Source organism: Brassica napus, chromosome A5 (assembly GCF_020379485.1).
Source record: "Brassica napus cultivar Da-Ae chromosome A5, Da-Ae, whole genome shotgun sequence".
Taxonomy (NCBI): Eukaryota; Viridiplantae; Streptophyta; class Magnoliopsida; order Brassicales; family Brassicaceae; genus Brassica; species Brassica napus.
The window spans coordinates 18,120,836-18,192,924 of record NC_063438.1 but is presented as its reverse complement, the minus strand read 5'-3'; the positions used below and the strand labels follow the sequence as shown (position 1 = coordinate 18,192,924).

Below are 72,089 nucleotides of genomic sequence, written 5' to 3'. Positions count from 1 at the left end.
TCATGTCCACAACTAATTTATAATTATGTTATCCACGCTTTGATGTCCACGTCCACATTTTGTTTACACATTAATATATGTAATATATATATATGAACAAAGATCTTAAAAGATAGAGAATTTTATATATAGTTTATTATGATAATTATTTTTGTTTAATATATTTTATAACTTGAGATAAAAGTAAATAAATACATAAAGTAGAATAAGAAAAATAATAAAATGAAATAAGAAGAGGAGAGAGATTCTATTTAGTTTAAGGTCATAAAAGTCTTTTTGACAAAATAAAGTATGTCACAAGTGATAAGTGTCTTGTAGTGTAATTTGAATGTGAGAAAGTGTCTCTAGATGTAAAAAATTCATTAAAGATTCAACAGTCTCGGGTCCGAGTAATAAGAAATTCAAATGTGGGATAAGAACACGTGAACCATTCGAGGAGTGTCTTTTGTTGTAAAAGAAACGAAGACTCTTTTCATGTTCATTTGTAAGTCGAATCGACCAGCGATTGTGACCTACGAGGTCCGAGTAAAAGAAGATTCAAATGTGGAACAAGAACACGTAAACCATTCGAGGAGTGTTTTTTTTTCTTGTGAAAAAAACTGAGGAGTGTTTCAATGTTCGTTTATAAGCCGCATTGACCTACGACTGTAACGTAAGACCAATCGCAAGTCACATGTTGTTTGTTTCGCTGTCGGGGGACTGATCGCGTGATCATGTCATAGGTTGCGATCGCAGATTATTCGCGATTAATCTCAAATCGTAATTTTAAGTCAGTACTAAAATTAGAGACTGAAAAGTTTTTTTTTTTGGCATTTGTAACCATAAAACAAACAACATTTAGTCGCATGTCGCAGATTATAGTCGCATGTTACAAATCGTAGAACCTACAACAACGAAACAAACAACATTTTTGTCGTAAGGTACAGTCGTATCTCGATGCGAAAGGAACATGGCTTCGCTCGTACAAAACAAAGAAAGGTGGGAGCAAAAAGTCAATCCCATATAAATATTGTGCAGCTTGCGAGGACATATAGAATCTCAATATTCGGACTATAAAATCATTAGGTTCGCATCCGGCAAGTTACATTTCTTCCTCAAGCCCGGGCGGATCACCGCTAATGAGAAATTTATGATAGAACTGTGTGAGTTTGCGGTGAATACCCGCAACAAAGATGTAACACCTAACAATGGAGTAAATTTTCAAGAGTTTTATCATTGTGTAAAAGCTGTTGACAATCGTGAACAGTACTACCATGATAATATGCTAATTGTATATTAGTAAAAATATTTTTGCAGTTTACGTTGTTTCATTTATGCATTTCCTTATCCTTTTATACTTTTAGTATTATGTTACTTTGACAAAATTAAGAAAATTGACATGGGGAACATATGTTATTTTGGATGGTACTAATAAATCCATTAACTAGCATCACTACAGAAAGAAAAAAATCAGTTACTGTTTTGTTTGAAATTAAAACAGTGTGACCCAAATGCTCATGTTGTCGGCCTTTCTGGTCTAATTTAAAAGATATCACTGTAAAATTGAATATTTTATCTATATCTCGCAAGGACAGCTAATTAAGAGTACTCCCACATGCTATTTAGAATATAATCTTGTAAATAAAAAGATATTACATGGTGACCACGTGAAAAAATAATAATAGAATCAACAAAAGAGGTTTAACAACAAAAATAAAGAGTTAAATCCAAGATCGTTAGAGCATGATTATACTACAAGAAAATATATATTTTACGAGGGCAATATTCCTTGTTAATTCGTCGTAAAAAAGGTGTTACGACGAATTAATCAAAAACCGTTTCGTTGTTAAACGTCCTACGAAGGTTTCGTCGTGACGACGTGGTAATGTTTACGAGGAAAGTTTTCTTCGTAAAACGGAAAAAAACATTTCGTCGTAAACGAGACGTAATACTTCATCGTAAACTACTCGTATTATTTCGATGTAAACTCCATGTAATTTTTACGAGGATTTTACAACGCTGCCCATGTAAGCTCCACGTAAACCTTACGACGATGTTACGAGGATTTCGCTGTAAAATCCATGTAAAGTTTACAACGAATTTACATTGTTTCTTAGAATTTAATATTAAATTAAAATATTATTTAATATTCGAAATTTTAAAAATTTTAAATATAGAATGAAAAATGAAAATCAAAACATATATTTAAAAACTATTTAATAGTCATAACATAATATTTAAATTCATAATACAAAAGGAAACAAATAAAAAAGCTACTACATATTATCGAAGTAGTCGGTGGCGATGCTCAATTGAGAACGGTCTGGATCGGCATCTTCGAGATTCCGTATTGGCATCCCGAGAGCTGCTCACCTCTCATTTAATGCTCTCTGCAAAGTCGGGTTTCCCACCACCATCACATCCAGCAGATCTTCAAAAGAGCCTAAACGATCATGATGGCTATCCATCCGAACCTCATTTGAGAGTTCTCTTCATCCTGTCTCGAAGCGTATGAAGAAGTTGCCTTAGCAACTTTGTTAACAGAACCGATGCCCACTATCCATCTCTTCTTTCTAGGAGTCACCTATAAAAACATATTAATATAGTAAAAATTTATTATTATTTAAATAAAATTATAAATTTTTACCTCTTCGAAGATCCTGTCGACCTCTTCGGTCGTCAGTTTGACGGGTAATCCATCGGGAGACTGCTGGGTTAATTGCGTCTCCCACTCTTCAACCTGAGAAGCCACTGCGTTGAAGAGTTTGTCGGATACCGGATCCACAAAAATCCCGTCTGATGTGACGTGAGTCATCTTGAATAGATCAGACATAGATGGTAAGACTCTCGTCTTCTCATACTACAAAAACAATTAAATAAAATTAAATATTAAAATTAAAATTAATTAAGGAATTTAAAATAAATATTAGAAACAAACTTACGGATTCCGGCGTGAGGCTTTTGTCCGGTTCTGTGAACCATGGGCAAATGACCATCTTTGTCCTTCGTTCCTCGGGAAGCGGAGCACGAGTTCGCCTTACGGGTCGAAGAGGGTAGCTTCCAAAAGGCGATAAGATCATCCCATACATCCTTCGTAAGCTCGGTGGGCTTTCCTTCATAACCCTAGATCTCCCACTTGTCCTTCCAATCGGAGACAGTGTTGCAAAGGCGGATCTTTGCTTTTGCAATGAATTCCCTCTTCACCCTCTTGGTGATTCCCAAGGACCAGTGCCACCTTTGCTGAAACAAACAAAACTTTAAAAGAATTAAAATTAATATTTAATTACATATAAATATTTAATCAATACTATTAAAATGGAAGAAGTCTTCAAAAAATCTACATATGAAATTTGTTTAAACCCTTTCATTTAACTCTTTTTTTTTGTCTTACCTTAAATTTGGACTAACAATATGTTACCATATATTTCTCTAACAATATTTTATTCAATTTCTTTATTTATTCAAATATCACTCCTAAATCTTAATCATTACTATTACTATTTTACTATTTTGACTTTTAATCATAAAAGCATTGAAACTAATGTTTTATATTATCACTTTTATCATATAATATATGATTTAAAGTAAGAGAAGTTACACGACATATATGTATAAATTCTAACTCCCTCTTTCCTTTATAATAATGTAATCATATCATATATAAACTTTCCTACTAAAATCTCATATTATATACTAAACTTTCAACCGTCTATAGTTTGATAGATGTTTCTATATTTAAAAATGAGTTTTCTAAAAATATTTCATCAACCATGTTTTTGTACAATAACATTAAAAATCTATATCAAAAGGTTGTTGGATCCTATATGGACGTAATGGAGCCACATATTTTCAGGTATTTAGGATCCTAATAAAATTCGAAATATCTAAAAAATATGAAAAATATCTGAAACACGAAAAGTACTTGAAACTGCAAACAAATACCCAAAAAAATTCAAATACCTAAAAATTCAAAATCTATCACTCAACTGAAAATACCCAAAATTTTATCCAAATACCCAATTTTTTTTTTAATTTGAAAATTTACCTGAAATCAAAAACTATAATCGTAAACCAAAAACCTAAAAAATATCCATAATGCTGGAAACATATTCGAAATATCCAAATATACCTAATAAACACAACATATTTATGATCGGGTCTAGGGTAGGACCCGGACTCAAACAAAAACCTGCGGGTCCAAAAAAATCTCCAATAGGTTATCTTCTGTGGACCTGAACTTAACCTATATTTTCGGGTCGGTTCGGTTTCTTTTTTTATCCGGATATAATTCTCATGCCTAAAAGAAATTTACGTAAAATTGTACATATGGAATATCAAATAAAGTAATTCATAGATTATATAACTGTTAAAAATTATATTTTCAATATAATAAGACTTTGTATAATAATATAATCCAAAAAACCCGCGCTTAGTCTATTTTATTAATTCTGCAGCATGACCATTTGATATTTGTTTGGTCCAATTACTTATAAACCACTTTCTTAAAAATTTAACTGCCATAACATGTATATATATTATAACCTCCTCTTCCCTTGGTATTTTATAACCTCCCAATGAAAAAGAAAAAAAAACCTCCTCTTCCATTTACTTCCTATAATTTCGGGATGCATTACTTTGAGTGGAAAAAGTATTCGACTACAATCATTGACAGCAACCAATTGATCTATTAGATACTCTGATTTTCCCATGCCTGATACCATTCTGTATATACATTATCAATAAAAATTAATAGCATTTATATTCATAGTATCAATAACTATGTTTACAAATAAATAAATAATTATACCAGCTTTAAATATCGGACGGTTTGAATAAAAATATCAAATAATTTGGATACTTTTAAATTTATGGATAAAAGTATTCGGGTAATTTTGTTAATAAATATTATTTTTAGTATATTTAAATATTTAGAAATTAAGTATAATTAATATTTGTGGGTATATAATTTTATTTTAAAATTTTGGATACTTATTTTTAGTGATTTGGTTCCGGTTCAATTCAATTTTTTGGTTTCAGAGATATATGATTCACTTGATTATTTATGAATTAGGTTTACAGTTGGTTTTAGTTTTTTTTGGTTCTGGATAAATGTGTATAAACGTATACAATATCTTATATAGAAATTAGGGGTGGCAGTTCGAGTATTTATTCCGATTTGGTTACGATCTAATTCGGATTTTGGGTTTTTAGAGTTTAATATTTTAGCCTTTTCAGATATTTTTAAATTTTAGTTCTTGTTCGAATAACCCATTTAAATTATTTTAAAAATCTTAAAGTTCATATACTAAATAATACTGATAACTAAATTGTATATTGATATGTTTGTTGCTTCCTACGAGCAAAACACATACCTATTTCATTTAACTGCTTTTTACATTTAACTGATTTTATGAATGTGGAACGGGTGATATTCTTTTTTTTGTTCAACTACGAACGAGGTGATATTCATTTTAAGCTATTTATAAAAAGTATACCAAAAAAACAAAACAAACAATATACCCGCACTTTGTAGTGCGGATCAAGATCTAGTTAGATGTTTAAAAAACAAAATTAGCGCAAAATATTTAAACCAATTCATCTTAACGTGGTCTGGAGTCTTGCTCCAATTCGGGTAAGCTCCGTCGTAGTAGCCCTTGATTGTCGCCGACACGCTCCGACCAACACGATTGTTGGCCCCAAACCTGAAAAGATAACCTAATTGTTAGAGAAAAAAAATTAAAATTTAATGTACTAAAAAAATAACAAGTTGCCAATAAGTTCCGGGTGGTCTATCGAGATCCAGAACATCCAAGCCCTCTTGTCCAGGCTGGGCGAGCAAATCCTCTACTGTATATCTCGAGTATGGAGCAGATGGAGGCACACGCAAATCTTGATGAACTGCACCTGCTGGGACAGGCTGAGGTGCAGCGGTTGGAGGAGGAGGAGGTGGAGGCATATGAGGTGCATGAGGAGGAGGACTCCAAGAAACTCTCTGGGATGTCTGAGAGCCCGGAACTGCCTCAGAAGATGATGGACCAGAAGAAGATGTCCCAATACCATCATGAAACATCTGCGAGTAAGTAGGTGTTGCTAGCTTTCTTCTAGGACCCATCTAAATTTTATAAAAAATTATAGTTAGTTTTATCAATAACAACATAATTAAAAAATATTATTCCGATACTTAACTAATCACCTAAACTAATTATTTATACTAACCACTTAAACAAATTACCTATACTAACCACTTAAGCTAATTACCTATACTAACCACCCAAAACTAAACAATGTTTAAAAAAAAAATTAGAGAGAGGGAGAGGTTACCTTAAGAGGAGTGGAGAGGGATTTGGGAGGAATGAACAAGATATGCTCGTTTTGAGGCATCGCCTATATATAAGAAAAGACATTCCTCGTAAAGTCGTCTTAAAGTTACGACGAAGTTACAAGGTCCGCGTTTTTTCATTTACGACGAAATTACCAGGCCCGCGTTTTTTCATTTATGACGAATTTATCAGGCCCGTGTTTTTAAGGCTACGACGAATTTACGTGGACCATGTTTACGACGAATTTACGTTGACCAGGTTACGACGCATTTACCAGGCCCGTGTTTCTGTTTACGATGACTTTACGAGTCTTAACCCTAAACCCCGAAACCAGAAAACCTAAACCCCAAAGTTACTTATCTTATAACATTATATCTTCTTCTTTACATCTTCTTCCTCTTTATCCAACTTAAACCCTAGACTCCAAATTAAATTTTTTTTTAAACATATTATGTAAACACAACTTTTTGATACACATACATTAAAATGAGAAAATTAAAAAGAAAAAAAAAACAACATTTGTTACATAGATTACATCATTCTGAATCGTTTTCGTTCTCATCAAGATCAGTAAAATGATCATCGTCGCTTCCATCGAACTCATCTTCACGTGCTTCATCTGTCACATCTTCGGGAAGATCTTCATATTGTTGGTTTTCCGGACCGATAGAAGGATTTCATTAAGTTGTTGATCAGGTACATCAACTTCATTGATAGCGTCTTCTTCTTGCAAATGTGGTTTTTTTCCAGCAACAATTCGTCCACGAGGTGTAATTCTTATAACAGCTAACCAGTTTATCCCAGAACTGCGAACGCGAGGGTATGGAAGGAAGCTAACTTGCTCGGCTTGAGAAGCTAGGATGAAAGGCTCGAACTTGTTGTATCTTCTCCCAGAATTGACATCCACAACACCAAATTTGTTAACCCGAACACCTCGGCTCACAACGGAGTCGGACCATTCACATTTGAAGAGGACGCATTTTAGCTTCAATAACCTCAGAAATTCAACTTCAATAATCTCCTGCAAGATCCCATAAAAGTTTATTTCGCCTTTCACACATATTCTGTAGTTACTTGTTGTCCGATGTCTCCCATACTCGTATGTGTAAAAGGTAAAACCTCGTGTTAAATACATAGGTTATGTGGTGACCTTTGCTAATGGACCTTGGATCAAATCGTGAAACCATATTGGGTAATATGGATCGTCATACTCAATCTACAAAAAGCATCACCGTTAAAATTATCTTATAACATCAATGCTATAATGAGATATATATATATATATACTTGTGATTTTAACCGCTTTACAAAGTGCTTATCTTTCCGTGCGTCAACCTCAGTTGAGGATATTCCTGGTGGTGCTTCTTCAACTTGAGATACAAACATGCTGCAAATAAAATGAATGCATTAGAGCATATATAATTAACATTTTTCATATAATTAACATTTACAAAAATATTTACCTCTCAGAGGAACGGACTATTGCATCCTCGCAGTTGACCAACATATAAGTGTGGGCACCATGCTTATTTTCTTCACATGACAATCATGACTCTTCATTCCTGAGAACTTTTGACCTCGTTCAACACATCTTGACATATTAGAAACATAACCATCAGGGAACTTAACTTCTGATGCAACCCAGTCAAACAAAGTTGTTTTGGCTTCTGATGACAACCGAAAGATAGGAACATGAATGTTGCCATTGCTCTTGATATGTAACTTACTTCTTGCTCTTGATATGTAACTTACTTCTTGAGCAGATATCTGGTAAGTCCATCCTGGACTTCTTGTTATCTTTTGTCATTCCAGGGACGTTCAGTATTGTATTCATTATGTTGTCGAAAAAGTTCTTCTCTATATTCATCACATCCAGGTTGTGACATAAAAGAAGATCCATCCAGTAAGGCAGCTCCCAAAATATACTCTTTTTATGCCAATTGTGCGCCACACCATACCCATCATGCATATTTCCAGGAACATGCCAGTTTCCTCCACACTTAACTGTTTTCTGAGTTCCGTAATAATCAATGTCCGCTTCGATCTGTTGGCCGGTGAGATATGGAGGAGGACTGTCTCTGACAACTCTTTTGTATCTAAACAATGTTTTATTTCTTCTGTACGGATGAGAAATGGGGAGAAAGCGACGATGACAATCAAACCAACAACTCTTCCTACCACTCTTCAGTTGAAAAGCATCAATCGATCCAAGAAAATGTGGACAAAATAATCTTTCATGTGTTGTCCAACCAGACAACATCCCATAAGCAGAAAAGTCACTTATCGTCCACAGCAGAACTGCTCGCATCGTAAAATTGTTTTTCAACGAACAATCATACGCCCTCAGCCCGTCTGACCACAACTCATTTAGCTCTTGTATCAATGGTTGAAGAAAAACATCTAACGACCGTTTTGGATGCTTCGGCCTAGGGATTAATATGGTTAAGAATATAAATTCTTGTTCCATGCACATTTCCGGCTACAGATTGTACGGCGTAAGAATGATTGACCACAAAGAATATTGTCTCCCAGACATTCCGAATGGACTAAATCCATCGGTGCATAACCCAAGATAGACATTCCGAATATTTCTACTGAAATCTGGGTGTACCTTGTTGAAATGTTTCTGCGCTCTTGCATCTGATGGATGACCGACCTCACCATCCCTCTGGACATGTTTGGCATGCCACCTCATCGATGCAGCAGTCTTCTCAGATTGATATAACCTTTTCAACTTGTCTTTAATTGGTAGGTACCACATCCTTTGGTACGGTACCCTATTCTTCCCACGTTGCGTTTTGAATCGTGGTTTCTTGCAAAATCGACACTCTTCTAGCTTCTCATCATCTTTCCAGTAGATCATGTAGTTGTCGATGCAAATATATATCATCTCCGAAGGTAACCCAAGAATATAAACCAATTTCTGAATCTCATAATAAGATTCAGCAGACACGTTGTCTTCTGGCAAATACTCTTTAAACAACTCTGCCCATGCATCCATGCAATTTTCAGGTAAATTATAATTCGTCTTAATATTCATCATCCTAACTACTAGAGATAATTTAGAGAGACCTTTTCTACAACCAGTGTAGATTGGTTGATTTGCAGCATCTAGCATTTCATAAAACCTTTTTGCATCCAAATTAGGTTCTTCTACATTTTCAGTTCCATCAACTATTGTTGTAGTTGTTTCTAAAAATGCATCAGTAATCATGTCTTGAACCCTATCATGATGTATCATCTGCTCCTCTTGATGATAATTATATTCATTATGCAAATGATTCGGTTTTTCATTATTACCTGCATCCCCAAAAGTATTATTACTACTACTAGCTTCATTTCCACCATAACCCTCTCCGTGTTGATACCAAATATAATATTGTGGTGTAAATCCCCGGTTTACTAAATGCTTCTATACAGTTTCACTACATGTAAATTTTGAATTCTTGCATTTTCGACAAGGGCAGAACATCGTACCGCTTTCCTACGTGAACGGTGTAGATCCCGCTTGGTACATGAACGTCTCTAGTCCGCTCAGAAATGCATTCGTCACTCTCCCTTACCGCCATCCGCCATTTTAAAAAAATATTTGGGAATTTTTGTTGGGGAATTTTTATTTTTAGAATTTTTTTGGGGAATTTTTTTGGAAATTGATTTGGGAATTTTGTTTCTTTGTTTCCGTTTGTGAGTTGTGAGAGAGTGAGTTGTGAGAAATGACATATATATAGAAAATTTTTCAGTTTGGTAGTGAAGTATAACAAGGATTTTACTAGGAATATTTTACTAGGGTTTTACATCTCTCTTACATCTGTTCTACAACGAGTTTACAATGAAATTAGGCAACTCAAAGCCCATTCAATACACGTTTTCACCAATAAATAATGGTAACATAAGTCGTCGTAATATTCTCATAAATTTACGACGAATATTGTTTGCCACATACTTTAGTCGTAAATTTGCAAGGTATTTATGAGTAATTTTACGTCGTCGTTACGACGAATTTCAGTTTTGTCGTAACATCCTCGTAAACTACTTGTAAGTTTACGAGGAAAGATTTTCTTCGTAATGTTTTGTCGTTACGGAAACGTTTTCTTGTAGTGTTATCCCTAGCACTCCTAATGGGTTCTTAATCATTTTTTAGTAATAAATGTGTATTAAAAACTTTATTTAAGATACCTCTAAATTTGTGTCCTCCAATGCAAATGCAAGTATCTTATTTAGGAATTCTTAAAAAAAAGTATTACAATGAAGAATGAAAACAAGTAGTCTCTCGTGTGTACTAGTCTAGGACAAAGAGAGAAGATAGAATCAGCCAAATTGGGTTATTGTGATCCAACATATTCAACTGATTTATAAACCAAAATAAAGGTCAACTTTCTCTAGTTCGCACAGAAACAAGCAACTCTATCGTTCCAAATAACATGGACAAAGGAACATGTACTCGTAATCGTAAGTCAAGACTACTAACCTAAAGTGCAGCAGAGAGATAAAAAAAAAGAAGTAAATTACAACAGCAATGAACTACAAAAACCAAAGCATACAAAAAAGAAGAAGAAAGAGAGTATCATGACCTCGATAATCAACACCAGAGTTGAGCTTCACAACAGCGGGTCTCCCACGAATGGATTTGAGGAAATCAGCAGGTGTCTTTGTAGTTCCAGTAATTTTATCTCCATTTCCACTCATCTTCCTTTCTTCTTCTTGGATATGATCCTTTACGAAACTTCACTCTCAATTTTCCCACAAAGACGAAAACAAGAGATCTCTTACACTCAAAACAAATGAAACATTACGGAACTAATGAAATATTTGAATCCATGGAGTAAGACAGAGCTTCCTGGAATATGAATCCAAGTCATAATGTTACAGAGACACTGCTAAGAGGACGAAGGAGGAGAGAGATCTGCTACACTCAGAACAAAGATTTCAAAAGTAGAAGCATAGTACACTTCTCTATATATATAACCCCAGAGTACATACTTTCTCTTCTACAGAAGTTCCAATCAAAGCATCACATGCTCAGCTTCACTCAAATCAACTAAAAGGAAAAGGCTTTAAAGCTGACATGGTATCAATTGGCCGTAAAAGCCCAGACTCATCCTCTTGCAACACCTCCCAGGATCTGTCGTCAACATAAGCTCTCTCCCACTGGCCGATACCTTCCGCATCGTCCTCCTCCTCGTCTCCTTCTCTTTCTCCGTTGGATCATGGAGGAGAACCGAGGTAGAGTGATGAATCGTGGAGGAAATCAACAGAGGGAAAGGTGAGGTGATGAATCCTCAAATTGATCTCTGGCGAGAGAGGGAGAAAGGTTATCGACTTATCGTAACAAGTGTCCCCCAATAACCGTTTCTTCTTTCTCTTTCTCTTAATTAAGATCCGTGGCTTAAGGTAATTGTGATTTTTCTTTTTGTTTAATTACAGAAAACCTAAGAGCAAGAGCATTAGTGAACCTCCTAAAATTTTTTTAATATTTTTTTGTGGGTTCATGAATAGTTATGAACATATATCTACTGTTTTCTGCATTAGTGAACCCGAAAAATAAGTACATAGGAATAAAATAATAATAATTTTTTTAAAAATTTTTAAATTATTGAGAATACATAAATAAAATATTAAAATATATTTTAAATATTTTAAAACTTTTTATTCAATACATAAGAGTAGATTACATAAACTGAGAAATACAAGAACATACAAACATTATTGATCTTCATTACCAAACTTTTGCCATATATTTTCCATTAAATCAGCTTTCAAACGATCATGTTTCTCTGTATCTCGAACTTTTCTGAGAATGCCTAACATATGACCGACATGAATATTTTCTCTTCGTTTCACCCTTGAACTTTTGCTTGACTCTCCTGACTCGAACTCAGATGTATTAATTTGAGCGTATCCGTGTCGTTCGTTCTCTACTATCATATTGTGCAATATGACACAAGTTCTCATAATCTTTCATATCTTTTCCTTGTCCCATAGTAGAGCTGGGTTTTTAACAATTGCAAACCTCGATTGCAATACTCCAAAAGTCCGTTCGACATCTTTTCTGGTGGATTCTTGACGTTCAGCAAATAGCTCAGCTTTAGGACCTTGAGAAAGGGGGATGGATTGGATAAATGTTGCCCAATTCGGATAAATTCCGTCCGTAAGGTAGTAGGCCATACGATAAGTGTGGTTGTTGACCTTGAACTTAACTTTAGGTGCTCGACCTTGTAAGATGTCATCAAAAACTGGTGACCGATCAAGAACATTGATATCGTTGAGGGTACCTGGTAATCCAAAAAATGCGTGCCATATCCAGAGATCCTGTGATGCCACGGCTTCTAAGACAATTGTCGGCTTTCCTGAACCACGTGTGTACTGACCTTTCCAAGCCGTTGGTAGTTTTTCCACTCCCAATGCATACAATCGATGCTGCCTATCATTCTTGGAAACCCGCGTACCTCTCTGACATCGAGTAATCGTTGAAGATCCTCAGGTGTAGGTTTTCGTAGATACTCATCTCCAAACAAATGTATTATTGCATTAGTGAAATTTTCCAAACATAAACGTGATGTACTGTCACCTAGTCGGAGATATTCGTCATATGTATCTCCCGATTGACCATATGCCAGCATACATATAGCTGCCGTACACTTTTGAAGTGCAGATAGCCCGTTCCTTCTGCAAGCATTTCGTCTTTGCTGAAAGTATGAAACTTCATTACTTATACGTTCGACAATGCGAAGGAACAATGGCTTGTTCATTCGAAAACGCCTCCTAAACATTTCTGGTGGGTATGTAGGATTTTCCTTGAAATAATCGTTCCATAGTTGATTGTGTCTTTATTCCCGATCTCTTTCGATATAAGCTCGTCTCCTCGGGTTGTTGGGGGGAGTATGAATCACTGAGTCGATGAAATTATCAACAACTTGGTCGACAATTTCTTCTAAAGCTTCATCAACTTCATCACTTGATGATGAAGACATTGGTGTTTTATCCTAAAATGACAAAAGGGGATTTGTATTATATTTCTATAATTCTATTTTATTTGCTCATACTTTTTCATAATTTTTTTTTTTCATTATTCTATCATACTTATTCATAATTTATTTATTTTTTTCATTATTCTATCATACTTTTTCATAATTTTTTTTTTCATTATTCTATCATACTTATTTATAATTTATTTATTTTTCATTATTCTATCATACTTTTACATAATTATTTTTTTTCATTATTCTATCATACTTATTCTTCATTTATTTATTTTTTCACTATTCTATCATACTTATTCATAAACTATTTTTTTTTACACTAGTCTATCATATTTTTGCATAATCTAAATTTATTTACACATAATTCTCTAAAAGTTTTTATAACTCTATAAGTTGTTATTGTAATTTTTTCATAGTCATGAAGCTTGAACTTACCTTGTCACTTAGAACAGAAGCTTGAAGCTTGTTTGCAGTTTGAAGCTTGAAGCTTGAAGCTGGTCTCGAACGAAAGAAGAGAAGAAAAGAGAAGCTTGAAGCTTGTTGCAGTTGGTCACGAACGAGAGTCCAGAACCTTGAAGCTTGTTGCAGTTTGAAGCTGGTCACGAACGAAAGAAGAGAAGAGAAGAGAAGCTGGTCACGAACGAGATACCAGAAACTTGCTCAACAAGAGAAGAGAAGAGAAGATAAGATGTTTGGTGTGCTTATCTAACGAGAGAGAGAGACATACGTAAGAAATGTGATTTCATAATGAGAGAGAGACATACATCGTTTATAAAGAGAGAGCCATGAAGTTTACACATAGTACATCCGTGAATCAAGAGCAACATTACAACAAATCCAAAAGACATCAAGTCTAGACATAGTTCATCCGACAATGAAGTGTAGCATGAAACAAAAGGCTACACTTTCCCCTACCCGTGGCTTTAAGAAAATCCTTCCCACCCGTGACCAGCAAGACCTTCCCATCCGTGACCTGCAACACCTTCCCACCCGTGACCTGCAAAAGAAAACAGAAGAGATTCAATTATCACAAATATAAAGAAACACTAGACATTCAACCAAGCAAAACACGCATTAATAAACATGCACTCACCAACTAAAGCATTTCTGAGATGAGTTTATTTCTAAGAGCAAGTTCCTGAGGTGAAAGTGATTCCACTTTTTTTGGCTAGGAGGCGATCAAGGATCTTTTGTTTGGAAATGGTATTTTTCTGAGCTAGGATGCTCTGTATTTAATCAAAAGCTGCCTCGTTCGGCTTCTTTCGCTTTGCTGCTTTGCTGGCCTTAACTCTTCCTCCTCAGGCACCACCTCCGCATCAGCTTCCTTCCTCTTCTCCTTCGAGATAGCGTGTGATCTCCATTTCTGATAGAACCTCAGTTCTCTCCAGCAATGTTCAAGTTGGAACTTCACTTTGTAGTCATTGAAGAAGATGTCATGCGCCACCTTCATGACATCATTCTCACTGTGGCCACTCGCCTGCTCCTTCAACGCCGCCTCATGGCACCCCACAAATTTACAAACCTGCTCATTCACTCTTCCCCACCTCTGCTTACACTGACCCCACTCCCTAGGAGCAGAGCCACTCAGCTGAGGATTCGTATTGAAATACCCCTCTATACGCTTCCAAAACGAGCCTAACTTCTGTTCATTACTGACGATGGGATCTTTGCTGGTGTTCAACCAAGCACTGATCAACACAAGGTCTTCTTTGGTAGACCACTTTCTCCTTTCCGCAGGCTTAACTAACCCGGGAGAGTTAACACCTGGCTCAGCAGAGTCTACCTCTATTGGTGGACTGCTCTGCGAAGCTAACAGGTTAACAAACCCGGTAGAGTTAAGGGAAAAAGGGTCCATGTTTGGGGTGTTTTGGTTTGGGGTGTTTTGGTTACGGGTGTTTTGGTTTGGTGTGCTGTTTAGATGTTTGTGTGAATTTTAGGGTGGAGTTACTAGGTTTTTAAACTACATTTTACGTTTGAAAACGTAGAAATTAAACTACCTCTACCAACCAAAATTCATTACAGACCAAGAGCACAACTACTAGATACCTATGAGAAGTCAATACACATCAAATCAGGCGAAAAAATTAACTGCTCCTAAGTACAATTTAAATTAATTACAGCAACCAACCAACAGATAATTAATGTACTTGTACTTCTAGTTATCCTTCTAGTTATACTTCTAGTTCTCGTTGTATTTCTAATTTTACTTCTAGTTATAGTTCTAGTTCTAATTCAATCGAGAGATAGCAATCAGCAGAGATATAGTTTAGCTGAGGCTACCCTTTGGTTGTCAATCGAAGTAGACCTTCTCGAGGGTATCGACCTGCACACTGAGGTCATAGACCTCCTCATTGAGGTCAGAGACCTGGTCATTGAGGACAGAGACCTGCTGATTGAGGATTTTAACCTGTTCCTGGACATGGGAAAAAGAAAGAAGAATTGTGTCACTTTTATAAAAATACATGGAAAAATACACTAAAGCGATGAAACAGCTAACAATGTTTCACTAACCTCGACTGACTCAATCTGTTTACTGAGATTCGAGACCCCCATCATCACCTCCTCAGCCTCCTCCACCCGTTTAGTCAGCCTCTCGAGCTCCTCCTGCACACCTATCACCCAAGGCTGACGATAATGGAACCCATCAGCCTTGGTTACAACATAAAAATAGTCAGAGTCTTAAAGTGAAAATGATATACAACTTATACTATAGCTCGTGAAAGTGATATACAAAAATAAACATCATTGACTTTACCTCGTAGTTTTTGCAGGTGAAGAACCGCTTCCCGGGGAGAGTGTCGTAGTCCTCCTTCCCGGCAACCTCGTTAATGACTCTCCCACCACACGGACACCTTGTAGGAATCCCGTACTCTGAATCGGCCACGAACCCTAACATGTTGATGTGGTGGGTTTGCCTCTTTGAATGTCTTCTATCTTCTGCCGGATCCATCTGACAAAATTAAAAAAAAAATTCAAATAAATCCAAAATAATTAACGAAACAAAATGATTCAACGAAACCTAAATCAAACCCTCGTGACGATTTAAACAATAAAACGAAACCCATAACTCGATTTACAAATTATACTCGAAACCCCTAACTCGATTTGAAATCTCAGAGAAAAGAAGTCTAAAACAAACCACCATCACGATCTACAACCGTTTATCGAAACCCATAAATCGATTTAGATCCCTCACCAAAAACCCCCAATATTTTTTCAAAATCGAATAATGGCGTCCGAGCCCCAAATCGACCCAATTTCTATGTAAAACTACTCGATACTCACCTACGCTCGTCGATACTAGAGATTCGTCGTCGATTAGCTGGAGAATCTCACGGAGGCGTCGTCGCACGATATATCGCCTCTCACGGTGAAACCCTAGCTTTTCGGGAGAGAAAGGGAAATGAGAAAAATATCGTCGAGTCCCTCTTTTCCTACGCGACAACGCGGAAACGAATGACCAACCACAGCGCGACGCGTGGTAACTACCGCTTCATTCGGGTTCATCCGTAAGGCCCGGTCCGTCTAAAGTAAAGCTTTTTTTTTTTTAATCAACCGGCCCTATGATATCGAGCCCATGAACCCGGTAAAAACCCCTACTGCACATGGTCTAAGCACCCACTTCCCGTTAATGCTGCTCTTAGCAGATATCAAGAAACACACTGTAGTTTGTGCGAAGCTACTTAATGTTTTTTTTTTCTTTTTTTGTCATCAACCATACAGATTCATATTGACTCTGTTAACCAAACCGGATGATCTGCATCCATGTGAACAACAAAATACTGTTGCTTCCTAGCACGTAGACTATCCGCCTTTGAGTTTTGCATCTAGTTCCGTTACATTTAGCAAAAAAAAAAATATCTATTTCGTTACACCAAAAAGTGCACTTTGATATAAAATGTTAAAATAATGTTTTGGTCAGGTATTGACCACATCAGTCAAAACATGTCATCTCTATGTCAATGGTCCCATTTTTGGTCGTTTGTAAATATTTGACCATAGTTTTAATCATTTTATATGTTTGCATTTACTTAGGGTTTAGTCATTGAGAGGATTCAAGATTCTCTAGCTAAAGAAGGGAAGAAGATGATTTATTTAGGAGATGGAGCTGGTGATTACTGTCCTAGCCTAAAACTAAAAGCTGGAGGACATTCAAAAAAACACATGATTTAATGTTTCTAATAACATTTATAGTCAATTTTTTTATTATAAAATGTTAAATTTATTATATTTCAGTTTTTTTTTGTTTTTTACATGATAACATAGAAACAACGTAGTAGAAAAACAGGAATGCTTTAAACACAGAAAAACTTAAATAAAAGAAAAAGAGGTCCCAAGAGAGCGAGATTAACGCAACAATGATAGGCCTTTGAAGAGGAATTAACGGATGAGCTCTCGGTTGCCGGGAGCTGTCAGAGAGAAATATGTCCTCAAATCTTGAAGCATCGGTTTCAAGAACTTCTGAGAAATCCACTCATCAAAACCTGCACAAAGAAACACATCTCAGATCCGCAAGCCCGGTCAACCCCAAATCACTAGCAGCACAAGGACGGCTCCACGACCGACAATGTCGTCGTTCAGGATGGAGAACTTGGAGATTGCTGCCTCCAACGCCCCAAACACATGATCCTATACACCCTTATAGAGCAACGAGACATGCCATGCACACCATCTCTGGAGACATGACTGTCAAATAACCAAGAAAACTGAGCGCCAAACTAACACATATCCACTCTCAATACACTCTATTTGCTTGCACCGAAGCCTAATCAAATATGATGAAATGATAGACAGATGAGGAAGAGGGGCACTAATGATGCAACAAGGACTTCACTCCGGAGCAACCTAGCATAAACATAAATCACGGCTGAAGGATGCACTACCATCACTCGCCATTATGTCACACATGCGGTGCCTTAGCGAAACTCACCCAAAAACATCTCTAATTAATTTTGGCCATTACCTTTGATACAAAAAGTATCATAACTTCTCATCAGACAATCACTCTTTCTCTATAAATTTACTCTCTCGATTATCCTTCAATCCTTGTGTTTGGTGATAGACGGCATCACCGCTGTTGGTCACCCGTCTCAGATCCCGTAAAATTCAGCCCCCTGTCTTTGTCTCTTCTCTTTGCTGACTTTCTAGATTTTTCTAGAAACATTTCTAACGAATGTAATTGGAACTGAGGTTGTTCTTGGTTTCCCTGGAGATGCCAGCGAGGCATGATGAGTTATGTCGGCCTTAGGCGCTTTCATCTTCACATTCTTCCACCCGTTGAAACTTAGATCTGAGTCAGATCTAAGATCTAAGTACCTTGTACCTGCCATAAAATAGAGAGTTTGATGCCTTCTTTTTTTTTGTTTCCCTGTCTTGCGACTTCAGCCATGGAAAACCTCTGGTGGCCATGACTGTGCTTGCTCTTCGCTTTTGTTGGGCTTAGGGTCTAAGAGGACTGATCAGATGGGCACTTTGAGGTGCTTTGGAATGCTCTGTCTCAACTTTATTTGCAGGTTATCGAGGAGTTTGTCGCTTCTCTAGTTCTTCATCTTCAGATTGTAGCTCCAGGTTGTTTCTCGGAGGCGGTTTGGTGACTTTGCTGATCTTTCGAGACATCTTCAGCGTCGTGTGGATGGATCCAGATGCATTTAAATCGCTTGTGCTTGAATTCTATGTATACGATGGTCTTTTGCTAGCAAAGACTATTTGATGCGCCCTGGATCGAGCATCGACCGGTTCAGATCATGGATACGGTCCAAGGTGGCGATCTTGTCAACCAGCTCGACCCAACCGAGGTCTTACTATCAGATCGTGTTGAACATATTGCCTGTGTCATCCCATCTGATCATTTCATCCATATCGACCATGTTTTCCCATCGGAACATGCTGATCAGACCGTCTGTACCGTCTCATCTGATCACCCCGACCGTACCGCACGTGCTGTCCGCTGTATCGACCAACAGATGTCCAGAATGGAGCTCAGACTACAACCACGATATAGCGATGGAATTGATCGACCCATATCACTTCTTTCCAAACCAATTCAACATTATAAAACTGATGGTCGACCAAAATCCACGTGGGACGAGAAGAATCCAAAGATGGCATCAGATTCTCCCTTATGGCCCTTTTGGTGCGCACCGCATGTCCCGAAGGCTGTACTGACGTTCTTGCTTCAGTGTTCGACCTTTTGATGGACTTCTCACTTGGATATATCACTAAGGAAGGAGTATCAAGCTGTCCGAAGACTTGTCTCACGCCCGTACAAAGTTTGGTCATGTGGATCATCCGGCGAGTCACGTGGAACGTCCGGCGGATGTGTGGATCGTCCCGCGTGCGTCCTTATCCTTCCCACCATGGACCAGCACGACCATAATGAACTTGGACATTAGCTGAAAAGTCATTTTCGTTCAGATCTAGAAACCAAGAGTCTTTGACTCTCTTTAATATTTTCTAGTCTTTGTGTTTCATTTTTTAGGTGTGATTTTCCACAAAACTCTTAAGTCTCTCTTTGACTCATTGTAGTATAAATATTGAATCACATCCAAAGAATATGATAATTTCGTTTTTTCCCGTTTTGTGAGTTTATTTCGTTTTTTCTTTGTAGAACACTTTTTGTTTCTTGTTGAGTTTCCTTCAAGTAAACAATCTCTAATTTCGTTGGACTTGTGCGTCATATCATGAAACGATTAGAAACCCTTCCTTTGTTGGACTTGTGCGTCATATCAAGTAACAATTGAAGTCCGGTAGTACCAAGAGACCTTCCGGACCTCTTGTGTCACCATTCGATCCATCATTTCTCCCTTTTGACGAGATCAAATCCCTTCAGTCCGTTTGAGTGATCCTGTCCGTATCTAAGACATATCAAAGTGGTATCAAAGCCACTCAACCGGCACTATCTATCATCTTTTCATCTTCCATTTTATTCATCCATCTTCTACCTTTCATCTTCTTTTCCTTACAAAAAAATATTTTTACGGAAAGCCAATAGATCATCCCATCTGAAGCTAAAGAAAGACAGATTCGAGGGCAAATCTTTTTAAAGGAGGAGGGAATGATGCGTCCCGAATCAGCAGCAGAAACAAATCAAGAAGGTTTGTCTTATGGGATTGAGTTTTAAACGAGATGGGCTTGATGACTTATGAAAATATGTTTATGGACAAGCTTCAGCCCAAAGAAAGAAAGACCCAACAAAAATATACAAGCAACAATCAAAGCTCGGGAATATCATCAGCCTTCTACAACTGTTGTGCGACCCTTCATTCCACCAGTTCTCATTCCTAACCGTCTGAGTTCATATCCATGTCCGGCTGAGTGATCTTTCCCTATTTAGGGTGTATCACTATTTTTTCTAAGAAGTTATCTTTCCGGTTTAACGAGATAATTTTTTCTGCTGAATTACTCTTCGTCATGCTGACTCGGAGCAGGCCTTGTCACCCTCCTCCGTGTGTCACTTTCTGGGGTAGCTCTCGGGTCATAGCTTCAACATTGTTGTTTCCTTTGAGTAATCTCTTGGTATGTTTGGTCTTTAAGTGAAGGACTAAGGCGTGCTTTAGTTATGATTTATTAGTGTTGTCATTGTTCTGTACTTCTTAAGCTTTCAGTGGTTTTACTTCTTGTATTCCTTAGATCTAATACGGGCTTCTAAGGGGGAGGGGATTCTAGGGAGATGAATTTGTATAGAGTTTTTGAATTTTAAGAGTTAGATTTAAAAAGGTCATATAGATTGTGAAAATTTATATACATTGACTTACTAAATTTGATCATATTTTTTTTTAGATTGGTATAGATTTTCAGAAATTTGTAGTACCTCTTTCTATCATTCTTTTTATAAAGTAAATATATAATTTATTTTTTTCTAAATCATATAGCATGATTATTTATTTATTTTCTTCCTAATTAAAAAATAATACTTCATATGTTCCTTAATATTACAGGTTCTACGAAAAAAATTATTTTAAGAAGATATATTTTTTACATTTTTAAAACATGTTTTATTAACTAATTGCAAATTTCATAAAACTTAATAGCACTTACTGAATTTTTACTGGTTTAAAATTATGGAACAAAGGTAAACACAAAAAATTATGGAGATGAAAATAAAGAAACAAACATAAGATCCATTTAGATGATTCATCAAGATGAGCCATGTGGATGGACAAACAAACAATCACAAAAATGTGAATGGATCATCTGAATAGATCATACAAATGAATCATTTGGTTGGAGATGACAAATGGTGAAACAAACAGCCCCTTAATGTGTTTTATTAAAATATGTAACATTAAGAAACAGAGGGAGTAATAGTTATACATACAAAATTGAGCAATTTTCTTAAATTATTTTTTTAGAGTTTTTATTACACAAAAAGAGCATTCAAAGAAGAAAATAACCAAAAGAATTTTCATCAAAAATGTAAAAGACTAATTTACCCAGTACTTTATAAATATCTAAATAATAAAATAATAAAATAATAAAAACAAAATAATAACAAGCTTTAATTTTTAATTTCGAATTACATGTTTTTTAATTCAAACTTTTTGTAATTCTTTTAATAATTTATTTGATTTTTCAAAAAAATTGTCAAATTTTATTTTTAAAATTTAAAAATGTTTTTGAAACTATTTAAAAAAAATATTTAAAATTCTTTTAATATATAAAAATATAACTATATATTCGAAAATGATAAAACAATATAAAAATAATTATATATTCAAAATTTTAAAAGTATATAAAATGTAACAAATTATAGTTTTAGACATAAAATTTAGATTAAAGTGCAATATATATTTTGTAAATATAACTATTTATTTTTCTAGTTTTTTATCACATGGATTTTGAAAATCATATGGATACATATGATATTTTGAAAGTTAAGTCTTATGAGTAAAAATTGATAGAATTTATCTCTTAATAACACTAGATTTAGTTTTTTTTTTGTCACCAACATACACAGACTCATATAGACTCCACAAACCAAACTGGTAGCTCCGCATCCATATGGACGTCAAACGATGATTGTTTTCTTGCATTGCGAGACTGTCCGCCCTTGAATTATGCGCTCGTGGTATAATAATTATTCTGAGATATTGAAACTTGTCTTCAAGAGCTTTATGTTTTCCAAATAACTTGCAAATATTAGCCATTCTTCTGGTTCTAAAACCATCTTCACCGATTGAGAACAATCCATTGCAAAAGTAACAAAAAACTATCTTATATTCCTCATACATTCCATTGCCCAAATGAGAGCCTCTATCTCCGAGTGAAGTGGCGACTGACTCGCTCTTATATTCCTCACTGCCATTAAGCCATCATAACCTTCCAGTGTGCTATACCACCCTTGTCCCGAATAAATTTCCTGAATTTTCCATGATCCATCTGTAAAACCCCATCTACCTGGGATAGACGGTACTATTGCTGCTACTTGTAATCAAGTTTGATCGATTCCATGTACAAGTGAAGTCTGCGCCTCAGCCCAAAGTAAGGACTTCGTTTCCGCTAGTCTGCGAGTCTCTCTAAGATCAATATCCAAATTACTAAAAACTTTATTGTTTCTTCCTTTCCATATGTACCATAAAATCCAAGAAACTTGATGATCTTCTAAACCCTCCAAAATAAATGATCCATATTTACAAACAATGATTCCGTGGGAAATATGTTTGGGTTCGATGGAATTTTTGAGAGTGCCCAAACCTGAACCGCTGGTTGGCATTAATAAAAACATGATTTATGGATTCATCGGTTGCTCTACATCGTGCACAGATTGTATCCCCTTGTAATCCTCTTGCTCTTAAATTTTTCTTAACCTACATCCTGTGACCATTTCCATAAAAAAATGTTTCATCACAGATGGACAGCGTACCTTTCAGCAGTGAGCCTTCCGTGGAGTTACCGAAGGACCTTACTCTGGTAGCGTTTTGTCTCTATCCAGGTATACTCATTCTACTTGGTATCCAGATTTAACCGTGTATCTCCCATTAATAGTTGCAATTTTAGTTTTTAGAAAACCCCTAAACACTAAAGAATTAAATCCAAGACAGCCAAAAATGGTGAGATTGAAGTTAATAAGAAAACTAAAACAAAAGAAAAAGTAATATCTGCCTATTCGTAACACTTCTTGAGCTCCAGGAGAAACCAGAAATAACAAGAGAGTAGCTAAATGAACTAAAAAAGTCTCAACGCGTAAGGGTTTTACGAAAACACGTTTTCCGAAATTTTTTCGGAAAAATAAAACTTACTCTCCCCAAAACCGCGGAAAAACCCTAGGTTAATCACGAAAAAAAAGCACAACAAATCAGGTACATAACTCACCGATGTACTTCTTCCGAATATCTTGCGGAAAACCCCTAGATTACTCGTGGAAAAAGGAAGCGAAGAAAATCGGTTACGAATCCCCCACGGCTGTACTTCTTCCAAATAAATTTTGGAGAAACGAAGTTGATTTCTATACAATCAGTCGAAACCTAAAACGGCTGACGAAGATTAAAGGAAAACGGGAGATTATATCCCCACCGCTAAAACGTTTTCTGAAACCTAAGATTTCGTAAGAATTCAAGTATCACTTCTATAGTAACAAATTCCGTGAGTTGTCGATGTTTGTTACTTAAATCTTACTTCGGAAAAAATATTCGAAACTTCCACGGATAAATTACACAGATAACAGAAAAACTTATTATTAAGTTTGGTTGCAATAATTAACCTTGTCATGGCTCTCGTACATACAAAACTTGAAAACTTATTTACGGAACAAATCTCCTAAAATTATGCTCGACAACATCATGCAAAATAACCTTTGCAAGAATTAAGCTCGACAACATTTTACGAAATAATTTTCGTAAAATTAAAATCGATAACATTTTATGAAATAACTTTCGTAAAATTAAAACTCGATATTATTTTCAGAAAAACTTTGGTAAAACTAAAGTTGGCAACATTTGACGAAGTAGCTTTCGTAAAATTAAACTCGGCATTATTTTACGAGACATAGTTCGTAGAGTTAAACATGTTCATATTTTATGATACAATTTTCGTGGAATAAGTTTGACAACGTTTACGAAACGACTCTCGTAAATAAAACTCAAAACTACTTAACAACCTTCGAAAATCTAAAAACGATCGTAGAAAAAGACTCTCGGATAAGAAAAGAGATGGAGAGAAATACGAAAATCAAAAATTCGCCCATCCACCTCTCTCCAAGGGCTCACAATCCTTCCTCTCCTGCCTTGATCTATTGTCAAAATCTAATCTCCCGGCGAGTCTTCCTGATCATCCTCGGCATCTCTTGATCGTTCCTGGCTATTCCTAAACGCTAAAAACGTTTCGGCGAGATGCTTATTCATTTCGTAAATCCAATGATACTAAGACTGGAACATGGATCACGAAAACTGCAAGACTGGCATCAGCCTAAACGTGGCCAGGAGATCAGAGAAATCCAGGAAGAATCACTATTCTATTCGAAATGGGCAGACAGACACGAAAAGAGTACGGGCAAATGAGCAAGCAAAACGGAGAAGAGGTAAACCCGAATCTTTGAGAGAACCAAGGTATGTACGACTTGATATCTTTTGAAATCAGACTTGGAATTTTTGTAGGAAGGTACTAAGAAATAAAAATACTTTTGGGACTGCCATAGAATTTTAGGGAACTTAAAACCTAGAGAGATAGTCTAGTGAACTGTCTTAGGCGTTTTTTTTCTGTCTTGGTATATTGTTCCATGCTTGTTCAGGTAGATCTTGCAAACCGATCTAAACTCTCTGAAAATCGAGAAACGATCGCCACGCATATTCAGATCACATCCTAAAGAAAGAAAGAACTAGAGACACAAACTTCGTCTTAAAACCGATTCGTTTCTAGCGAATTTCTTAAAACCGGCTCAACTTGTCAACAACCAAATCACAATCCCAGCGTAGTCTTTAAATCGACCCGGATTGTCGATCATTCCAATTCTCATAAGAAGAAATGTACACAAACCTTCAAAGTATCATTTCAACCGTTTTCTTTCGTAAAAAAGAAAAAAAAAGGGGAGTAGGTACGTATTCTATACTCCTATACTCTCAAACTTCAAAAACTTTTACAAATCGTCAAGAAAACGCTTTCGTCAAAGCAAATGGTCTCAAAAAGGCAAACAACAAACTAAAATTTGTCTAAACGCCAGCAACATATCCAGACGATCATGAATATTATCTCAAAGACTATACAGCATTTCTTGTCGCAATCAGGCGTACAAAACATTTGTACCAATGTCAAACTGAAACTTGACGATTAGCCAAAGTCTTGAAGCCCTTTCCGGCTTTATAAAGCCAGTTTCGTATTAAAAAAATTGCAAGAAATCTTCAAGCGCATTTCTTTCGGTTTCCTTTAAACCAAGTGAGTCACGGAAAAGCATCGAAAACATTTGGGACGGAGAAAACTATAGAATAAAAGAAGCAGCAAGCACATTAGTGGGAACACTTTCTTCCCGATCATTGGCTAGATCTACCGCTGGTTGACAAATTCGTTCCAGAAACGAATATGTCATGAGAATCCTCTCAAAAGCCTATGAAAAACGTTATGCGACTAGATCGTGGCGAAATAAACTTCAGTAACACTCCATGAGTAATCACTACAAGAAAACGTAAGCTTAACGAGGAGATTTAACGAGGAAAAACAATCCTCGTAAAAGTACGTTGATTTTGCGAGGAAAGTACGTGGAAGAAGAAAAGCATCGTTATTTCGTCGTAAGGTCACGACAAAACATATTTGTCGTAAAGACAATGTAAATTGACGTGGCTTTTACGAGGAAACACTATTTCCTCATAAATACGACGTAAAGTTTGCGAGTTCTTTACGACAAAATATTTTACGTGTACTTAACGAGAAAATTTTGAATCCACCAACTTGGTAGGTGGCTCACGTTTTTTTTTTGGCCATCCAATTAATTTTCGTCGTAATTTCATAGGAAAATTACAACTACCAGATTCGAAGTTTCCTATAAATATGGATGTTTGAACATCATTTTAAACACACCAACAACAAAAAACGTGAAAGAAAAAAAAAATGGCTGGCTCTGGGACTATTTACGAGTTGCGGAATTGGATGTATATGCATAGAGATGCTAACGGGAGAGTGACGAAAGAATACCTTGCGGGGCTGGAGACATTTATGCACCAAGCAGATTCAACACCGCTCGCCCAAGAAAGTGGTAAGATGTTCTGTCCTTGTCGGAAATGCAACAATTCGAAATTGGCAAACCGTGAAAATGTTTGGAAGCATTTAATAAATAGAGGTTTCACGCCAAATTACTATATCTGGTTTCAACATGGGGATGGTTTTAATTATGATCAGAATGAAGCTAGTAGTAGTAATAGCAATTTTCAGGAAGAACCAATTTGCATAATGAACATAGTTACCATCAGGAGGAGATGGTAGATTATGATAGGGTTCATGATATGGTAGCTGATGCATTTGTAGCTCATGATGAAGATGAAGAACCTAATATAGATGCAAAAAAGTTTTACGGAATGTTAAACGCGGCGAATCAACCACTTTACAGTGGTTGTAGAGAAGGTCTCTCTAAATTGTCGTTGGCTGCTAGACTGATGAATATTAAAACTGATCACAATCTACCTGAAAGTTGCATGAACGAATGGGCGGACTTGTTTAAAGAGTATTTGCCGGAAGACAATGTGTCTGCTGATTCTTATTATGAGATTCAGAAATTGGTTTATAGTCTTGGGTTGCCTTCGGAGATGATAGATGTCTGCATCGACAACTGCATGATCTATTGGGGAGATGATGAGAAGCTAGAAGAATGTCGATTCTGCAAGAAGCCACGATTCAAGCCGCAAGGACGGGGACGTAATAGGGTACCGTACCAAAGGATGTGGTACCTACCAATTACAGACAGATTGAAAAGATTGTATCAATCAGAGCAGACTGCTGGAAAGATGAGATGGCATGCCGAGCATACTCAGACGGATGGTGAGATGACTCATCCATCAGATGCAAGAGCCTGGAAACATTTCAACAAAGTACATCCGGATTTTGCTAGCAATAGCCGGAATGTGTATCTCGGATTATGCACAGATGGATTTAGTCCGTTCGGAATGTCAGGGAGACAATATTCATTGTGGCCAGTCTTTCTTACGCCATACAACCTGCCACCGGAGATGTGCATGCAACGGGAGTTGCTATTCTTGACCATATTGATACCTGGTCCGAACCATCCAAAAAGGTCCCTGGATGTTTTCCTACAACCACTGATAAAAGAGTTGAAGGATTTGTGGTCAACAGGGGTGAGGACGTACGACTGTTCAACGAAGACGAATTTTACGATGCGAGCTATGCTTTTGTGGACCATAAGTGACTTTCCTGCCTATGGGATGTTGTCTGGATGGACTACACATGGGAGATTAGCTTGTCCATATTGTAATGGAACGACAGATGCGTTTCAACTGAAGAATGGTAGGAAGACAAGTTGGTTTGATTGTCATCGTCGATTTCTTCCCATTGGCCATCCTTACCGAAGAAACAAGAATTTGTTTAGGCACAAAAGGGTTGTGAGAGACACTCCTCCACCATATCTAACTGGAGAACAAATTGAAGCGCAAATCGACTACTATGGAGCTAACGAAACAGTTCGTTGGGGTGGTAATTGGCATGTCCCTCGTAATATGCCTGATTCTTACGGTGTTCATCACAACTGGCACAAGAAGAGTATATTTTGGGAGTTGCCATATTGGAAGGATCTTCTTCTGCGCCACAACCTCGATGTGATGCATATAGAGAAGAATTTCTTTGAGAACATCATGAATACAATATTGAATGTCCCAGGAAACACAAAAGACAACGTAAAATCGAGGTTGGACTTGCCGGATATTTGCACAAAAAGCGAGTTACATATTAAAAGCAATGGACAAGTTCCCGTTCCGATATTCGGACTGTCTTCAGAAAAAAAGTTGGTGTTGTTCAACTAGGTGGCATCAGAAGTGAAGTTCCCCGATGGGTATGTTTCAAATCTCTCTAGATGTGTTGAAAAGGGTCAAAAGTTCTCCGGGATGAAGAGTCATGATTGTCATGTCTTTATGCAACGACTACTGCCATTTGCATTTGCGGAGCTACTTCCAACAAACGTACATGAAGCACTTGCAGGTACGTAGTGTATTATATCACAATAATTTTATAACGGTCTAATTTGTAAAATAATATATGACTAACAATGTGTTTAATTGTTTTTGAAATATAAAAGGCATAGGAGCATTTTTCAGGGATCTGAGCACACGCACTCTTAAAGAAGAAGTGTTGGAACAGCTTCAGGAGAACATTCCCATCTTATTGTGCAACCTGGAGAAGATATTTCCTCCCGGTTTTTTTGACGTCATGGAGCATCTAGCTGTCCACCTTCCATATGAGGCATTGCTTCGTGGACCTGTACATTACGGATGGATGTATCAGTATGAGCGAGCCATGAAATATTTGAAGGGAAAAGCAAAGAACCTCGCCAAAGTTGAAGGTTCTATAATTGCTGGAATTTTGACGGAAGAAGTTTCTCACTTCACATCGTACTACTTTGTGTCAAAAGTACGTACCCGGAGAAGAGCTCCAAGAAGATATGATGATGGTGGTGTTGCGCCAACATATGCAGTTGCTGGTGTTCCAGACATCTTTAGCCAGATTGGACGACTCGGTGGGAAGTCTAAAGAGGTTTGGTGGTCGAGTGAACAAGACGCTCATAGTGCACACACCTATATTCTACTCAATTGCGAGGATCCATTGATGCGTTATTTTGAAAGGTAGCATATATATGGACACTTCGAAACACATCTAATTAAGTATTAATTATATAATTGGGAGAGATTCATTCCTATTATAAAATGTGATTTTACAGCCTATTTGTTTCTCAAGTCGAAGAAACATTTCCTGGTATATCCACAAGTGACGTAGACAAAAGGAAAGATCAACACTTCATAAAGTGGTTGCGAAATCAGGTATTATCTCAAACTCTTTTTTCGTACATGATCGGTATTTAAACATTATCTTTACTTTTGTAGGTTGATTATGACGACGATGCAGATTATCCTAAATGGTTACACGAAGTAATTCAATCTCCACTTGTAAAGGTCACCACATCACAGATGTATTTCACGCGAGGCTATACTTTTCACACATATGAGTATGGTAGACAGCGGGCGACCAGTAACTATGGAATATGTGTGAAAGGGAAAACAGATTTCTACGGGATCTTGACGGAGATTACTGAAGTCGAATTTCCAGGGATACTGAAGCTGAAATGCGTCCTCTTCAAATGTGAATGGTTCGACCCCGTCGTCAACAGAGGTGTTCGGTCTAACAAATTCGGTGTAGTTGATGTCAACGGTGGACGACGGTACAACAAATTTGAGCCTTTCATCTTAGCTTCACAAGCAGACCAAGTTAGCTTCCTTCCATACCCTCGGATGAGAGATTCGGGTATAAATTGGTTAGCTGTGATCAAAGTTACACCTCGAGGACGAATTATCAGTGGAGAAGAACCACCATTGCAAGAAGAACAGATAAATGAAGTCGAGGAACCTGAACAAGAAATTGATGACATCCTTCTCATGATCCGCATAATCACGAGTATGAAGATCTTACCGACGATGCCACAGACGAAGCTGTTGAAGACGAGTTTAATGAAAATGATGATGTTTCTAGTGATGACGAGAATGTTGATGTATCCGATTGATGTATTTGATTTTATGTAGTTTGTCTTATGAATAAGATAATGTGGGAGTTTGATTTATGAATAAGGTAATGTGAAAGTTTATTTTAATTATGAATAAGGACTTGTGGTTTGGGGTTTGGAATATATTATAAATAAGGTTTGAGGTGAAAGAATAGATTGAGGTTCAAGGGTAGATGGGTTTGGGGTTTGGAATATATGAAGTAGAAGATAAGAAAGATGGGGTTTGGGGTTTCGGATTTTAGGGATTTAAACGTAGTACTCGTTAATTCCTCGTAACATAGCGTGGAACTTACGACGAAAAGTAAAATAAATAACGCGGGGCTCGCTAATTCCACGTAAGCCAAAATCGTCGTAAGGTTGTCGTAACGCCACGAGGAGTTTACGACGAAATTAAAAAAATAAATAAAGAAAGCGGGGCACGCTAATTCCACGTAAGCCAAAATCGTCGTAAGGTTGTCGTAAGGCCACGAGGAGTTTACGACGAAATTAAAAAAATAAAGAAAGCGGGGCACGCTAATTCCACGTAAGCCAAAATCGTCGTAAACGAGTATATTACGACGAAAATATTAAAAAAAAACTAAAAAAAAAAGAAGAGAGGAAAGATACTTGAATCACATTTGGCGAGACTTACGTAACTCTCGACCACATGAGTTCCAATATCTTCTCCTCCTCTTTTTTTTTCCAAATTTTCTAAATTGGTGAAAAGCGGGACTTGCTACTTCCTCATAGTATAAAAACTAGTAAAAAAAGAAAAAAAGAAAGATACTGGAATTATATGTGGCGAGACTTACGTCTCGTCCACATAAATTCCAAAATCTTCTTCTCTTTTTTTTTTCCAAATATTTCTAATTTGAAAAACATTTTGGTGAGGTGTGTGATTTGAGATAGGGTGTGTTTTGTGAGTTTGTGTATGGTTTGAGAATGAAAGTTGTGGGTATTTATAGAAAATATAAGCTCGCTAATTCCTCGTAACACGTGTGCTCGTTAATTCCACGTAAACATACTCGTCGTAAAAACGTCGTTAACCAAAACGCGGACCTTTGTAATTCGTCGCTATTTCCTCGTAAATGAAAACGCGGGCCTCTGTAATTCCTCGTAGCTTTACGAGGAAATGACGAGGACAAGTAATCTTATATATATCCCCGAGCGAGCTCGCTCTTTCTTTCCTCTCCACTTCCTCCCTATTTTGCAGCAATGGTAAGTCTCTCTAATTCCTCTCTAGTTTGATTAGTTTAGGATAGATTAGGTGGTTAGTATAGGGAATTTAGATAGGTTTACGGATCTTATGTTATTTAGTGTTGATGAGGTGGATAATGTTGGGAAGTATATTGTTCACGAAAATTTAAAAACTTAAATTTTTTTCTCAGGTTCGAAAAGGTAGACTTACTGCCCATTACAGAGAGATGTTCGGTGAGCCAGGTAGTCGTTTAGACCCGTCGTCTTCTTCAGCTCCCGGTTCTTCGGGTCAGGAGACTGTCCCCGAGACTCAGTACACTTTGAGAGTCTTTGGATCTCCTTCTTCTAGTGCACCATCGGTTCCTCACGTGCCTCCCCCGATGGCTCCTCCTCCTGTGCCTCCTCCGATGGCACCTTCGATGCCCGCCGAGATTCATCCCGATTTGATGGTGCCTCCGAGTGCTCCTTACTCGCAGTACACCGTAGAGGACATTCTCCGTCTGCCAGGCAGAGAAGGTTTACCAGTCATCGACCCCGACCGACCGGACGGAACTTTGTGGTATGTTTCATTATTTTTTTATTCTTTTTAAATTCTTTTATAACATAAAAAAATAATTTATATTTTAAATTTGTATTTTTCAGGTTTGGGATTGACGGATGTCTTGCATCGGACGTAACCGACACGATAAAAGGTTACTTTTCCACGGCACATCCGAACTGGAAAAAGACGCCTCACTACGTCAGAAAGACGTGGTTCAAAATTTATGCTGTAAGTTTCTATTAATTAATTATATATCTTTACATTTTTTCATTATTTATATATATATTTTTTTCTGAAAAACTAATTATAAATTATTTTTTCCAACAGCAAAAATATAATTGGGCCTTGGGGATCACTGAGAGGGTGAGGAAGAAGTTTATCGCGAAGGCGAAAGTTCGCTTGTTGGACACGGTCTCCAACTGGAAGGGTGACTGGATCGTGAAGGGGTATGAGCGTGGCAAACCCGCTGAGCTCACCACGGATGTCTGGGATGGCCTCATCCGATATTGGCGTTTTCCTGATTCCATTAGAATCGCCCAGTCTTGCTCTAACTCCCATAACACAGTCGATGAGCACGGAAACGGGCCGATGCTTCACACTACGGGCCAAAAACCCCACGCCGGTGTCCGTTTGGAAATGGTAATTAAATATTTAATTATATTAAATTTTTAGTATATTTTTATATATATTCTAACAACTTTCTTAAATGTTTTTTAGGCCAAAGAGACGGGAGAATTCCCGTCTCTTAAAACAAGGCGGGCCGATTTATAGATGGCAAGTCCGAGCAAATCTACAACGATTTGGCTGCTCGGGTTGAAGAACGCCAGACCCAGCTGACCCAGCAGTCCACCGATGGATTACCCGTCACCTTATCCACACCTGAAGTGGATAAGCTTTACGAGGAGATAAATTTTCTAAAATTTTAATTTTTTAATTATTCATTTAATTTAACTTTAAATTTTTACTAACAAAATTTATTTTTTGTTTTTAAGGTTGTCCCTAAAAAAAAGGACCGGACGTTGGGGATTGGTTCCGTCAACGATATTTCGAGAGCGACAATCGTCTTATGTTCAGCGACGGGATGATGAAGTCTCTCAGCTGCGTAGGGAGTCCGAAGAGCTGCGTAGAGAGTCTACTGAGCTGCTTCACGAGTTGAGCTCGACGCTATCTGCGTTCATAGCTCGTGTGGGTGGACTCGAGGGCTTCTTGGACGTTGTAGCGGCCACAAATCCGGAATGGGAGACTTTGTTGAGGACCATGCGACAACAAAATCCTATCCCAGGCGAGTCACCAACCGACGACTCACATGCCGAGGCGGATGTAATGGCGAGGAGTGATGAATTCTACCAGGCGATTAACGACCCTTAGTTCTTTTTAATTTCGGTTCTTGTATTATGAATTCAAAACTTATTTATATATAAAATATTTTGGTTTTGATTTTTTTAGAATTTTAATTTTATTAATAATTTAAATTATTTAAATTATTTTTTTTAATTATAATTTTTTATATTTCTGTAAAATAACGAAACGAAGTAAATTCGTAGCTAATTTTGCGGCTTCTTTACGTGGAAGTTTAACGTGGTTTTTACGAGGAAGTGTTTACAAGGAAATAACGTGGAAAGCTATCAAGGTATTTACGTATACTTTACGAGGAAATCTATCAAGGTATTTACGTTTACTTTACGAGTATTTATTTACGTGGATTTTACGAGGAAAGTCTTTCGTGGTATTTACGAGGAAACTTAGCGACGTCCTTACGTGAAAGCTTTACGTGGTCTTTACGAAGAAATATTCCTCTTCGCTTTTACGACAAAATTATTTCCTCGCTATGTTACGACGAATTAGCGAGGATATATGCGTTACGACAAACGTATAACGACGAAACGGGTTTCCTCGCTAATTCCTCGTAACACTGCTTTTACGACGAAGTCACGAGGAAAACTGCCCTCGTAAAACTTGTGTTTTCTTGTAGTGAACACCAAGAAACTTTCACCAAAGATCAACATCAAAGCATAAACATTTCTCGTAAAACCCGTAGAACAACGCTACTTTGACACGTGTATACATATCACCGATTTACAACCTTCGTAAAAACGGTCGCCCATTACTTACGCGAAAACTCCTTCGTACAATCAGATCAAGTCATACGAAGAAACTTTCAAAAGTAAACATAACATGTTTTACGAAGAAAGTATTTTTCGTATAGCAAATACAAAGCTGTAAGATCTGACTTTGGATGATCAATCTAAACTTTATCTCTTCGCATTACGATCTAATAGATCTCTTTTTTTAGCCATGCGGCTTGCTGGCTTCTGCCTTTCGTTACCCTCGGTCACATCAGAGCAGGCAATCATCCCGCAACCGACTCCGCACTGGTTATGTGTCAAACATTCATCGTATCACTGAAACCTAAAAGAGGTGAATCGTTTTCTATGACTATCGGCCGTCTTAGTCAAGATGAACCCTAGATGAGCTAGGCGACTACTCAGCCATAATACAAGATGAACCAGACATAATAACTGAATAATACTGCATATAAATCTGAAGAGAAATCAATAGGGTTCAGGATAATCTTCTTGGTGAAGAAGAGGAGCCGTCTCCCTTACAATAGCAAAATCCAATAATATGTCTTAGTCTTCTTGCAAAACTAGCATAAAAACAAAATAAAGATAAGGATGGCTTTTTATATGGAGGTGCCATCGACATCAGAGGAGAGAATATGTGATTAGGGAATATCTTTGAAAGATATGGAAACTTCCATAAATATCGGGAACAATCGCATGGCTGCTCCTTATGGGATCAACCGTCAGACTGCACCGCTTGATTGTTCCGCGGGGAAAGACTCCAATTCTCGCTCCTTTCCTCACGCTTCTTCCTTCAGCTCTTCAGTATACTCCAGACCTGAAATGACTCTAAAAGGACTGGACTAACTCGTTAAAACATTGAAAACAAGTTAAAAAGCATATATACAATGGTGTACAAAAACACTATATATCAATACTTATAATATTTCTTCTCTGTCTGGATATACTCTTTCCATTTGATAACCATATTTCACCGTGTATTTCCCATTTTTTGTGAAATGTCATCCATCTTTGTCGACCATATGCGTCATGCTCAAAGGTATGCTCTCTATAATCTTCGGATCCTGCAAGTCTACCAAATCTCGAATAACCTGTGAGTTCCATGTACGTGATGTTGTGTTGATGAGTGAATCTACTGCAAGATCAGGGTTATGAACAAAATTATTACTATTTGCTGGTCTCAGGCGGTTGGTTGGGAGCTAAAGATCATTCCACACTAAGATAGATGATCATGTTTCCACCATTTTGATTAGTCATTTGTTAACCAGAGATCTAGCAGAGACAATACTATGACATATATACGACGGGGAGTATATGATCTAATCGGTTCCAGGGGTGATGCGTTCCTGAAATACCGTCCTTTAAAGACACGAGAGAATAAAGAATGTGGCTTCTCAGTTAAGCGCTAGAATTTTTTCCCAACATTGCTGTATTAAAATTTGTGATATCCTTAAAACTCAAACCCCCTTCATCCTTAGGATGACATAGTATGTCCCATGATTTCCAATGCATTGCCCTTGAGTTTCCTCCTGATCCCAACCAAAATTGTGCCACTGAACAAGTTAATTTTTTTTGTTACATCTTTAGGTAACCGATAACAGGACATAACATGATTTGGTATAGCAGTAACCACTGATTTGATGATTACTTACTTGCTTTCCTTTGTAAAAAAAAACTTAAATGTCCAACCATTAACCATGTTATACAGCCGGTCTTGTACAAAACTAAATATTTGAATCTTTGACCCACCCAATCTAATATGGAATTCCTAGATACAATCTCATTCCTCGTATGTTTTGAATTCCTAAAATGTCATGGAGCTCTTGCCTGGCTTAACACCAAATTGAATAGAGGATTTTTGAAAAAAAAAAATATTTTACCAGTTACCGCCTCATATTCCTTCAAGATCCTCAGAATGGTAAGACATTCTTCCTTTTTTGCCTTACAAAAAAAAGGTTGTCATCTGTGAACAGCATATGAGATATCGACGGGCATGGTCTTGCGATCTTCATTCCTGTCAATTGCTTCTCCCTCTCGGCATTCTTGATATTTGTGATTAGGTCTTCCATACACATGATGAATAGCTATGGAGATAGTGGATCACCCTAACGCAAGCCCCTCTAAGGGATGATGTGCCCTCTTGGGTGACCATTCAAAAGAAATTTGATATTGTACCGAAGATATACATTTCATCATTATCTGGATTCAGTACGTATCAAACCCCATTTTGTGAAATAGTTCCTTGATGAATTTCTCTCCACCCTATCATACGCTTTATTCATATCCGTTTTGGTTGTCATGAATTTGTTTTGGCATGACTTGTTTGTCCTCAACCCATGAAACATTTCATACACAATGAGAATAAAAGTTTATTCACCTCGCTTAGGACAACTTAGGAAAGAATAAAAGTAGAGCAAAATTAGGATAATGATCTACTTTTAATCAGGATAATGTTTATTCACCTCACTCTAGTTTTCATTTTTATTTTTCCACCCTTTTCATAATTTTATTTTCACAGTTTTACTCTAATTAACGACAATCACAACGAAGATAAGTAAAAAGATGACCATTTCATTATTTAATTTTCTTTTTATTTGGTAAACCATCTCTAAAATATTTTGCTATTTTTTGCTATTTTGTATAAATAGAGGAACTATAATAAAGATTTGCTTTAATGTATTTATCTAAATAAGTAGGTCTAATTGGTGGTGACAAAAGAATGACGAGGAATAATGTATTCCTTAATATTCCTATAAAATTTCACCATTTATAAGGAATGGTTTTTCCTTTATATTCTTTCTCATTCCTTTAATTGTAAAGAAATATAAAACATATTTGTTCCTTACTGAACTTGAATAGGAATAATCATTCCTATAATTTTATTCATGTCCATTATTTTCCTATTCATACCTTATGTTCCTTTGATAGTTACCGGTTAGACCTGTAATCTCCAAATATATAGCAAAATATAAAGGAACACTTATTATGCCTATATAAAATAGAGAACAGTAACCAAATGGTAATAGTGTACTGGTAATCATTTAGGGCTCAGTGTTTATCCACGTTGGTTCTGGGTTAAATTCTCCCTATGAACTAAATTATCACTATTTAGCTAGTTTAAACATGGACTTCGGCTTATAGGGTTAACATGGTAGAACGTAATGGACAATCAGTCTAGCCGTGACATTAGTTGGAATATATTTCAAACTAGGATTATACAATGTGATATCTAGTCTATTTTGTATTACTAAGTGTATTTTTAACGAATCTACTACAGTAGAACCTCTATAAATTAATAATGTTGAGACTTTGAAATTTTATTAATTTATAGAGATATTAATTTACAAAAATTTCCTTATTTCGATTTCTTATTTTAAGATATATTTATTCTAAGATAAAAAATAATTAATTTTAGTGTATAGACATTAATTGTTATTTTTTAAATTTGACATTTATATTAATTTTATTATATTATTTAGTGTATATAATATATATTGCATAGAACTTAAATGTGGTTTTAGATATAATATTACTGAATCTTATCAAAAATATATTAAGTGTTAAGAGAATATAAAGATATTTCCATTGTGAATATAAAATAAACAATATAATAATAGATTCTTACTTATATCTTTTATTTTAATGGGACCATATATTTATATAAAATTTTCTTTAAAAATGTTATCTTATTATTTTATCGATTTATGTCAAATTTTGAACCGGTCCAAGTAGGGACCGGCAAAAATTATTAATTTATAGAAATTATTAATTTATCGAATATTAATTTATAGAGGTTTTACTGTATATCAGCTAATAAAGTATATAGAAAAATAAAAGAGAATATAATAATTTTTATATTAGAAGAAGAAGTAAAGTAGGGATGGAATAGTTTTAACTTGAGATGGGTTGGAAAAGCTAACACCTCCATCGTGTTACTTCTCACTTTCTGAGGAAGATTCAAACACGAGTGACGAGACACAAGTGGTCAGGGGCACATCATTACAAAGGAGAAGCTAGAAGACAACGTTAGATGACATCCTTTCGTGTCGATTCGATCCTCCTTTTTATTTTTATTTTGCCTTAATACTCGACATTCATTTCAATTGACTTCTTCCCATATTTTCCAATTTACTTGTACAGAACATTATATTTTCAAATCCATGTATCTTTACTTTGTGAAAAATATAACTGATATGTTATGTTTACCCTATTTGTAGATATTCTGCCTTTTCAAACTTATTTACTTGCTATTAAGTTCTAATGTATCCAATAAAAAGCATATATTATTTCCATTTATAATTTCTCACTTATTTAAAAATTAAACTCAGTTATCAAAATCTAACAAAAATATAAGATTTATTTTAATATATATTATTGTTGTTGGTAATAAAAGGGTCATAATTAATAAAAGAGAGATGGTAAACTATAGTTTGTTGACGTGTAAATGAGCTGGCAAAGAATATTATAATCGTTTTTGGCCAATAAATAAAAATCAAACGCAATTATCCAACCTTTTGTCTCTGAACTTTCCGTTTGCAATTGCCGTCCGAATCAACGAGGTGCGTCCTCCTCCGCTTCATCGATTTTTTTTTTCTCACATTTTTTTCTTTAATTTATCTTTTGCTGCGGAAAATTTGAGAGAAAAAAGAACAAATTTGGTCGGAGGCAGAAAAAAACGCGATTTGATTGTGATTTTGTTACTGAATTGGATAATTAGTTAAGTTTAATATGTTTTGATCCTATTTCTCGAGAAAATCGCAAGGGAAAAAAAAAAGCGAAAATGAATTAGAATTGGGCTATATTGAGGGTTTAATTTTGACTCGGTCAACGGAGTTTCAGGGTTTTGTTTCTGGGTTGTTAACATTTGAACATGTGTTCTGTTCTAAGATTTTAATTGGTCATTATATATATTTTTTTTGACAAGGTCATTATGTTTATTGTTGGGGAACCATTGTGATTTGGATTCGTTTTGAATTGTAATGTAACATTGACATGTGTTTTCATATAGACACAAATGTAAGATGGGTTTTGTTCATCTATGCAGAAGCTTGTAAAGGCATTTAATTGTTTGATGGAACAACCCAGTAACGATATCTCTCAAGAACAAGCTCGTGAGTCTCTAATTGCTATCTCCTACACTTCACCAGAGGAGGTTGAAGACTCTCTAACGCCCTCAGATGTGAAACCTGTCGTCAGTACCACAAACGGAGTCACCAAAACGAACTCTGAAGTCGCGGAAAAGCTCAGATCTGAGCTGATCTCCATCTCCTACGACGAGTCACCGTCCCCCTCACCTGATGTACCTGCTGTTTCTCCGACCTTGCCCAACGGTGTCTGATATAAGTAACTGTACAGATCAAAGTCTGTTCCTTTTCCATGCGTACAACTTTGGTTTGGTCTAAAAAGTAGACCATTGTGATATCTTAACGTTTTCTTTCATGTTTCTTGTTTGTGTTGTTTAAAGTTAAAAGCTCTCTTGAGTCTTATTTGAATGATCATCTTTCAACCAAATTAGTATTACAGAGATACAAAGCTGAGAGAGATAGGGTACGAAACATAGACAGATGAAACCCTCTAGTGAGCAGCATCTTCCTCTTCGCAGAACTTGGTGTATTCCTTTGGACCCATCAAGGTTTCCAACTCTGCAGGGTTGCTTGGTTTCACCTTTATCATCCAACCATCTTCATAGGGGCTTGAGTTGATCTACGCAACTCAAACATATCAGTTTTGGTACGCGGCAAACACTTAGTTAGCTGCAAATTGAAAAAAAAACCTTACCAAACCAGGTGAATCGGTTAGCTTTGTGTTAACCTCAATGACTTCACCAGAGATTGGAGATAGAATCTCACTTGTGGCCTTCACACTCTCCACAGCTCCAAAGTTCTTTTCTTTGCTCACTGCGCTTTTCTCTTCTGGCAGCTCCACAAACACAACTTCTCCTAAATGGTCCTGCGCAACATCAACATATGTAGTTTTTCTGTTTTCAGGCAAGTACTTATAAAACTGATCTATGCTAGTTCTGATGAGCTATGTTTTTGTTACCTGGGCATGGTCAGTGATGCCAATGGTAGCCACCGAGCCATCATGTTTCACCCACTCGTGTGAAGTTGCATACTTGAGTCCTTCCAACACTTGAAACCCAAAACAACCACCAATAATTTTCAGACAGAGCAATGCAACACACAAGTGGTGTAAAAATGATATAGTTTTAGCTTACCTGAGGAGAAGCATCTGGAGATGGAGAAAGCTGGAAGGAGGTGAGATTTGGAGGCAGAAGAAGAGAGCTTGAGAGCGTTTGCTGTAGAGGAAGCCCACATTCTCAGTGCCATTTTGCTCTGTTGTCTCAAAGGAAAGTGGGAAAATGGTAAAGAGAGAGCTCTCTTAGTGGATTTTTATTAACTTTTGTGTGCTATCTTTAGGACGTATGGCAGAAAACGAAAGCCTCATCTTAATGTTGGCGTGGATAAAAGTGTAACTCAAACGTTGACAAGAAAAAGCGTGACTCAAACCTTCTCTGCGAGTAAGAAGGATTTGGAATTAGTCATTGCGCAGAAGGAAATGTGTTAAAAATTAAAATGAAAAAAAAAAGGTTTGGGTGTCTGTTAGAATCAGCAAAATATCCGTAATTTTTTATTTAATTTGTTATTTGTTGGAGAATTAGACGACATGTACATAGCAAAAAAAAAAATTAACTATATAACCATTACAACTTATATGCTACGATATTTTTTATAATTTTATGAACTATTCTAACAATATTCTTTATATGCGTGTGAAAGGTTGAAAGTCGCTTTTTAATCTGGCAGTTAGAAAGTGTGTTTACTTACGAACCTGTTGCATGCGAAACAGAAAATCTAAGTGAATAGACGATTGTGTGTTAGAAAGAAAAATGGTTGACTCAGTGATTGTTCAGAACGACATCAATTGGCTCTTCAAAGTCACGGTTACAAAGTATCTTCCATTTTCAAAGCAGCATGAGCGACTGCAGAGCACAAGTCAAGAAATCAAAGTAATTCCTAGATGATTTTATAGCATAAAGGACTAGAATTATAGGGTCAAGCAACAATTTCATTGACAGTAAGATGAAATTACAGTATAGTATGATACATTTCTCTTTCTCTTCTTTTACAAATTGTATCTCTTGCTCTACCTCCTAATTTTTTTGTCACTACTTGATAAATTGCATTGTTTTTTCCACAAAAATCGCCGGCACTCATCATTTCATCTTCTTCTCTTCTTCTATTCTATTTTATAAGCACATATGCTTAACATGGGCAGTTGGCTAGTTACGAACCAACCAGACGGGCGAAAAATAATCAACAATTACTTCAATTTAGGATGGATAGAGATCATAAAATTAGCTCTTTCAGATGCTCAGCATGGGCAGTTGGCTGAGTCGCAGCTAAAGACAAATTATGCTAATGGGATCCCATATTTTTTCAGTCATATTTGTACACCAGCTGTGTCCCGTCAGTTGGTTATTTGTATCAACATTTTATGTACTATCTTCTTGTTCACTATTTATGTATTCTTGTATTATATACTAGTTGTGTCATTTCTATTCTACTATCTTTGATATGGAATAACTTTCAACTGCTTACGCAACAACTAGCGTATATTGTGGGAACCGAAATTCGCATTATCGATTTCCGTTTAAATAAGAAAAGTAGGAGAATCCTAATTTCTCAGAGGTCCCTGAGATCTGTTAATACCACACGCCAAGCAATCAGAACACGAAATTAAGACGAGAAAAATAAGAAATCGAAAAGAGAGCAAAATAGATCTTATTTCGAATCTGTGTTTGACAGTTACAACAAGGTAAAAGCCTGGGCTATGAGAGCTGTCGGCGAGATTCCTAGTTCTAAAACCCTAAGACGGCAAAAACCTAATTGAGTCGTAGCTCGAATAACAAAAACAGAAAAATGCCTAAATCGCTCTAAGTGCTAAGTTTGCTCTGAAAAAGTCATTCTCCATGCCTCTCGCCTAGGACTCCTTATATACTCGCTCCTATGTCGGTTTACGCTTTTCCTCTTCTGCCCTTAAGCCGTCATAGCATAAAAATGGAAATATTCCATTTTCTCTGATATTCGTAATTATCTTCAAAATTCTGTATTTATCCGCGTAAGCTTGACATTTATCTTTCCTTGCGAACCAAGCGTAAACCGTCATGTGGCTTACGGGCTGTTGGTTAAGAAATCGTAAGTTAGGCCTCGAGTCGTGTCTTAGGTCCCTTTGGGCCGTCTTCCGACTCGAAACGTTTATTACGACTTCTTTTGATAAATAACGAACTTTCCGCGGTTTTTACCGCAAAGTTTGATTGATTACTTAGAATGGCGGAAAACATGAAATGAATTCGCTACGGTTTTCGGGAGATAGCATCGAAGGGTAGACGAGAATGCATGGACTAGTGTCGTATTGACGTTTCGGAAGAGCTCGGTCGCTACGAGCTCGGCCGCTACGTAGCGACCGAGCGGAACGGACGCTATGTCGCTACGTAGCAACCGAGCGGGACGGACGCTCGGTAGCTACATAGCGACCGCGCTGGAGCCAAGCTCGGTCGCTACGTACGCATCGACCGAGCTTGGCCGAGCTCGGTCGCTGCGTAGCGACCGAGCGAAGCGACCGGATAGCGTGCATGTGTGGTAGTTGCGTAATGACCGAGCTTGGTTTGTCCATGTTCCGATTGTCATACTCGAACCTATCCGTAACTGGTTTGGGTACGTTTCCGACGGCTTATGTTTGATCTAAATAGAATTCGAATGAAACTTCATCTCGAGAACATATGTTGTGATGTTCTCTTGACCGAGCATGATTTATTGCGGAGAGACATACTTGTATTTTGCGGAGATTTGGATGTTAACTGTTTCGTAACCGTTTTCGACCCCAACATATATGTGGGTCTGCTATACTAAATTCCACAATTGTGATCCCCTTATGGTTCGAAGTAGTTTCTTGTGTTTCTTCTGGCGGCGTCATTTACGTACCCTAGTGAATTAAGTAGATAGGATGTTTTGTTTACTTTAGTAGATACTATAATACATACTTTTATAGAATAGTATCGACTAACCTTCTGTTCCGAATGAGGTTATTCTATATCCCAAATTGTGCAACATCATATCTAACTCGCGCATTTTTTTTTCTTCATTCACCTCGATCCTATTATTGTCACCATTACTATTACTGATTGTTTTGTAGCCGCCGCCATCTTCTCTTCGGCCATTGTCACCACTTGCCATCTCTTCCACGTCCGGTAGGTTCTTTTCCTCCTCCCACCACATATTCTTCTTTTTTACTTTACGTAGCAACAACATCTCTTCATAAACCGTTCTTATTTTTATACATTCACTTTTACTGCTATCAATTACAAAATGATTTAAGAAGATAAACTAAATTGTATTTTTTTTGTTTCATTCTATTATGATTGGTAGCATAAAAAATTTGGTAAATGCTCTGGTGTGTTTCTGCTTCGACTAACCTATACATTGTATAATCTATAATATTATTGTTGGTGTGGTGTTTTTGTTAACGTTTGTAACATGTTTCTCTTTTCACCATGTATATTTATATAAGTGCTTCGACTATATTATATGGTTTATAGTATAGTATATTTCAGTCATGTTTACCATACAATGTGACAATTAGACACAAGCCTTGACATTTCTCTCTTTCCATTAGCTCTTATGAATATTGGCCAAATCACTCTTATTTGTTTCAGTTAAACCGAAAAGACTATTTTTACGAAGCAAAAAAAAAACATATGCAAATATGCGTAAAAAACAAATCAAATCACAAATACTATTTTTTTAGAAATAAATATATGGTCCAATCGATCCATTATATACCTATGTTATATAATTATTATATGCTATATAAGTTTTCTAAAAAAATCATTTATTAAATTGATTAATTTAGCTATCAAAGTTTGAAAAGTAAATAACTGTTATTTTTAATTAAAAATCATTATTGTTTTGAACAAAAACTATTATTATTTTATATTTTTTAGATTTTTTATTTATTTATTTTTATTTTATTTGCACAAATCGAATCAGATATTTGATCGAAAATATAAATTTTCAAAATATACAAGTAACTATGGATCAATTTAAATTGGATAATTAATTATTCGATGAAACGAATTGAATCAATGAATATTTTCAAAACCTAAATATTCGATGAATCGTACGCGCCCCTATCTATTGTATTAATACTGGAACTTAGTGGGCTATTTAATATAAATATATATCGCTGTCTGAAGAATATAATCGATCATACATATGTCTTAGTGACCGCAACAAGTGGCGGGCCAGCCGCACTGTAAGATTTGAGGCCTCAGTAGAGGGGATACGTGGACAAAGCTGGCCCGTGTGACATCTCTATTACTAGTTATCCGTACCAGTAGGATTCAAAGAGAAGACCCAGATTTTTCATATCAGGTGATGCGTCGACGCATTTCCTGAATCTTAATATACGTCTGTGCGACAGTGCAAATAAGACTCGTATTAGCAGCAAATAGGGAATGAAAAAGAGAGCCCGATGAACTGCAAAATAGGGTAGATGACCAGTGTTTGCTTTATATGATAAATTAGGTAGAGAATTGTATCACGTGTTTTGAGATGCCAAGAAAGAGTTAGTGAAGGTTGTTCAAAAAAAAAAGAAAAAGAAAGAGTTAGTGAAGATCAAGTGGTCACTGATTTGGACTATTCATAAACATTGTTATTATTTTCTAACACCAAAAAGAAGTTAAATGTAGTGGTAAAGAAAGCTCTTCTAGCAATCTGCCAAAGTTTTCTATACACCCACATCTGTTTCCACTCTTGACTTCTTAGATCGCAGCTTTACCAGCTCCTTTGGGCATTTTCTTTGATGCATCTGAAATTTTATTTTAACATGGGTTTTGTCGTTAGATTCAATTCTACAAACAACTACAGAGAAATATAAAAAGGTTTTTACCATCTTCAACGTCCTTGCGCTGGTAGTAGTGAGGAGCTAACTCAATCAACCACTCTGGTTTCAACTCCGTTACCTGCAATTTTGGGAGTATTAATTATACAAACAAATGAACCCGAAACAATTGAAAACAAAGATCCAATTATATGATTAAACCCATCAATCATGAAACATAAGAATTACCTGTCGCATATATTCCTTGGAGGTGAGCACTAGTTCATGATATACAACCCATCTTGGCAACACCTACAATAAGCATTGAGAAGAACTCATCAATATTCAAGATTCTAGATTCTATCAGTACTCGTATATTTTTTTGGTTCATATATAGTGAGAATTAATTGACCTGAGATAAGCCTGAATTGGGATGTATGTGCACTGTCTGAGGATGCTTCACAGTTCGATATGATCCATTCTTCTGCAGCTTCGCAGTGTGCGGGAAGAAACCTGATCAAGGGGATTTTTAGCAGAGGTATATTACAATACATTTTAAAATCAACAGAAAAACGAAAGTGAGAGTACCAGCTACAATGGACTTTCTAACTGAATCCAATTCGTTCATGTTTGAGCTGATTTCTATCTCCACTCTCTCGAGAAGTCCTTCCAACTGGTCACGGATATCTCTGGCTCTTTTCATGCTCCGTACCTGAACATATATGCATGCAACCCAAAACAGATTTCAAACGGATTCACATGTAATCCGATGCAATGATAAGCATAGAGAGAGAGCACGGTACCTGAATGTAGTTCTCATAGCACCACTGTGTAGAGTAGTTTGTTTCCTTCCATGAGCTGTAAACCTTCACAAAGCAACAACAAAAACGATAAACATACAAAGATAATGGAAGGAAAAGAGGAGAGAAAGAGAAGGTTCAGAACCTTTAGCAAAGCAATATGGTCACCGACATTTCCAGTGTGAAAATTCATTCTTGCATTGTCAGCGTGAACCTGTTTGTCCTTGGGACGGTAGAAGATAGACCCTCCAACTGACAACATAGCAGCAATTGATATTATCTCATCTGAGCACTTGTACTTGTCAGAAACAACAATCATCTTCGATAACATCGGATCAAGGGGAAACTCTGCCATCCTTCTACCAGCTTTAGTCAATTCACCGAGCTTATTTAGAGCACCTAGAGCGAAGAGAAGCTCTAAAGCCTTCACAAGTGCTTCAGCAGGTGGAGGGTCCATAAAATCAAAGTTTATGAGATCATGAATTCCAAGACTCTTTAAAGCAAGTACCACACTTGCAAGATTCGTCCTCTGTACTTCTGGCACCGTGTTTTCCTCCAAGTCGTTGTTGTAATTAAACGCTGTGTACAGACGGTAACACTTCCCTGCGCTTGTTCTTCCAGCTCGACCAGCACGTTGAGTTGCTGAAGCCTTGGAGATAGGAGTAATCAGCAAAGACTCCATCCCTGTTCTCGGGTTATATGATTTCATCTTGCTAAATCCAGGATCAACAACATACTTTATACCATCAATCGTCAATGATGTTTCAGCAATGTTTGTCGCTAGGACTACTTTCCGTGCACCTTCTGGAGTTGGCTCAAATATCTTCGCTTGGAGTTCGCTTGGAAGGTTTGCGTAAATCGGGCATATGATTAATTCACGGATCTTTGTACCCAAACCTCTTATCCTTTGCTTCAAGATTTCTTCTGCGGTTTCAATTTCCTCTTGACCAGTTAAGAAGACCAATATATCTCCAAGCGGCTCCCTCACATGGATAGTAAGCACAGTAACTATTGCTGCGTCCATGTAATCAGCTTCAGGTGCACTTGTAAAGTTAATTTCAACTGGATACCTTCTCCCTGGAAAACTAAAAATCGGCGCTGTATCAAATAATCAGAAAACTTTTCTGCATCCATTGTTGCACTAGATATCAACAACTTCAAATCTGGTCGAAACCGCGCTATATCCTGTCATATAAAGGAATAGCCCAATCAGAATTTATTCAAGGATCTATCTAACCATGATTGCATAAGCAAGAAGATCCACTTGCCTTAACTAATCCAAACAGTATATCGGTTGACAAGGTTCTTTCGTGCGCCTCGTCTACAATAACGACACTGAAAGGTTTTGCAATCAGTAAGCAAAAACGTTTATTTTTCAAAAGTAATTTTTAGAATTGTGAAAGAAAGAATGCCCATTACCTGTAGCTGGCCAGATCTGGTTCCCCAAGCAGCTCACGCAAAAGCATTCCATCAGTCATATACTTCAGAACAGTTTTATCTGAAGTACAATCCTCAAATCGAATGGAATAGCCAACCTGTGACAAGCACCAACCACATTTTAGATTCAAAGATTGAACCCACAGTTGTGTAACGATCAACTTACAAGCAGGCAGCCAAAGGGGGAAAAAGCAAGCATACCTCATGTCCAAGTTTGACACCCATCTCTTGAGCAACACGGGCAGCAACACTCATAGCTGCAACTCTTCGGGGCTGTGTACAACCAACCTGAAACATAATAGGAAATCATTATGGTTCTTTACTTGAGAAAGTAGCTACTTTGCCAGCCGCTCTATACTTTTGAACCTACTCAACCACAAGGTCATAAACAAAACTAGATCTTTTATAAGGAATCGAACAACTTCGAAGTAAGTTCATTCTCAACAAGCTAACAGCTGTCAACTAAGGACTAACAAGCCATTTTATTAACGAATTTTACATTAACAGTTCACTTTGAAGGAATTATGAGTGTTTAACTATATGCTACAATTACGGGTAAGGAGTAGGTTTGTACCTTTCCGCGCTTTGTGTAACCAGCTTCATGGAGATATTGTGGTATTTGTGTTGTCTTTCCTGAACCAGTGTCTCCCACAATGACAAGAACCTAAAAAATTTAAAGAGGTTGAAAGAAGGTTTCAAATTTCAGTTACATGTAGCAGAGGAAACCATAACAAAACAAAATATTAAAAAAAGTTATGCACAATTTAACAACAAAAATTTCAATCCACATTTTCCGTTGTACACGACACTGAAATTTGATGCTTGCTATAGTTTATAAGTGTTTTGTTCTCTATTGATCTTGTTTCACTTTCAATAGGGATTGTTAAAATGAGCTTCTCGTAAAAACTGTTATTCGATGTCTTAAAAACTGTAAACATGTTCATTTAAAATCTAGTGTCGCAGTATGTAAACCGACGGCAAAGACATGAGAGCTAGTATCACCTGATGCTCTTCCACGGCCTGAAGCAACTGCTCACGATACCCGTAAATTGGCAGACTTTTTCTGACCTCCTGAATCACAAATAAACAGATGCTAGAACATGTCAGGATAAGTTTTTTTTCTTTTGCTACGGATATTAATTCAAAGATAACAAACAATCTGAACTTATTCCGAACTGCATCTTAAAAAGAAGATTTGGTTGGTCGAGTTTGAGAAAACAGAGTCAATCGGAAGAAAAAACAGAAAAGTATAGCACCTGAAGTTCTTCTAAAGCTGTTTTTTCAGCCGCATCTTGAGCTTCTTTAGGATGCATATCATCTTCATACTGCATGGCAAAAACAAAAAGTAAGCTACAAGTCCCATATGCCAGGTCTCATCAGGTTTAACAGATATTCATAGGTAATACATTTTCACCAGCCATCACAGATTCCTTTATAAAATTTATTTGGTCCTCGAACACAAACCTACAAAAAGCAAACACTTAGAATCCACAGATCATTGGAATAATCCATGATTAGAAAGCTAACAACGAGTATCCTCAAAGGAAAAAAACAAACCCCAACGTAGCAGAGTAAGAATAAAACAACAAATATGTAACAGGTCTTACTGATAATCGTCTGAGGCTTTTTTGTTCTTTGAGCCAAATTTTAGTCTTGCTTTTCCTGCATAGAAATAACATTTAAATCAGCATAATAAACAGTGTCACTTAAATCAGTGGGAAGCAAAGACAAGACTGGTCAGCTGAAATATAGTTAAAACTTAAAACAGAATTACCAATCTGATGGTCCTCCCAAGCTTCTTGCTCTGCAAATGGATCCATCTTCTCCCTTGAATCCAGATCCCTAAACAAAAAAAGATGATTAAGAATGCTCAAAAGGGTTTTGAAAAATACTAAAGTTAGATATGGGAAGCGCATGCAGATTAGAATGTGTTCTATCTCTAGCAAAGCACTCTTTGTCAACTCACTTGTATCGTTGCACAGCAACAGCAAATCTCTTCTCCTGATCAACACCCCCCTCTTGATCATCATAAGCATCTGGAATTCTATACTGAACTCCGAGAAGGAGGAGTAAGAAGAGTATGGGTTAGATATATAGAAATTTTACAAAACCAGGAGGAAGAAGAGTCCAGCAAGATGCAAACATTACCTCCTCTACGTTATCTTCATCTTGTGTTCTTTTCTTCACCAGATCATAAAGCTCTTTCTTGTATCTATAAAAGAGAAACATGTCAACCGAAGCTCAACTAACCAAAACTAAACATACCTTGTGACATATGAATGCCACCATATAGCTTTTAGAATTGCAAGAAAAAAAAAAGAATAAATCATAACTGAAATTTCAATTTTCCTTGTCAAAACAAGCGCATTGCATCAGACAGATTTTGGCAATGGTAACAACAACACTGATGCAAGAAAGATGTAGCAGTTACCTAAACTCACGAAGCTCTGTTTCTGTGAGCTTTTCATCTGCGAAAAGATATTGTTCATCTTCTATCTCATCCCTATGGAAAAGGAGGAAAAGTAGAAACCAATTAACGGGAAGATCGCAATACTAAGAACAAAAAGGTGCAAACATTTACATGTTATGTACCTTAGTTCTTCCAGTTTCTTCTGTTCCCTCTTCCTCAAATATTCTTGTCTTGAAACTTTCCTGCATTAGAACCAACAAATGATATCAAGAGCAAGGACAGCACGAAATAGCCTTCAAAGAGATCATTTCTATCAGTATCATTAGAAAACACTTCAATGGTTATTACACGCTAATGGTTGATAGAGTCAATAATTGGTAACTAATAGTGGCAGGATTAAACATACGAGACACAGGTGATGCTTGGAAACTATACTTCATTACCTTCTATCTTTGTCAAAAAACAATCATCAAAACACATATAAGAAAGAAAAGTTTCATTACCTTAAAGAGTTTAAATCATCCTCCTCCAAAGCGTTCGCTCTTCGAAGAGCCTCCTCTGTTTTCAAATAAAAAATCCAACATGAGACAAATTGTCAGTTGAAAAGACTTATGCCTAGATTACAATGCAAAATAAAAATATAAATGTCGGTTAATGCACAAATTATGACAGAGTGTACCTTGCTCTTTCTTTGACAACTTTTGCTCCGTTAGCTGATCATTAAACAAATGAAAAGAACATGTCACTGACTTTCACATCAACAGAGTACACCGATAAGTGAGCTATGCTAACTACATGTTTCTCATTCTACCAGGGATATAATATAACATATGAATGTGTACTTTATAGCTTAATTCATTTTCCTTAAATGAATCTAGATTTGCCTGTTATGAATCACAAGAAATCTCATTCATTAAGAACTTGCACACAGTCATCGTCAACACTTAGTCCCTGGCCCGCTACAACTATATGACCTACTCGGAGCAGAAAACAGAAATCATACCAAGAATGCAATTTTGAGACATACCTTTCGTGTCCGTGCAGTATCACGATCTCTTATATGCTGCTCGAGTTCTTCTTTCTCCTTTTGGTCACGCACTCTTTCCTCTTCTGACTGTGCCAAGTGTAGAAGAACAAAGTAAACTATATTAGCACAGGTGTTATCCACTCCTGTCTATAGTAAATATCCTAGTTACTCCCTTTCTAAAGCAAAAGGCTACGGGGATTATCAGATATACCTCAGAACCATCATCCTCATCTTCAGAAACCTTTCTTCGAACGTGTCTACTGTCCTCTCTTACAGGCACCTACAACGTTGTTCACAGCTTTATCAGACGAGACGCCAGGCTAAATCTTACCATGAAGAAAGAAAAAAAGGCTGGAATTTGGCAATGGGGAAAAGAAACTACACCTCTTCATCACTGTCATCTGACTGCCCACTTTTCTTTCTAAACCTTTTCTTGCCCTTAGATGACTTCTTAGATTCAGAAGCTGAAGGTTTTTTCTCCTTAACCACTTCGTCTTCATCATCATCATCATCATCTATAAGAGCATATGTTTGTTGCTTCCTCACTAGCATTGCTGCCTCTGCTTCCCGTTGTTGGTAAAGCTGACAGTGACAGAGGAGCAGAAAAAAAAATCAAGAAAACCAACCAAAACTGCCTTTGCTTACATCCCATACACACTTCTCTCAGAAAAAGAAAAAAAAAGTAAACCGCATTTTACTTCAAAGGGAAAACAAATAGTTTAGAGGAACTCACATTCACCGCAGCAGTTTGATGAGGAACTCTAGCAAAAATCTCTTCCGCAAAGGAACGAGTATCTCCAGAAGAAGCAAATCCGTTATCCATCAACACTCCAACAAGTTCAGCTGGTGACTTCGATTGTTTAGCTGCACGAAGATAACAACAACCCCACTTGTAAATTATCAAGATAGCAGCAAAAAGAAAGTGGCTTCATAAGCTCCATAAACTGAAAGCATCAAATTTACCCTTTACAATGACATAGTTAACAAGAGTTATTTGAGAATAGCCAAGCAGCACCATCAGCTTATCCGAAACCCATGTCTTCAAATCATTGCTCGCCATTCTCACTGCATTGGGTCATAACAAAATCCACATCTTAGTTTATTTATTCAGCTTGAATTCATCAATAAACCGGATACAGCAATCTCTAGATTTATAAGAACAAAGATTCATCCTAACGATCGAGCTAGCGTGATAAGTTACAAACCCTAGATTTCTGTAACTAACGTCCGGGTTAGAAACCGAAGCTTACAGAGTGAGAAGACACAGAGATATAAAGGATGACAGTTTTTGCGTAGGCGCGAGAGTAAACGGCGGAATCTATCGAAGTGAGAAGAGTATGCGGTGAGCGTCTCCGACGTCGATGGAGGCTATAGAGATGGAGGAAAGGGAGGCCGCATAAATATCAAAAGTGTTTGTTGTTTTTATCAGATTTTAAATAAAAAGCGTGTAGTTTTTACCTAAATCTCAAATATCGTCGTTTAATTATGCAGTTTTATTGTAATTGACGATATTGAAAAAAACTGCACGCTGTTAAATTCACATAGACGCCAACTGTATGTTGTTTTCTCTTGAATGGGCCAAAACCGAAAAAGATGGGCCTCACATAGTAATGAACATACATATATGAATCGCAGGAATGACGCGTGAAGACCACGCGATAGGTTTGAGGTGATCGTTTGAGTCTTTCAGAGCAAGGACTTGACGTGATTCCTAGCTTGGTCGCGTATTTCCCGATTTGGAAACTTCTCGATCACCTCTGAACCAAAAGAGGAAATGAGAGCTCTTCTTGCAGTCTCCAAGTCGATCCCACGAGCTTGGAAATAGAAGAGCTGGTCTTCTTCAAGATCGCTGATGGCAGCTCCGTGTGAGCACTTGACATCGTCTGCAATGATCTGAAGGTTCGGTTTTATGTTCACGGTGGCTCGAGGTTTCAAAAGAAGGCTTCTTGTTAGTTGTCCCGCGTCTGTCTGTTGAGCATACTTGTTGACTCGGACATTGCCATCAAACACAGCTTGGCCAGAGGAGTGAGCAACAATGCACTTGTGGAGCTGTCGGGAAGAGCCTCGAGGATGGTCTAAGACAATTCTGCTATGGAGATCAAGAGTCTGCTCGTTGACACACATATGAAACGTTGTTAACTCCGTGAGAGTATCGGGTCCGAGCTGCTGCACATGAACATTGTGCCTCCCTAATCTCCCGCCGGTACTCACTTCTACAAGCTCATATTCACTCTCTGCCTCCTACAAAAAGATCAACCACATGGAAATAATTCACTCCCCTGAACAATGCAGCATAAAAACATTCCGGCTTTGAACTCAAAGCCATACCCAAACATCCAAAAACTTTAACTAAGCGCTAAACTTTTTTTAACCAAGTAAGAGATGAGAGGCTAAAACTAAACTAAACTGATTCAATCATAAAGATTGCAACTTTTCTCACTCCAGCAGCAACAACTAAAACACTCCCCCAAAGATTCCTACTTCCCTATTCGATTGATACCAAAACATGTATTTTAGCAACAAGAAGGTGAGCAAAGATACCACTAAATGAAACTAAGCTGGTTTGTCACGAAAGAGACAAGAAGAGAACCTGTCGGACGAAAGTCCACTTGATATGAGCAGCAGCCGTAGACTCTTTCTGCAAGTAAGAATGCTTAACCTTGGCATTCTTCAAGACAACAACTTCCAAAACAGGATTGGTCCAATAAAACCCTTGTTCGTCTCTACCCACAAACTCTTCAACTATACCAACCTCTCCTCCTTCCTCTACCAGCACAAAAACCCTAGGATTCGATACCGGTAACCTTTTCGATTCCCGGTCACCGGTTTGACCAGAAAAGTACCTCAGATGAATCGAATTATCCACCTTACATCCAGCCGGAACGTAAATCACAGTCAAATCCGGGGCTCCCATGCCGTTAATCGACCAGAACAGATCACCGGAATCGAAATCTCCGATGAATTCGGAAACCCGGTTCGTGAGATCATCCGGTAGACCCGAGAAGCTCCCGAAGTAAACGCCATCAGGCAAATCCGATGGGCCAATCGTCAAATTGGAGACGAACCCGTCGATAATCACAGCGTTTGGGAAGTGGGTTTCCGTCAGATTGTCTAGAATCTCCGAGTTACGTTGCTGGGTCGAGACCGGTTCGATTTGGGAGTATCGGATGAAGGATGTGTCGGTGAATCGGAAAGGCTCGTCTCTTCGGGATGGCCATGGAGTAGATAAGATGGACTCAGCGGAAGAGTCTCGGATTCTCTGGAGAGGTAACGAAGGAGAAGAAGAAGAGAGAGAGTCTTCGAGAGATTCAGCTAACTGAAGTACGAATGGGTCGGAGAAAGAGGCTTGTGCTCGGACAGAAACAGTTGTTCTTTTGTTTGAAAACGATTTTGGTTTAGAAGATAGGTTCGGTATCAGTGACAAGCGGCTGAGAACGGTAGCAGTCGCCATCTCTTCTTCTCTCTTTTTGCAGCGATCCAACCAGTTTTCTTCACGAATGGTTTCTCTTGTTTGTTCGTTTTGTGTCTATTTTTTCAATCATTGTTTAATTTGGGCTTATTTTATAGAACCCGTTTGAAGTTTTACCGGCCCATTTCTCGTTTTGTTTCATATTATTTCCTTTTCTGAACTCGAGGGACTTTTTCACGTCTTTGCCGGTGTACATCTATCTATCTTATTAAATTAGAAATACCTTTGAAAAATGTTTAGAAATATAACATTATTTGAAAAATGTTTAGAAATATATAATACATATGATTATTTATATAATGATACGTATAAAATACAATTAATTATATGAGAACTTTTATGATGATACGTATAAAATACATTAATTATCTGATGACACATATATGATATATAAGAGTAACATGAAAAGTAAATAGCAACATATTTTTGATAAAAAATAATATATGGAATATTATATTTTACTTATAAGAAAAACAAAATAACATTTAATAGAAAATATATAACACTGCCTGCTTACAACAAATATATATATTTATATAAAAGATAAAGTAAACATCCGTGCGTGTGCACGGGTAAAAATCTAGTAACTATTGAAATTGGAATGTATAGTTTACAATAATCCAAATGAAAAAAAAAAGGCGGAATACTTGGATATTCCCGCAAACAAAACCACGAGAAACAAAATTTTCTGAAAAAAAAACAATTTGCAACTAAACTGTAAAATAAAAACTTCTCCAATCAAGTAACAATAAAAACTACTTAAACTATTATTTTAACCAAAACCAGTAAAAGTCATTGAAAGGAATTAAACAAATACAGTCAGACCGAAAAAATTAGAGAGCAAAGCTGAATTTCCTTTTTTTTTTAATTTGGTATTTATGGAAAAAAAAAATTTGTAAAACAAGGACGCTAGAGACGATACTAACAAGAGCATTCTCGACTCAAAAAAACGAAGAACCCTTACTGAAACTCGAATTAAAAAAAATGGAGGTGTTCAAGGATGTTCTTGTAGAAGAAGAACTGGATCCAGGTTCAATCCAAAATTGGCTTTCTTTCTTTTTTGAATTGAATGTTAAATTGAATTCAAAAAAGAAAATATCCTTTTTACATCAGTGTGTGACATTTCTTAACTTCATATATAAAGTGAATTCTACTCCCTTTCCCCAAAAATAAACTCAACCAAATGGAATAAAACTTCCTATCTTGTCATAAACCAATACTGCATCCCCCTCCCAATTTGGCTGTCACCCTTCCTCAGCACCAATGTGAGTTTATTTCTCATGTTTTTATCGAGAATCTTAATCAGGAGAGCTGCAGGGGCTCCTGTCTCTCCATGTCTTCTACGGTTACGTTCTCTCCAGATCATATACACTGTTGCTTGGAACATATACTTAATGAGAAATATCTGCATCTTATCTCTTGTCAAATCCCTCATAATTCCAAGCATTTCCTCCCATCTCACCGTGTATTTATCCATCAAGATATCCTTCATCAGAACTTCCCATACCTGAGCAGAGAACTCACATTCAAAAAAGAGATGCTCAAGAGTTTCCAGAGATTCATTGCATAGAACACACGCAACATTTGGATTCCCATTCCAATGTCTCATTCGATCACCCGTTGCGAGCCTCCCCTTCAACGCCGTCCAAAGAATGAAAGAAAACTTTGGTGTTGAGTACTTGAACCACACTGCATTATACCAATGGCATAGTTGATGTTTCTCTCTTATAAACTCCCAAGTTTCCTTTGATGAGAAGACCTTCTTACCTTGTCCTTTCCCATTTAGCCGTAAAGAAACATCCTCTTCATCAACTCTGTTTCTTCTACTCTTCTCTATCTCATCTTCCACATTGTTTAGAATTACTACACGGTGAGATCTTCTTCTATGCAACCAACTCTCCTCCACTGTCGCATTAATTAAAATACCTATATCTATGCGACTACCATCACTCAGAATATCCTTCAAGCAACCCATATTGGACCATCTCTCAAACCAAAACGATGCCTTCCTTCCATTTTTAACTTCAACCTTATACATTCTCTTCGCAATCTCCCTGCATTTTAAAATCTTTTTCTACATCCAAGAGCTTGTCTGTGTATTCTCCTTAACCATCCAAAAGGAGCTTTTCCTGATCAGATAAATCCTAACCCAATTTACCCACAGCGAATTTGAGGAGAGGATTCTCCATATTAACTTTAAATAGCTCACAGTATTCACTTCTTTCAGCCTTCTTATACCCAAACCCCCTTCTTGCTTCGTACTACAAATATTAGCCCACAACACTTTAGCTTTTCTATTGTTCAGCTCCGGCCATGACCAAAGAAAAGCAGAGCATAACCTCTCAATCTCCTTTAAGCAACCACTAGGAAGCCTAAATGCGGCCATCCAGAAATTCGCCAAGCTTGTGATTACTGATCTGATCAGTTGTAGCCTACCCGCATAAGAGAGGAATCTGCAAGTTCAAGATCCAATTATCTTCCTTCTCAATCAATGGCATGTAATCTAGAACCGTCATGTTCTTAGTTAAAAGAGGAAGGCCTAGGTAGCGTACCGGAAGTTTACCTGATTCAAATAGGAAATGATTGAGGATTTCTTCTTGCTTTTGAGCGGTCACACCAGCCAAGAACAATGTAGACTTCTCCATGCTTATTTTAAGCCCCGGCATCTTATCAAATGCATCAAAGACTCTCAATATCTCCTCAACTGATCGTTTAGTGCCATCCGCAAATATCATCAGGTCATCTACAAAACATATATGAGTCAAATCTATGTTTTTACACTTCGGATGGAAGCTTATCTTCCCTTTTCTTGCTGCTTCATCTATCATCCTTGACAAAACATTCATACACACCACAAATAGATAAGGAGAGAGCAAACATCCCTGACGAAGCCCCCCTTTTACTTTGAAAATAACCCGCAAGCTTACCGTTAACTTGAACTGAGAACGAGGCTGTGGTAATACATAGAGAGATCCAGTGAATAAATCTCTCCGGCAATCGAAGAGCTTTCAACGTGTTGATGAGAGAAACGACCATTGCACCGAGTCGAAAGCCTTGGATATGTCTATCTTCATAGCACAACGAGGTGAGATTGTTTCTTTGTGGTAATCCTTGACTAACTCCATAGATAACAATACATTTTCCATAAGCAACATCTCCTTGATGAACGCAGACTGGTTCCAAGTAATACACTTCGGAAGAATACTCTTTAGCATGTTTGCCAAGATCTTTGATATCAGTTTGTACAGAATATTGCAGCAAGATTTAGGCCTATAGTCTTTCATTACTTTTGCTTCCTGCTTCTTCGGTACCAGAGAATGGTGGAGTTAAGCCCTTTTGGTAAGAAACCCTTTATGAAAAAAGACTGCACCGCTACCGTAATGTCCTCTCCAACCACTTCCCAAGCCTCTTTGAAAAATTCCATAGTATAACCATCAGGACCCGGAGCTTTACTTTCTGGCATCTTTGAATAGGACACTACTTTTAATCTCCTCCCTTGAAACATCCTTCATCAATCTCTCACAATCCGAACTACTGCATTGGAACCCCACCAATTCTTTGAGTCTATCCACTGTCGAACCCTCAAACTCTTGCGGCTGCACAGACATAAATGTTTCAAAGAAAGATACAGCTTCTACCTTAATTTCCTCCTTAGTTTGCACTAGTCTTCCATCAGAACATTGAATCTCATGAATGGTGTTCCTGATCTCTCTTATTTTTGCTGCATTGTGGAAAACTCTATTATTCCCATCACCCACATTCAACCAGAACAGCTTCGCCTTCTGTTTCAACACCTCTTCCTCCAAAACAGCCAGTCTCTGCCATATCTCATATGCTTTACCCTCCTCCTTAATGTTGTCTCTCCTCAGATTATCTAGTGTCTCCCTTTGCTTCAAACATAGGACCTCATATGCTTCTTTTGTCCTTCTAAATAGATCACCCAACTTTAGTTTGCTCAAAGCTCTCAGCGGCTGTTTCAGGGACTTTAATCGTTTTGTTAGACGGAACATTGCTGAAGTTGAATGAAATAAAGCCTCTTGATCTCTCCAAAATTCTTTAATAAGAGGAAGAAACTCCGACATCTTGGCTATTGTATTTGTGAACTTAAAAGGCTTCCTCCTCCTCTCCTCATCCTTCTCAAAATGAAATCTGCAACGAAGATGGTCAGAGCAACCTCCCGCTTCAAATACACAGTAAGCTTTCACTCCATTTACCCAATCTTCATTTATCAAAACTCTATCCAGTTTCTTACAAATCAATCCCTCTTCTCTCTTATTACACCATGTAAATAGCGGACCTTGAAATCCCATGTCCATTAATCTGCAGTGATTTGCCACATCTTGGAACTCTCTCATCCCGGTAGGAATTCTAGCTAAGTTATCAAAACTCGAGTGCTCACTGCCTTCCAATATCTCATTAAAATCACCCATCTCTTATTTTTAAACATTAGCGCCTCATAGTGACACCTAATGTCCTCCCACAAACCCCTTCTCTCCTCCACCGTATTCATGGCATAAACAATTGAACACAAAAACTCTTCTGACTCCCCCGTAACAACACTGAACAAGTAATAAGCTGCTTACTCTTGTAGACCGGAGTTAACCTCACTGACTGCTGCCAAACCACCCATAATCTCTCTAGATTGTTATGTTCATAATTTGCCATAAACTCCCAATCCTGAAAAACACTCGATACAATCTTCATAGCTTTACTTTCCCTCACCCTTGTTTCCATCAGACATTCAAAAAGAAAATTATTTTTCCCCACCCAGCTTCGAACCACTTCATGTTTAGTTGTTTTGTTGAAGCCTCTCACATTCCAAAAGAAACCTCCCATCAGAGATTTTTGGTGGAATTCCTTTCTGAAACTACTTTATGATTAGTCTTAGATCTCCTAGGAAGAGTCTTCCTAGCTCTTCCCCTCTTATTCTCCTTCAGTTTCTCTTCAATACTTTCCTCAATCCTCCTTTGATATAGATCCTCTACTTCCTCCATCTCTTCTTCTTCTATTTCTTCTAACTCATCCTTATCTATTTCAATACCATCATCCGCATTACTCAGAGCTTCATATCTTGAAGGAGTAGTTATGATCACTTGATTGAGATCTTGTGATTTTGGACTCCTTCCTGCTTTCTCCATAGATACTTCTCTCCATTCATTTCTCGAACTCTCAGCAACCTTCTTTATACCCACTTCGCTTTTATTCACTTTATTCCTTTCCTCCACTTCAACGTTTTTAGTACTTTCCATATCAACTACCTCATTACTTTCCTTCTCCTGAACTCCTAGCTCTTTATTACTATGCTTCAACTCTCTGATATCACAGTGTTCACTATAGTAACTTCTGCCCTTTTCTCCTTACAAAATGTTTTATAGTGACCCCATCTACCACAATTGATACACTTTGGCGGCAACCACGGATATTTAAACGGAACTGTTGTATCTTTCCCCTGAATAGTGTAGTTGATCTTCTCCGGTAGCTCTTTAGTTAGATCTGCCATGACAAATACCTTTGCTACTTCAAAATTCATGCAAGCTAAGGTCTCTGGGTGTAAATGATCAGGAACTCCAGTTGCACTTGTGATAAAACTCAGACCCTCCCAGGAATACATACTCATAGGAACATTTGAAACATGAACCCAAAGAGGAATGAGACCCGCCTTTGATACATCTTCATCCGGAGACCAGAGCGATACCACCATCGGAACCCCGCGATATTCCACATTCCACGCCTTACAACCTTGTTTTTGATCTTCTCATTTGGAACTCTGATTCTCATCGTATGAGCATCCATTTCATATACATCTTCATCCGGAGACCAGAGCGATACCACCATCGGAACCCCGCGATATTCCACATTCCACGCCTTACAACCTTGTTTCTGATCTTCTCATTTGGAACTCTGATTCTCATCGTATGAGCATCCATTTCATATACATCCAACTTCTGACTTTTTTTCCCCAAAAGCCCAGATCTTATACACTATCATGTGCACCTTTGCGACGTGAGGAGCTGTTTCCAGGAACCTCGCAATCACAAAATCTTCCCACAATGGACTCGCCTTATCAATTACTTTCGTTGAAACCTCCACAGATTTCTTTCCTTCAGACTCCGAAATTTCGAATTCGTATTTCTTCAACACTTTCTTCCCCTTCGCTGCTGTAACCCAGGAACCCTTCGCTGGACTGATCGGAGGTGGACGATCCATCGGAATCCCCTCCGGATCCTTCTCTACCGCCATCGAAAGCAGGGGAGATCGAGAACCTTCAATCGCCTTTTTTGTCGCCAAAATCACCTTATCGAAACGGTACGTTTCCGACAATTTGTATCACATTCCACAATTGTTCTTAATTTTTGTAGGTGAATAGCTTTGTTTTACAAATAATTTCTGAACGTTTTGACAATTCTTTGGTAGGTCGAACGATTAAACATCCAGCTGACAAGGTTACACAACAAGGAAACAAGATCGAAAATGGAACTCGGCGGTCTTATTTATCCATTAAAGTGAAGAAACATCTCTCAGCTCTTGGTTGGGTCTTCTCTTACGCTTTTAATGGTAAGAAACGGGAGATGCGCTACAAATCTACCGACGGAAAGTGGTTCCACTCTCTAGATGATGCTTGTCTAAGTGGTGTCGATGAAGATATCCCTAGACGACGACGACAACAACAACAAATAGTTCCCAAATCTAACTTGCCTTGCTGTCCAAGAAATTTGTTGTGTTAAACAAAAAATAGAAGATGAAGAGAGTGAAGGATTGTTACAACACGACTGCATTTCACAAAGAGAAGACTTGTTCCTTCAAAATCGTACTCAACATTGATGTGTCAAATCAGCAACAAAAAAAGAGAAGGAATACGACGATGGCTGGATTTGATAGCTCGGCTCCGGATGAAGATAAGAGTGAGATAAGGGCGAGGAGAGGGAAGTCGCTGAACAAAGTCTTGCAAGTGATGGAGAAGAAGAACAAGAAGTGTGAAAAAAGAGTATGTGAGATTCTGGAGGAAAGACTGTGGTCCGGAGATGAACTATGATGTGTGTTGCTTCTGTCACCGTGATGGAGAGTTGCTTCTATGCGACGGTTGTCCATCAGCATTTCACTATACTTGCCTCAGATTATCGAGTCTTCCCAAGGAAAAGCTATGGTTCTGTTCTTGTTGCTGCTGTGATGTATGTGGATCAATAGAGACATCAGGAAACAGCAAGTTGATGACTTGTGAGCAGTGCCAAAGAAGGTTCCATCTCAAGTGTTTAAAGCAAGATCCCTGTCTTGTTTCATACAAAGGCTGGTTCTGTAGTCGTCAATGCAGCAGAGTCTTTTCTGTGCTTCAGAGTCTCGTTGGACGTAAAATTGCAGTTAGCAACAGGGGGATTTGGTTTGGACACTGATGAGAGCTCCAAATGAGGATGAGCATTATGATAATGAACAGGTCTCAAAGCTAGGTTCTGCTGTTAAGATACTTCACCAAGGGTTTGAGCCTACAAAAGGTCCTCTCTCCGGGAGAGACCTTGTTGAGGAACTTATATTCAAGAAAGACGGTGTAGGCGTTGGTCGAGGGTTCTACACGGTTATGATCGAGAAGAACAACAAACCAACCACGGTGGCTGCTGTGAGAGTTGAAAAGGATGTAGCTGAGATCCCTTTGGTGGCGACAGTCTGATTACAGGAGACGCGGGATGTGTAGAGTGCTAATGGATGAGCTGAGAAGCAAATGTCTAGAATGGGAGTCTGCATATTGGTATTACCGGCTGCTGCAGACGTTGTGACCACTTGGACTCATCGGTTTGGGTTCTCAGTAACGGAAAAGTGGGAGAGGTTGGAGCTTGTGAAACATGGGATGCTTCATTTTGCTGGTACTGTCATGTGCCATAAGTCTCTGATGGAGAGAGGACATTCAGGAGAGTCGAGCCTCACAGAACAGGAGTGGAATAAGTCATTTTATTACACTTTTCTAACACATGTTAGGTCTCAAAAGTATGTGTAATCAATGTTGTATATCTACTAATTGCATAAATAAAGATAAATCTTTATCAAGATTAGTTTAAAGAAGTTTCCATCACAATTGCAATTGTGTGTACAATAAAGATAAACTCAAGTCTAAAAGGCTTTGAGCAAGATGCTAAGCATTTACTTTTTTGTATTTCTAAAGTAAAACCTGAAGTTGTGATGATCTCTTTAAAACCAAAAAGAGAAGTTAACTCGTTTTCTTTTTTCACGAGGTTGCTCCAAAGATATGGATTCGCTGCTGAACCAAACTTCTGCAGCATGGGCAAGTGACTTTGTTTCCACCATTGTTGTTGCCCGAGAATAAACTATCGCTGCAACTACCACACACGACTTGATGCGCACGCGGAAGAAACACAACAGAGACTTCATCTTTCATACAGATTATGCATTCCCAGTCATTGTTTGCTTCACTCTCATAAGAACCTTCAAGCTTATCTTGTTCTTCAAGCAGCTTAGCAATGTTCTCTCCTTTCTCGGGTTTCTAAACGTTGTTGGGTAAGTGCCTTGATTCAGTATCTAAAGAGGCTTTGAGCCGAGAGAGCTCTTGCTCAAGTCTTTGGTGATCGTCTTTGTGTCGTTGGAAGTCTAGTTCGATTTTTAAGCGGAGAGTTTCTAGTTTTCTCTTGTTATGCCTCAGCTGCTTCTTTTGAGTGTTGTTCTTCCTCCAATTGAGCCAGAGCTTGCTCTTTTTCTTTATGTTTCTGCCCCCTTTTCTCCTGTAAATAACATAATAATCTAAATACAACAAAAAAATAATTAAATACACTAACTAGTACTAGCATATGATAAGACAATACAAGTTTTGCAACTAGATAAATGCATCAAATGAGACATTGGTAATTTAGAGTCCTAAGAAAACGATGCTTCCCACAATTTTAGAGTCAAAAAGTTGTGAGGATCTAGAGATATAAATATAATTAGAGAGAATACATGAACTAACATATCTCAATTTCCTTTTCATTCTGTGTGATCTGAGCAAAAGCATTATAAAGAGCCTTAGTCTTTTCCTTCTCAGCTATAATCTCATCCTGCAACTTCCACTTCTGCTTCTCCCACGCCAACAGCTTCTTTAAACATTTATTCTCCTTCTTTGATTCTTCAGATATTCTGATGCGCTCAATTTGAGACCTTTCCTATTTGCTCGGATTTCTGCATTTTGATTCTCAAGCGTTCTTACAATCCCATTTGAATGTGTCATACTGACAAGTAGCTTTTCTAAGAGTATTTTCCATCTTGGATATTTTTTCACGGTTAGTTCATCAACATCTAGTTTCCCCTTTGACAACAGCCAGTTCATCACTGACCTTTTGGGAAACTTGCATTGCCTTCTTCTGAGCCCAGTCTTTTCTTTCCTTTAACTTCTTCTCAAAATCCTTGACCTGCTGAACCAGTGTGACTATAAGACCATCCTAATCATCCCCACCCACTGATTCCATAGTATCATCAAGGTTCAGGTCGCGAAACTTCTCCAGCACCGAGCTAACACTCTCTTCTCTCCCACCTGAGAAATGTGGCTGCTCACAAGTCTCCACACTTACGCTATCACCACCGGTTTCAGACACAATCTGCTTCACGAAACCGAGCAGCAAAAGCTGCAACAATCCGCTTCAGAAAAGACTTCATCGACGGCGAATATTAAACCTTCTCCCAGCAATTTCAATTCAGCATTGTTCACAGAGAACCCTTTTACCAGAAAACCTAGGTCCTGCTCCACCATTCCCAAAATACCAACCTCCATGGAACCTACTCTACACAATGCTGGTGCCATGAAACCAACGAGATCTATACTACCAACTCCATCTACATTGTTAGCTTCCTAGCCTTATTCCTTGAAGTTGGAAGATCCATAGAACTCGCCCTACCATCATGAAGCTCACTCATCAACAAACACATCATCACATCACCTTTACTCACACTATGCTTAACTTGTTGCAACAATCTCAGACTGATCCTCACTACCATTCAAATACGATAACAGGTCATTCACAATATTCGACACAACATCAGAATCACCATAACAGTGACCAACTCAACAAGCTTCGTAACAGAGAAGCTGTATAAAGCCTCCAAATCACTTCAAGATGCTCCGATGAACAAACCCCCCCCCCCACGCGTTATCCCACTCGTGATTAGGGCTCCAACTGCGGCAGCGACAACATGGTTCTGGGTTCGACTCGGATGGTAAATTAGGTTTTTGAGGCTCGACTCAACGATGGATTTCGAGAGAGTGATTCTGTCGAGTAAACAAGATGGTCGAGGTGGGATTTGAAAGCGGCACGGATCTTACAATTACTTGCTTCTCCCTCAAAGAATAACTCATTTTGAAGACTCCTACACATAAGAGATTGAATACACAAAGATGATGTTCTTAACAAAGATGCGAACTGATTGTCAGGAAACGGGATGAGATAATGAGCGGAGATTCGAGGATGGAGACACATAACTTACTGATTGGAGATGGATAGGTTGAGAAGATGAGAGTAGGCCTGGGCATAAAATCCGAACCCGAACCAAAAAATCTGATCCCTTATGTGTTATTAACCAAACCGAAAAATCTGATCCGTATGTGTTATTAACCAAACCCGAACGGATAACCCGAAACATACGAAATTAATAGTCAATATAAATATTTTGAAATATATGTAAGTGTTTGTGGTGATATGATATATAAAAATAAATATTAAAATTTTAATTAATGCTCTAAGTATACAACTAGTTATAAATAAGTACTTTATAATTTGCTCATTGAAAGAACAAGTCTATTCTCTATAAGGTAATGCATATTGTTTACAAATGATGTTTGTTTTCATGTTTGATTTAACATTTATTGTTATTTTATCAATTTTATGTGTGATAGATTAATTTTTATTTAATTTAGAGGTTTTTCTTTATGCTTTTTTTTTCCTTTGGTTATATCAGAACCGAACCAATATCATCCGAATCCAAACGGTATATGGTTACTTTGCGGATTTTAGGATGCAATACAATTTTGAACCGAACCCGAAGTGTTATTATCCGAACCCGACATGTACTAATAAAATTTTAGTATAGGACTTAGGAGCGTAAACCTGAAAACTTGAAAATCTAAAAAATCTGATTCGAACCCGAATGGGTACACAAACGTCCAAGCCTAGCCTAGATGAGAATGAGAGGGAGAAAGGCTAAAAATTTTACGCGGAGAGAAGCTTTGTTTGGTTTCTACACTTTTGAGAGGTGCCCCAGAATATATGAGTTGTTTACATAGAAGGTTACTTTTTCAGGTTTGTTTGCATCTTTACCTACTTTGCAACTGAAGAGTACTTTTTCCCTTACTTTATTTTTTCCTCTCCCCAAATAACCCTTCGCTTGAACAAGATGTCTTTCATGGTTAAGATAAAATGGTTGAAATAACTAGCTTTTAGAGGTATTGTGGTTAAGCAAAATCATCCCCTAAACCACCACCGTCAGTGAACCGACTGTAACCGCCGCCGCCGTGAGTGGTCATGGTTATAGGTTTTTGCACATTTTTGGTTATGGTCAAAGCTGGTGTGGTCACTCCGGCGACTTCTCTGTCTAACAGCACCAGTCCTGCGTGACCACGTCTTGTCTCGTCCTCCATCATCATGCTTTTCTGCTCCTCCTTCACGGTCTGCCACCGACAACGAAAAGACCAATGATTCGTCACACCACGACCACAAAGCCGTCAAGCCATCACTTCGGTTATAACATCATCATTTTCCAGATCTAAAAAATAATAAATCTAAAAACAGAGGAGGAAAAGACAAGAAACAAAAGAACATTAAATCTCACAATTAATGGTTGATACTTATTATGTTTATGTTTTTTCAGTGATGAAGATGAGAAGAAAATGAATAGAAGAGAAAAAAGATGAGAGAGGAGAAGAGAAAACAGAAAATAAATAGTCTCGACAGTGATTTAATCAAATGGGACCTATTCATTCTCGTTAGAATTGAGAGGATAATTTAGGAATTTTGTAATCTGGAAGTACACCACAAACATATGCTAGAGTGCTAAGAGAAAAGTGAAAAGTATGTTAAAGTGTAATTTTTTCGAATATATTCATGGGTCTTATTCTCATTATATATGCAGAATATAATTGGCCTAAACATGCGAGACCAAACAGTAGCGTTTTTCTCTAATTTTTTCCAAAGCACAAGAATCCTTCTTTCTATATATTAATAAAAATTCATTTAACTAGATTTTGTTTATGAGTCATTCATAGCTGAAATTTTATTTTTTGGTCAAAATGGGAAGTTTAGAATTAATTATTTAATTTAATTGGTTGTTGATATTTAAATTTTCATTTATTTAATTAAAATTTTTAAAAGGAAATTAATCATATAATTACTTAATCTAATCTATGTTACCAAACAAACAATTAAAAATCTAAAGTATAGATGAATTAACATATTTTATTTATAGAAAAAAATTAAATATCATAAATTAAATTATAGAAAACTATAATATATATATAAATACGTATGATATTATAAAAAAATTATATAAATGATTTTAAATACATTTCTAATAATAGTGGATATAATAAATCATTGATTGCAGAAAAATAATTAATCTAAACCTAGTGATACTCCGTCCGTTTCAAAACGTAAGATATTTAAGAGAAGTTTTGATGTTTCAAAATATAAAATGTTTTCAATTAGGACAATTCTTTTAAATAGTCATTTTTAAGTTTTTATCACAAATATAGCTTCCAAGGAGGAAAATAACCAAAATAGCCATATTTTATTTTGAAATTTTTAGTTTTTATTTTTTATTTTTAAAAATTTTGAAACTCTATCCTCAAAACTCCATCCCTTAGTTATAAACTCTAACTCTAGATTAGTTAACTCTAGGATATAAATGTATTTTTACCCTTTAATAAAACTTTTTTGGTCATTTTCTTCCTTGAAGACTATTTTTATGAAAATAAACTAAAAATAGTTATTATAGGAAATTTTTCTTTCAATAATCTAGGTAACTTTTAACTTTATTAAAAACTGTACAGCCAATTATATTGTGGTGTATTTTATAATTGTTTATTTTAATTTTAATATATTTTTATTGATATTTTCTAGGTAAAAATAATTTTCTTAATATGTGAGTTTTCATCCAAAAACATCTTACATTTTAGAACATAGGGAGTATTTCTTAAACTCACTCACTATATATATTGTTTTCTGAAATGTGTCAAATGTAAAAAAAAAAAAAAGAAGTTCCAGTCATTTTTCAATGACAAATATTTATATTATAGCTGAGTTATCATTTCCAGCAATGATTAAAGTATTTGTATTTGTATAAAAAATATTAAAAGAGTATTCGTATATTTAAAAATAGAAATTATATGGTAAGTCGTTTAAAATAATATTAATCAATAAAAAAGTTTATTATAATATAAAATTGAAAATTTAAATATTATAAAATAATACTCTATTAATATAATTCATAAAAATTTGATTATAATAAAATTAGAATGATTATTTTTAATAAGAAAAATGAAAAGATACATAAATAAAAAAAATACGAGTGAAGAATAATAAATATTTTTATTGTATTCTTGGTTATTTTATATACATATAAATATATGAAACAATTATCTTACGGATTTTAAATATCCTCCTATATTTTTAAAAGAAGTCACTAAACTGATGATTCCTTACATATCGGTCATCAATGAAGTTTTGATGACTTTGATTCAGTATTTATTTTAATCAAAACAAAAAATGAAAAGTAATTCTAGAACGGATTAATACAAATTACCAAACAATCCAAGTAATGTTACAAATAATGATTTATAATGACTAATTTCATTATGGAAAGAATATATGATGTTTCATCAATGTGTTTATTTTTATCAATTAATTATTTATAATTATATAAATAAATTAATATTTTTTATAGAAATAAATATATGAGAAATTTCTTGAAATATAAAAAAATATCACTTTTCAATAGTACATCTAATGAAAAATATCATAACATTTAGGTTTATGGTTTAGTGATTATTATTTAGGTTTTTGTATTTAGGGAGTGGGGTTAGTTTATAAATTTCTATAAATAATTATTAAACATTTATAAATGATTTTGGAGAGATGATTATCATTAAAGGTAAATTTGAAAAGTGGTATCAAATTTGAGGTAAATTCCTTTATAATGAATTAGATTTGTATGTAAGGCACTTTTTATTGTTGCTAAAACTTTTATTAATTATAGTTTTGAAATCATTTATAAAGGCTTATAAATTAATTTATATAACATAAAATTGTATAAAATCATAAGAAAATTATTAAAATAAACAAATTCTATATTATTTATAATTTTCTAAATGTATATTTATAAAAAAAATTATAAAAAAGATTAGAATAATTTACTTATAATTTACTTATGATTTTATAAAATAATATATAATTGTTTCACACTTATTATTATATATCAAATAGAAAGTCATTTAAGTGATTTTGGTTATTACACTTATAGGTGAAATCTTAAAGATTGGTATATTTTTTTATGAGATTTAAGATTTTTTTAAATTTATAAATTTTAGAACAAAATAAATATTAATTCCAAAAATCAACTATCATTAACGTTTAGATTGAAGTAAATTTATAAGATCTAAAAATAAATTTTTGATTGGTGGATTGCATTATTAGGTTAGGTAATAATAGAACTGTAAACAAGGTGAACCACAAATTTTTAATAAATAATTGCTTGTAAATAGTTATAAATATATTTAGAATATTATATTTATAATAATTTATAAATTATTTAAAATAATATTACAGTTTTTATTTTATATTAAAATATATGTTATTTATGTGATATTTGGTTCCATGTACGTTCGTAGGTGAAATCTTAAAAAGTGTTGCAATTTCAATAGTTGATGATTTAAAATTTTTATTTATTTTTATTAGCACTAAAATAAAAAGTAATTATACAATCAATTATCTATAATTTTTAGATTTTAATAACTTATTAATATCTAAAATTAAAATGTAGTTGTTTTTAACCATATTCTAAACTTTTTGTATTATATTTAAAATAAATTAAAAATAATCAAACAAATCAAATAATCATAAGTAAAATAAATTAGGAAAGCCGACATTGAAGCTATAGAAGCCTCCAGCCATCGTTTTGGAGCTACACAAAAACACATTTTTCTCTCTTGAAGGCTAAATTATTTCTGTTTTTACAAATGTTAAAATAAAATAAAAAATATTTCTACAACTAATTATAATTTTGCTTCCATGCAAGAAAAATATTTTTAGTGACTTAGATTTATGTCGTTGAACTATCTCAAATCTCACAACTCTTCTAAAAATATATTATAAAGTTTTGATTATCAAACTATTTGACGTTAAAATTTTAAATTTTAATATTTCTAATTATTATTCAAAATTATAACATTAATAACATAAAATATATTTTTCGTATAATATTACTATCCGCGAAATTGTGAGCAAACACTTAGTGATTGTTTTAACAAGGAAGAGTTTGGATTTTGAACATTAATCTTTCCCATGAATGCACTATTACCAGAACATGGTATAAAATATTTTTTGTATCGACTTTTAAAGTTAACTGCACAACAAAACCCACTAATGAAATCAAACCACTCATATACCATCTTGTGATAGTATAATGACAATAATATTTGTGAACGTCAAACATATTAGATACAAAAACTCAGAGAAAATCTCTCTCTCTCTTTCTCTCTCTCTTATAAGTGCAAGATGACACCACAATAGATAATACATAAAATAAATCAAGAGACAAAATAGATACAAGCAACCAACTATGTTTTATTAGAAATCTCCTTAAATAATCTATTACAAGATATGCTTATCATCTTTACACGGCCTGTTAACACCCTAACAGCTGCTACTGAAAGATTCATAATCTACTCAAACTTGTCTCTCTATCGTCAGTACTTCAGCATCTGCTTCAGCACGACCCAAGAACACCCCTAAGGGATTTTTACTCTTCCTCTATAATAATAACCAGCGTCTTATGGAATACACACGACTCCATAACTCTGTTATAGTGATCTCCACGTTCATGAAACCCTAGTCTCCAAGGAACATGAATATGGACAACTTCCATATCAATAAGCACATTTTCCTTTTCTTGAAATGCATTTATTCTTCAAGGCATAAACTTACTCCCCAAGCTTATCTCTTGTCTTTTCTCCACGGTATAAACTTGCTCCTCAAGTTTATCCCACGCCAGCTCAGCATCTTGCATCCACATGGTCTCTACCACTATGCATGCCTCCTGGTTGACTCTCTGACACACACTGCCTCAGCAACTACTTCAACGACTACGTCAAGACATAAACCCTCAGTTTATCCTTCTCCATCTCAGCATATCTTGCATCCACATGGTAACCGACCACTCTGCATGCCTTATGTAGTAACGACTAATGCATCCAGCATCAGTGACTTCGTCGCCTAGTTAGTCACAGAAGACTATTGACATCTACAAGTTCTACTTGCATCTTCAATCTCCCCCTTTTAGCTTTGTGTGCCAATCAATTTCAATATCATTCTGGTTCAACAACCACGTTTCTTCACCTGGAAACTTTCACACTTGATATGCCATTTTCCCCCACGAGAGTTGCACTATCATCATCTTCTACAATAGATATACTTTTTTCCTCCACAAGATAAACACCATCTACATCAGGACGTCCATCACCATGCTCTTCTCCCCCACGAGATATGCACTCCTTGGACCAGAACGTCACCACTTCTCCCCCTGCTTGATTGCATACTAAGCAAAAACACAGATGCTTAGATGTCAATACAAACATCACAGACACACCCGTCTGCTTCTTCATGCGTACTGCATCAGGCACTGACGCATCCACCGAGCTACTTCGTGAACTACCTCTCGAACCACTCCTTGTCTTGGCTCCTTAGGCTTGGGCTTCTTCCCCTCTGCTGTAAATATGGTAGGCTCCTCTCACCCAGTCTTCACAGCTATCCACGCAACATCATTGATTCCTTGAACCAACAGCTTCATGTGCACCTTCCAATGACCAGACCGGCCATCCTTCAACATGATTGTCTTCTGCATAGAACAACCGTGTACATCTCCACCTTCAGGATCACACCAGTAACTTAGGTGACCTGCTCTGATACCACTTGTAAGTGCAAGATGACACCACAATAGGTAATGCAGAAAATAAATCAAGAGACAAAATAAATACAAGCAACCAACTATGCTTTATTAGAAATCTCCTTAAACAATCTATTACAAGACTTACTTATCAGCTTTACACATCCTGTTAACACCCTAACAGCTGCTACTGAAAGATTCCTAATCTACCCAAACTTGTCTCTCTGTCGTCAGTACTTCATCATCTGCTTCAGCACGATCTAAGAACACCCCTAAGGAATTTTTACCCTTCCTCTATAATAATAGCCAGTATCTTATGGAATACACATGACTCCATAACTCTTTTATAGTGATCTCCACGTTCATGAAACCCTAGTCTCCAAGAAACATGAATATGGACAACTTCCATATCAATAAGTATACTTTCCTTTTCTTGAAATGCACTTATTCCTCAAGGCATAAACTTTCTCCCCAAGTTTATCTCTTGTCTTTTCTCCACGGTATAAACTTGATCCTCAAATTTATCCCACGCCAGCTCAGCAACTTGCGTCCACATGGTCTCTACCACTCTGCATGCCTCCTGGTTCACTCTCTGACACACACTGCCTCAGCAACTACTTCAACGACTACGTCAAGACATAAACCCTCAGTTTATCCTTCTGCATCTCAGCATATCTTGCATCCACATGGTAACCCACCACTCCGCATGCCTTATGTAGTAACGACTAATGCTTCCAGCATCAGTGACTTCATTGCCTAGTTAGTCACGGAAGACTATTGACATCTACAAGTTCCACTTGCATCTTCATCTCTCTCTCTCCCTCTCTCTCTCTCTCTCTCTCTCTCTCTCTCTCTCTCTCTCTCTCTCTCTCTCTCTCTCTCTCTCTCTCTCTCTCTCTCTCTCTCTCTCTCTCTCTCTCTCTCTCTCTCTCTCTCTCTCTGTCTCTCTCTCTCTCTCTCTCTCTCCCTCCCTCCCTCCTAACCCGTGAAAACACTGAGAAGGAGAAACCCTAGCTCTGGTTGCCGTTGACGACTCTAGAGGCGAAACTTTCCTCTCCTATCTCGTTTTCTTATTTTTCTTCACATCCTATGTTTTAAACTTGAGTCGATATGTGCGGCTCTCTCAGCTGTTGAGATCTCATCCGGAGATTCACGTGGTCGA

General features: G+C 36.7%; 5 protein-coding genes and 2 pseudogenes across 5 annotated transcripts; 2 read left to right on the top strand and 5 right to left on the bottom strand.

Moving 5' to 3' along the window:
• The first annotated feature begins 38,192 nt into the window (after nt 1-38,192).
• Nucleotides 38,193-39,274, top strand: LOC125608735. Its single transcript, XM_048779199.1, has 2 exons — nt 38,193-38,341; nt 38,827-39,274. The coding sequence occupies exon 2, from the start codon at nt 38,854-38,856 to the stop codon at nt 39,118-39,120; it is 267 nt and encodes an 88-aa protein (XP_048635156.1). The 5' UTR covers nt 38,193-38,341; nt 38,827-38,853; the 3' UTR covers nt 39,121-39,274.
• On the bottom strand, nt 39,240-40,243 carry LOC125608734 (glycine cleavage system H protein 3, mitochondrial-like). Its single transcript, XM_048779198.1, has 4 exons — nt 40,000-40,243; nt 39,825-39,913; nt 39,561-39,731; nt 39,240-39,485 (listed from the first exon to the last, which is right to left on the bottom strand). Exons 1-4 carry the CDS (start codon nt 40,109-40,111, stop codon nt 39,357-39,359), a joined length of 501 nt encoding a protein of 166 aa, XP_048635155.1. The 5' UTR covers nt 40,112-40,243; the 3' UTR covers nt 39,240-39,356.
• A 4,164-nt stretch (nt 40,244-44,407) lies between these two features.
• LOC106445608 (pre-mRNA-splicing factor ATP-dependent RNA helicase DEAH1) lies at nt 44,408-51,760 on the bottom strand. The gene is given in 29 exon segments (XM_048779197.1): nt 44,408-44,651; nt 44,733-44,805; nt 44,913-44,975; nt 45,076-45,176; nt 45,252-45,375; nt 45,467-45,529; nt 45,609-46,570; nt 46,573-46,648; nt 46,732-46,798; nt 46,883-46,998; nt 47,102-47,188; nt 47,475-47,564; nt 47,903-47,971; nt 48,157-48,225; nt 48,307-48,364; nt 48,508-48,562; nt 48,675-48,742; nt 48,867-48,949; nt 49,049-49,112; nt 49,332-49,403; nt 49,493-49,552; nt 49,814-49,868; nt 49,990-50,023; nt 50,338-50,424; nt 50,549-50,617; nt 50,722-50,919; nt 51,071-51,201; nt 51,301-51,402; nt 51,588-51,760. Coding segments are annotated over 28 exon segments (3,138 nt in total). The 5' UTR covers nt 51,398-51,402; nt 51,588-51,760; the 3' UTR covers nt 44,408-44,604.
• An 88-nt stretch (nt 51,761-51,848) lies between these two features.
• Nucleotides 51,849-53,854, bottom strand: LOC106445607 (protein ABCI7, chloroplastic). Its single transcript, XM_013887188.3, has 2 exons — nt 52,928-53,854; nt 51,849-52,578 (listed from the first exon to the last, which is right to left on the bottom strand). Exons 1-2 carry the CDS (start codon nt 53,786-53,788, stop codon nt 52,024-52,026), a joined length of 1,416 nt encoding a protein of 471 aa, XP_013742642.2. The 5' UTR covers nt 53,789-53,854; the 3' UTR covers nt 51,849-52,023.
• Nucleotides 53,855-55,004: 1,150 nt separating this feature from the next.
• LOC125608640 lies at nt 55,005-55,781 on the bottom strand. The gene has a single exon (XM_048779073.1). The coding sequence runs from the start codon at nt 55,779-55,781 to the stop codon at nt 55,005-55,007; it is 777 nt and encodes a 258-aa protein (XP_048635030.1).
• A 4,782-nt stretch (nt 55,782-60,563) lies between these two features.
• On the top strand, nt 60,564-61,791 carry LOC125608733 (annotated as a pseudogene).
• A 227-nt stretch (nt 61,792-62,018) lies between these two features.
• On the bottom strand, nt 62,019-70,057 carry LOC125608639 (annotated as a pseudogene).
• Nucleotides 70,058-72,089: the final 2,032 nt, after the last annotated feature.

Excerpts from the sequence above, each read along its gene's own strand:
- LOC125608735 (XM_048779199.1), top strand. The coding sequence starts at position 38,854 with ATGGAACAACCCAGTAACGATATCTCTCAAGAACAAGCTCGTGAGTCT.
- LOC125608734 (XM_048779198.1), bottom strand. The coding sequence starts at position 40,111 with ATGGCACTGAGAATGTGGGCTTCCTCTACAGCAAACGCTCTCAAGCTC. Across the intron at positions 39,914-39,999 it reads CTCCAGATGCTTCTCCTCAG|TGTTGGAAGGACTCAAGTAT; the intron begins GTAAGCTAAAAC and ends TTGGGTTTCAAG. Across the intron at positions 39,732-39,824 it reads GCATCACTGACCATGCCCAG|GACCATTTAGGAGAAGTTGT; the intron begins GTAACAAAAACA and ends GATGTTGCGCAG.
- LOC106445607 (XM_013887188.3), bottom strand. The coding sequence starts at position 53,788 with ATGGCGACTGCTACCGTTCTCAGCCGCTTGTCACTGATACCGAACCTA. Across the intron at positions 52,579-52,927 it reads AGTGGACTTTCGTCCGACAG|GAGGCAGAGAGTGAATATGA; the intron begins GTTCTCTTCTTG and ends ATCTTTTTGTAG.
- LOC125608640 (XM_048779073.1), bottom strand. The coding sequence starts at position 55,781 with ATGGGTTGCTTGAAGGATATTCTGAGTGATGGTAGTCGCATAGATATA.